This window comes from Coregonus clupeaformis, chromosome 9 (genome assembly GCF_020615455.1).
Source record: "Coregonus clupeaformis isolate EN_2021a chromosome 9, ASM2061545v1, whole genome shotgun sequence".
Taxonomy (NCBI): Eukaryota; Metazoa; Chordata; class Actinopteri; order Salmoniformes; family Salmonidae; genus Coregonus; species Coregonus clupeaformis.
The window spans coordinates 26,528,429-26,598,534 of NC_059200.1; the positions used below are offsets into that span (position 1 = coordinate 26,528,429).

Genomic DNA, 70,106 nt, shown 5'->3' on the forward strand with positions numbered 1-70,106 from the left:
AAGTCAGACTGACTGTGGCTCCCAGCAGGTGACAGAACTCCTTCCAAAAGCGGAGGAGAATTGTGGACCACGGTCAGAAACAACATCCCTTGGCAGTCCGTGGATCCGGAAGACGTGTTCCAGGACCACCTGGGCGGTCTCCTTGGCGGTTGGGAGCTTGGGGGAGGGAATGAAGTGTGCCATCTTGCTGAAACGGTCAACGATGGTGAGAATGACGGTCATGCCACTTGAAGGGGGCAGCCCCGTGACAAAGTCAAGGGCGATGTGAGACCAGGGACGTCTGGGCACAGGCAGGGGCTGCAGCAATCCGGCTGGGGGGCTGGCAGGACGACTTGTGTTGGTTGCAGATGGGGCAGGCTTGGACGAATTCCCGTACATCCTTCCTCAGAGAGGGCCACCAGAACCTCTGGGCGAGCAGGTTGTAAGTGCGGGTGGAGCCAGGGTGACAAGCTAGGCGGGAGTCATGTCCCCACTGAATGACCTGGGACCTCAGGTCTTCGGGGACAAAAGGCGGTCAGCTGGGCAAGTGCTGGGACCTGGCTGGTTACGGAGAGCCTCCAGCACCTGTTCCTCAACAGCCCAGGTCAGAGCTGCAACGATGCAGGGACTTGGCAGAATCGACACAGGGTCCTTGGAGGGGGTGTCATCCTTCTGGAATTGACGGGAGAGGGCGTCTGGCTTGGTGTTGCGTGATCCAGGCCGGTATGACAGAGTGAAATTAAACCTGGTGAAGAACAGGGCCCAGCGGGACTGCCTGGAGTTCAACCGTTTGGCCGTGCGGATGTACTCCAAGTTCTTATGATCGGTCCAAACGAGAAATGGAATGGTGGACCCCTCCAGCCAGTGACGCCACTCCTCCAAGGCAAGCTTCACAGCCAGCAGCTCACGGTTCCCTATGTCGTAATTGCACTCAGAGGGGGACAACCGACGTGAGAAAAAGGCACAGGGATGGAGCTTCCTATCCTCCGCAGCCCACTGAGAAATCACAGCACCAACTCCCACATCCGAGGCGTCCACCTCCACAATGAATTGCCGGTCCACATCAGGCATCTGGAGGATGGGAGCGGAGGTGAACCTCACCTTGAGGGTACTGAAGGCTTTGTCGGCTGCTGGGGTCCAGGTGAAGGGTTGCTTGGTGCTGGTTAGAGCAGTGAGAGGGGCAGCAACGGTACTGTAGTTCCGGATAAACTTCCTATAGAAGTTAGCAAACCCCAGAAACTGTTGCAGCTTCTTTCTGTTCTCCGGAACTGGCCATGAAGTGACTGCTGATACTTTGGCAGGATCCATTTGGATACTTCCTTCTGCCACTATGTACCCCAGGAAGGCCACTGTCTTGACGTGAAACTCACATTTCTCTGCCTTGGCGTAGAGGGAATTCTCCAGAAGACGATGAAGGACTTGCTGGACATGGCGGGTGTGTTCAGACAGGTTTCTGGAGTAAATTAAGATGTCATCCAGGTAAACGAAGACAAACTTGTTTAACATGGCCCGCAGTACATCATTCACTAGAGCCTGGAACACAGCAGGAGCATTGGTGAGGCCAAAAGGCATAACCAGATACTCGTAGTGGCCTGTTGGTGTATTGAATGCGGTTTTCCATTCATCTCCCTCCCGGATCCGCACTAGGTGGTAAGCGTTTCTGAGATCCAACTTGGTAAAAACAGTGGCTCCCTGGAGCAACTCAAAAGCAGAGGTGAGCAGAGGCAGAGGGTAACGGTTTTCACTGTGATGTCGTTGAGTCCCCTGTAGTCGATGCAGGGGCGAAGAGATCCGTCCTTCTTCCCCACAAAGAAGAAGCCAGCACCAGCAGGAGATGAAGATGAACGGATTAATCCTGCGGACAGAGAGCCATTGATGTAGTCCTCCATGGACTTTCTTTCAGGAGCAGACAACGAATAAAGACGACCCCTTGGAGGAGCTGTTCCAGGGAGGAGGTCGATGGCACAGTCGTATGCGGTCGGTGAGGGGGCAGAGATGTGGCTCTTGCTTTGTTAAACACCTCTCTGAGACCATGGTAGCATTCTGGGACATTGGAGAGGTCAGGAGCGGAGTTAGTAGGTACTGGCCGAGGGGGTAGTGCGGCAGCAAGCAGGCAGGTTCGGTGGCAGTCCTCTCCCCACTCCCTGATCACCCCGGTCACCCAGTCGAGCTGAGGGTTGTGCCGGCGGAGCCATGGGTAACCCAGGATGAGGGGTTGGCCTGGAGAAGGGAGCAGGTGAAACTGGATAGTTTCTTGATGGTTTTCCGGACAGACCCATCGAGACCGGGGCCGTGACATGAGTGACCGATCCGAGTAAGTGTCCGTCCAGTGCCCGGGCAGGAATAGGAGGTGTCAAACGGAGGTTCTCCAGTCCCAGTTGGCGTGCCAGCTTGATGTCCATTATGTTGGCTTCGGCGCCAGAATCCACCAGAGCAGCCAGGGTGTGAGTTGAGTCAGAGAGGCGGAGGTGAACTTGCAGCAGGGGTTTGCGGTCGGAGGACTGGATGGTCATTGAACTCAACCGGACTCCCCCTACGCCCGGTGAGCTTCGGCCCTTTAAAGGGCAGGTTACCACACGATGTCCATCACCTCCACAATAGAGGCAGAGGTTTGAGGTGAAGCGGCGCTGGCGCTCTGCAGGAGTGAGGGAGGCTCGCCCAATCTCCATAGGCTCAGACTGATCAAGCTGACCTGGGTGAGTGGCAGTAGATGACAGGAGCCCAGTCGGATCTCTCCGAATGCCGGTAGTAGGTGGACCTTGGCGCCCCCCTCTCACGACAGACGGGTCTGTATCCTTCTGTCGATCCTGACAGTCAGTGCGATGGCTTCATCAAGAGTGGAAGGCAGTTCATGGGAGACCAACTCGTCCTTGATATAGTCAGCCAAACTATGGAAGAACGCGTCCACCAACGATGGTGTGTTCCAAGAACTTCGTCTAGCCAGGGTTCGGAAGTCGATGGAATGGTCTGCGACTGTACGTCTGCCTTGTCGAATACTGAACAGTTCACGAGACGCCTCTGCGGTGGGTGAATCCAGGTCAAACACCTTCAGCATCTCCTCAGCAAACAGGTCGAAGGTTGCACATGCGGGGGTTTGACGTTCGAACTCTGCTGTTCCCCAGAGTCGAGCTTGGCCCGTCAGGTGAGTGATGGCATACCCAACTTTAGCCCCCTCCGTGGCGAAGGTCCTTGGCTGCAAGGAGAACTGAAGTCGGCAGCTAGTCAGGAATGGCCGGACCTGGGTTGAATCGCCGTTGAACCGCTCGGGGTTTCCAATCTTGGGTTCGGGCAGCGGCTGCAATGACCGGGGCAGGTAACTCGGGGGGCTGGGCTGGTGGGCAGACTGGCTGGGGTAAGGTTGGTGAGGAGTTGAATGATCATGGCGAGTTGTTGTTGCTGCTGCTGGAACTGCTGCTCATGCTCATCGGTTTCCATGTCGGGGAAAGTGTGCGCTGAGTCCATAATGGTCAGATCGTACTGTCACGATTCAGACAGACGACCAGAGGACCACAATTGCGTCACACCAGAAAGTTTATTAAACTTAAGGGAAAAGGGAAGTAGGGAGTGAATGAAGGCTCCAGGGGTAACAGGGATCCCGTCCAATGCGCTGGGTCTGTGCCCCCCAGTGGCAGTGATGCGTCCTATGAAGCCGGTGGTGGGTGGTCCAGAAGTCCTGGGGGAGACACAGACACAACAGGGCGGAATGAAACCAGGCAGCAGTACAGTTCAAGGGAAATCCAAAATACGTAGTAGCAAGGCAGAAGGCTGGTCAGAGTTACCGGGATTGAAGAGTAGTCAGGAGTCGTAATGCCAGAAGCAGGTCTGGATCTCCTGAGGCAGAAGAGTATCCAAAAAACAGGCAGGTCCGGGGTCACAAAACCAGGGTGAGCCAGAAGCGCGAGCAAACAGGTTCCGGGTGTGAGCTTTGCAGACGATCTGACACCGGAGAGCTGAAAGACAGGGCCTTAAATACTGGGAGAGGTTAGTGGGTAATGCAGCGCAGCTGGCAGAGTAATTAGAGCCGAGCAGAGCAGGGACAGGTGGAGCTAGTTAGGCTGAGTAGAGAGAGGGAGGTGAGCAGAGTGGAAGATAGTGGAAACAAATTAAGGTGGTAACCCGGTGGAGTGAGAGGGCTCATGACAAGATGAGAACTCTCTTGGTAGATAGTGTGGTCTACAGCTTATCATGAGGTATTCTACCTCAGGCGAACAATACCTCGAGACTTCTTTAATATTAGAGATCGCGCACCAGCAGTTATTGACAAATAGACACACACCCCCGCCCCTCGTCTTACCAGACGTAGCTGCTCTGTCCTGCCAATGCACAGAGAAGCCAGCCAGCTCTATATTATCTGTGTTGTCGTTCAGCTACGTCTCGGTGAAACATAAGATATTACAATTTTTTATGTCCCGTTGGTAGGATAGTCTTAATCGTAGATCGTCCAGTTTGTTTTCCAATGATTGCACGTTGGCCAATAATACGAAGGGTAGTGGTGGTTTAGCTACTCGTCTGCGAATTCTCCATATTTTCTTCTCGCGAATGACGGGGATTTGGGCCTCGTCTCGACAAAGCAGTATATCCGTTGCGTCGGACTCATTAAAGAAAACATCTTCTTCCAGTTCAAGGTGAGTAATCTCTGTTCTGATGTCCAGAAGCTCTTTTCAGTCATATGAGACGGTAGCAGCAACATTATGTACAAAATGAGTTACAAACAATGCGAATACTGTGGCCATTGACTGTTACTCTGTGATAAACAATAAAGCTGCACTGGTTGAGAAAAAGTTGCTCAACGACCCTAATATCCTGGAAAGCTTCCCCTTGAGAGTGGACGAGCCAGTGAGATCATATCAGAAGACAAACTCATTAAGGCAACTGTCTCTGAGCTGAAGTCTAAAACATAATATTCTGGCAACTCTCAGCCAAACTCAGAGTTTATTGGGATCCCCTATTTCCTTGAGAAATACCTTGTGAATCGGTTACCAGTCTTTGTGGAAAACTCCCTGAAAACCATCATGATGACACAACGCAGAGAGTATATGATTGTTCAGGCAATGGAAGGTGCCAGAGACAAGAATCTCTACCACACCATCATTCCAGGGGACTTTCAGGCCAGTGGAGTGTTGGAGAAGAACAAACGCTGGGGGGACGACCTGCAGCAGTTTCTGGAGATGAAACACCAGTTGGCGATCACTTCTTTGTGTCACGGTTTCGGCCGAGGCTGCCTCTCTTCCTTGCTCGGGCAGGCTTCGGCGTTCGTTGTCTCCGGAATACTAGCTGCCACCGTTGCATGTTTCTATGTTCGTTTGCTTTTGTCTAATTGTTGTCACACCTGTTTTCGTTTAGTGTATTAGTGTCCTATAAGTTCTCCTTGGGTTTGTGTTAGTGTTGTGTGTGATTGTTTTCACTGTCGTGCTTTGTTGCTGGATGTATTTACTATTTGCTCGGTAGAGCTGTCCTCCATAGTTTGGAGAGTTTTGTCGCACCTGTTTGTGCGCCCGTTTTGTTTCGCCTGCGCGCGGAGTTTCGCCTTCGGGCTATTTAGTGCTTGCACGGTTAGAGATTTCACTAAAGTCTTTGGAACTATACTTCTGCGTCCTGCGCCTGATTCCACCACCACACCCACTTACAACATCCTTGACAGAATCACACACCTTTAAATGGAATCAGCAGGAGCCGAAGCAGCGCAGGCGACGCTGGAGGACAGGGTCCGCCAGCAAGATGACCAGATCCTGCGGATGGGGTCCGCACTGCAGGAGGTGATCACCACCATCAGAGGCTGGGAGACCCGAGGGACACCTCCACTACCATCGTCCCTGCCCGCGCCATCGGCAAGTCAGCCTCTTCCCGCTCCGGAACCCAGAGGAGTTCGACTCTCGCTCCTGAGGGCCTACGATGGGACCGCTGCCGGGTGTCAGGGATTCCCTTCTCCAGGTGGAGCTTTACCTGGCCACCGTGCACCGGCGCCCTCGGGGCACGAGAGCGTGACCGCCCTGATCTCCTGCCTTTCCGGTAAAGCGTTGGAATGGGCCAACGCAGAGTGGAGGAGAATAGACGCTAACACCATCACCTACGACGAGTTCTCCCGCCGCTCAGGGCGGTGTTTGACCATCCCCGGAGGGGAAAGCGGCGGGGGAGCGTCTGTCCGGCCTCCGGCAGGGGAGGAGAAGTGCCCAGGAGTTCGCCTTAGAATTCCGCACTCTAGCGGCGGATGCAGGGTGGAATGAGCGGGCCCTCATCGATCACTATCGATGTAGTCTACGTGAGGACGTCCGTAGGAGCTGGCCTGTAGGGACACCAGTCTCTCGTTCGACCAGTTGGTCGACATGTCCATCAGGCTGGATACCCTGCTAGCTACCCGCGGGACGTCCCGAGGGGGTCCGTCCATTTCACCCTCCAGCGCTTCCGAGCCGTGCCCCATGGAGCTCGGTGGCGCTGGCGCTAGAGAGAGGAGGGGTCGGAATACGAGGGGGTCCATCTCCTGCACCAACTGTGGTCGGGGAGGACACACCGCGGCTAGGGTGCTGGGGATGGCCTCCTAGGGGGAAGACGACAGGTCCCGCACTGGGGAGTCCTTCCAGGTGAGTAGGCGCCCCACTCACCCAGAGCTCTCTGTTGCACACTTTTGTATACCTGTGCGTTTTCCACAGGTAGCACCTCATTCCCAGCATAAGGCGCTGGTAGATTCAGGCGCGGCTGGGAATTTTGTTGATAAGCAATTTTGTTTAGCCTTAGGGATTCCCCTTCTACCTGTTGACGTTCCTTTCCCCGTTCATGCCCTAGATAGCCGTCCGTTGGGTGCGGGCTTGATCAGGGAGGTTACAGCGCCACTTAGGATGTGTGCGCAGGGGGGTCATCAGGAGATGATCCAGCTATTTCTGATCGACTCGCCTGCGTATCCGGTGGTGCTGGGCATGCCCTGGTTGAGTACCCATAACCCATCTATTTCGTGGCAGGAGAGGGCTCTGATGGAGTGGTCTGCCCAGTGTGTGGGTCGATGTTTAGGCGTTTCCGTAGGGGCTACCTCGGTGGAGAGTCCAAACCAGGTGCCCGCATTGCACGTTCCCCCTGAGTATGGGGATTTGGCTATTGCGTTTAGTAAGTCGAGGGCGACGCAGTTGCCGCCCCATAGGCAGGGAGATTGTGCGATAGACCTCCAGGCAGGAGCTGCGCTCCCACGGAGCCATGTGTATCCTCTGTCTCAGGAGGAGAAGAAAGCTATGGAGACTTACATAGACGAATCTCTGAGACAAGGATACATACGGCCTTCCACTTCCCCTGCGTCCTCGAGTTTCTTTTTGTGAAGAAAAAGGATGGTGGGTTACGCCCGTGCATCGATTACCGTGGTCTCAATCAGATCACGGTGAAGTACAGTTATCCACTCCCGCTGATTGCGACCATGACTGAGTCATTGCATGGGGCGCGTTTCTTCACTAAATTAGATCTCAGGAGCGCGTACAACTTGGTGCGCATCAGGGAGGCGATGAATGGAAGACAGCCTTTAGTACCACCTCGGGCCATTACGAGTATCTTGTCATGCCATACGGGTTGATGAACGCTCCGTCAGTTTTCCAATCATTCGTGGATGAGATCTTCAGGGACATGCAGGGGCAGGGGGTGGTTGTGTACATAGATGACATTCTCGTGTACTCGCCTACCCGAGTCGAGCATGTGGCCCTGGTGCGCAGAGTGTTGCGGAGGCTGGTGGAGCACGACCTGTATGTCAAGGCAGAGAAGTGTCTGTTTTTCCAGGAGTCGGTCTCCTTTTTGGGGTATCAGTTGTCTGCGTCAGGGGTGAAGATGGAGGTAGACCGGGTGTCAGCCGTGCGTAATTGGCAAACACCAACCACTGTGAAGGAGGTGCAGCAGTTTTTGGGGTTTGCGAATTACTACCGGAGGTTTATCCGGGGTTTTGGACAGGTGGCAGCTCCCATCACGTCTCTTTTGAAGGGGGGTCCGGTGCGTCTGCAGTGGTCTGCCGAGGCGGACAGGGCATTTGGGAGGCTGAAGGACCTGTTTACCTCGGCCCCGGTGCTGGTGCATCCGGATCCCTCTTTGCCATTTCAGGTAGAGGTGGACGCGTCAGAGGCCGGTATAGGAGCCGTGCTTTCGCAACGGTCCGGCGCCCCACCTAAACTCCGCCCCTGTGCTTTTTATTCCAAGAAGCTCAGTCCGGCGGAGCAAAACTATGACGTAGGGGACAGGGAGCTGTTAGCCGTGGTACAGGCCCTAAAGGTGTGGAGGCACTGGCTTGAGGGGGCTCAACAACCTTTCCTCATTTTGACGGACCACCGTAACCTGGAGTACATCCGGGCAGCGAGGAGGCTGAACCCTCGCCAGGCGAGGTGGAATATGTTTTTGACCCGGTTCACATTCAAGATCACGTACATCCCTGGGTCACAGAATGGTAAGGCAGACGCACTGTCTCGGCGGTATGACACGGAGGAGAGGTCCGTGGAGCCCACTCCCATACTGCCGGAGTCGTGTCTGGTGGCACCGGTAGTGTGGGAGGTCGATGCTGAACTCGAGCGAGCGTTACGCACCGACCCTAGTCCACCTCAATGCCCGGAGGGTCGGGAAGTACATTCCGCTCGAGGTTCGGGATCGATTGATCTATTGGGCTCACACGTCACCCTCCTCTGGACACCCTGGTATCGGCCGGACAGTGCACTGTCTTAGTGCCAAGTACTGGTGGCCCACGTTAGCGAGGGATGTGAGGGTTTATGTTTCCTCCTGCTCGGTGTGCGCCCAGTGTAAGGCGCCTAGACATCTGCCTAGGGGTAAGTTACTACCCCTGCCCGTTCCACAACGACCATGGTCTCACCTCTCGGTGGATTTCCTAACTGACCTTCCTCCTTCACATGGGAATACCACTATACTGGTCGTTGTGGACCGGTTTTCTAAGGCCTGTCGTTTGCTCCCCATGCCGGGCCTTCCTACTGCCCTGCAAACCGCCGAAGCACTATTCACCCATGTGTTCCGGCACTACGGGGTACCCGAGGATATTGTGTCTGATCGAGGTCCCCAATTTACCTCCAGAGTCTGGAGAGCTTTTATGGAGCGATTGGGGGTCTCGGTGAGCCTCACCTCGGGTTACCACCCGGAGAGTAATGGGCAGGTGGAACGTGTGAACCAGGATGTGGGTAGGTTTCTTAGAACATACTGCCAGGACCGGCCAGAGGAGTGGGCAAGGTACGTTCCCTGGGCCGAAATGGCCCAGAATTCCCCTACGCCATTCCTCCACTAACCTAACCCCTTTCCAATGTGTGTTAGGTTACCAGCCGGTTCTGGCACCTTGGCAGCAGAGCCAGATCGAGGCTCCTGCGGTGGATGAGTGGGTGCGGCGCTCGGAGGAGACATGGAACGCTGCACACGTCCACCTGCAGCGGGCCCTCCGGCGTCATAAAGGCGCGCCGATCTCCACCGCAGTGAGGGACCGGTGTACGCACCTGGTGATCGAGTCTGGCTCTCTACCAGAAACCTGCCCCTCCGCCTGCCCTGTCGGAAACTGGGTCGGCGGTTTGTAGGGCCATTTAAAGTCCTGAGAAGGTTGAACGAGGTGTGTTACAAATTACAACTACCTGTTGAATATAAAAGTATTAACCCCTCGTTCCATGTGTCTCTTCTCAGGCCGGTGGTAGCTGACCCACTCCAAGAAAGTGAGATCAGGGAGACTCCTCCGCCCCCATTGGACATCGAGGGGGCACCGGCGTACTCCGTGCGGTCCATCTTGGATTCGAGACGTCGGATGGGGGGTCTCCAATATCTAGTGGAGTGGGAGGGGTACGGCCCGGAGGAACGGTGCTGGGTGCCAGGAGGGACATTTTGGACCCGTCTCTCCTGACGGAATTCCATCGTGGGCACCCGACGCATCCTGCTCCCGCGTCCTCCTGGTCGTCCCCGAGGCCGGAGTCGGCGCACGTCTGGAGCCGCGCGTCAAGGGGGGTACTGTCACGGTTTTGGCCGAGGCTGCCTCTCTTCCTTGCTCGGGCAGGCTTCGGCGTTCGTTGTCTCCGGAATACTAGCTGCCACCGTTGCATGTTTCTATGTTCGTTTGCTTTTGTCTAATTGTTGTCACACCTGTTTTCGTTTAGTGTATTAGTGTCCTATAAGTTCTCCTTGGGTTTGTGTTAGTGTTGTGTGTGATTGTTTTCACTGTCGTGCTTTGTTGCTGGATGTATTTACTATTTGCTCGGTAGAGCTGTCCTCCATAGTTTGGAGAGTTTTGTCGCACCCCCACGTCACATTATACACAATCCGTGAGAAACACAACATTGAGAGTACTAAATTCAGAGGAGGACAAATAATCATATCCACGAATCTAGGAGGATGTGGAACAGATATAAAGCTTGATCAGGATGTCAATCTACCTGGAGGTCTCTTTGTCCTTCTGACACATTACCCTGGATGTCGCAGGGTGGAGAAACAGATGTTTGGACAAACTGTTCGGAAGGGAAATCCGGGCATGGTCCAGATGATCCTCCGTGGGGATAACCTTGCCCCAGCATACCAGGGACAGCCTGTGGAGGTCATGAGACAACTCAGAGAGGATTACGAAGTCCAACACATCAAAGACATGGAGACAGATGAGCTTCTCGAAATCAAAAGAAAAGAGTACCTGTTTGGCACATTTTGCGAATTTCTCGACAACTTTGACAGCAACTTCACAAAACAGGAGAAACAGGACCGGTCTAGAATGGCGGCGAATGATGTCCCTCAGTGTTATAAAAATAGAGGCACCAAGTTTGATTACCAGCCTGCACTCAACGCTTTGAAAGAAACATGGGCATTGTGGCTTACCCTTCATGAGGAGCCCATCAGTCGGCACGATGATATCAGTGTTCTTAAAGCAGACCTTCTTGAGCATATGACAAATAACATGCTGTTGAATGAAAAAAGTCCCAACTTCTATAACCACATCAAGCAGGCTATCGGCAGAACTGACTTGCACTGCCGCAACAAAAGCAAATGTGATTATGGAGCAAAATCCTACTGGAAGGATGTTGAAGAGTGTGACCCTTTTTACCAAGACGTCATCACCATCAACATGGCAAAAGATGGCTACAAAACAGAAGCACGTGGCTTGCTGGAGAGGGCAAAAACAACTGTGGGTGTTTACTTGTCAGAAACAACAAACACCATGGTTTCTTTTCAGACTGGAGAGAGAGGCAACTTTGAACCACATCATGAAGAAGAACAGAACTTTCTAAAACAAATTGATTCCAGGATGAGCATTTACAAAGCTTGGATACAGAACATTTCCCTTGCAGTGAATAAACTTGAAGAGCTTGAGGGTAAAGGCACAGCCATAACAGAGGAATCCTCAGTGCACAGCCTCTGTCACACCCTGGCTCTGGGACTCATTATGTTGAGCCAGGGTGTGTTCATTTCTATGTGTGTATTTCTATGTTGGTGTTCATTCTAGTTTGTTGATTTCTATGTTTGCCTGAGTGACTCCCAATCAGAGGCAACGAGTGTCAGCTGTTGGCTGGTTGTCTCTGATTGGGAGCCATATTTAAACTGTATGTTTTCCCTTTGTGGTTGTGGGTTTTTGTTCCGTGTTCGGTCATTGATACCGTGGACGTCACGAGTCGTGTTTTGTTTTGTATTTTGACGCTTTAACTAATTAAAGTCATGTTTGTTCATCACGCTGCGCCTTGGTCTACTCCTTACCTCGACCTTGACAGAAAAACCCACCATGCAACGACCAAGCAGCGTGTCCAGGGGCAGCCCTTGGGGTGGACATGGGAGGAAGCGCCGGGAGAAGAGACGGTGGAGGCGCGCCGTAGAGAGGAGCTACGGCGTGATCAGGGTCGTCGTCGGACGGTCGTGAGGCAACCCCAGAAATTTTTTAGGGGGGGGCACACGGCATGGACGACGGGCTGACGGAGGAGAAAAGGAGGCGGATCCAGAAGGCCACCAGGCCAGGGGTACACCGCCCTGTACGTCCTGTGCGGATGCCTCACACAGAGTGTGTGAGGGTAGGCATTCAGCCAGGACGGGTGGTGGCCGCTCTTCACTCCAGGCCTCCTATCCGTCTCCACAGCCCGGTTCGGCCTGTCCCTGCTCCACGCACCAAGCCTACGGTGTGCGTCGCCAGCCCAGTCCGGCCTGTCCCTGCTCCACGCACCAAGCCTACGGTGTGCGTCGACAGCCCAGCCCGGCCTGTCCCTGCTCCACGCACCAAGCCTACGGTGTGCGTCGACAGCCCAGCCCGGCCTGTCCCTGCTCCACGCACCAAGCCTAAGGTGTGCGTCGACAGCCCAGCCCGGCCTGTCCCTGCTCCACGCACTAAACATACGATGCGCGTCGCCAGCCCGGTCCGGCCTGTTCCTGCCACCCACACCAAGTCTACGGTGCGCGTCGCCAGCCCGACCCGGCCTGTTCCTGCCACTCGCACCAAACCTACGGTGCGCGTCGCCAGCCCGACCCGGCCTGTTCCTGCCACCCGCACCAAACCTACGGTGCGCGTCGCCAGCCCGGTCCGGCCTGTTCCTGCCACCCGCACCAAGTCTACGGTGCGCGTCACCAGCCCGACCGGCCTGTTCCTGCCACCCGCACCAAGTCTACGGTGCGCGTCGCCAGCCCGACCCGGCCTGTTCCTGCCACTCGCACCAAACCTACGGTGCGCGTCGCCAGCCCGGTCCGGCCTGTTCCTGCCACCCGCACCAAGTCTACGGTGCGCGTCGCCAGCCCGACCCGGCCTGTTCCTGTCACTGCACCAAACCTACGGTGCGCGTCGCCAGCCCGGTCCGGCCTGTTCCTGCCACTCGCACTAAGCCAGGGGTGCGAGAAGTCAGCCTGGTAAGGCCCCGTCCCTCTTCCACGCACCAAGCCAGGGGTGCGAGTCGTCAGCCTGGTAAGGCCCGTTCCTCCTCCATGCACAAAGCCAGGGGTGCGCGTCGTCAGCCTGGTAATGCCCGTCCCTCCTCCACGCACCAAGCCAGGGGTGCGAGTCGTCAGCCTGGTAAGGCCCGTTCCTCCTCCACGCACCAAGCCAGGGGTGCGAGTCGACAGCCTGGTAAGGATCGCTCCTGTTAAGTCCAGTCCTGCTCCAGCCGGCGGGGCCAGACTGGACCAGGGGCACTATGGGGGGTGTATTGGAGGGTGGTGGTCAAGGCCGGAGCCAGAACCGCCGCCGAGGAGGTATGCCCGCCCAGCCCTCCCCTGGTTTGTTTAGTTGAGGCGCGGTCGCAGTCCGCGCCTTTAGGGGGGGGTACTGTCACACCCTGGCTCTGGGACTCATTATGTTGAGCCAGGGTGTGTTCATTTCTATGTGTGTATTTCTATGTTGGTGTTCATTCTAGTTTGTTGATTTCTATGTTTGCCTGAGTGACTCCCAATCAGAGGCAACGAGTGTCAGCTGTTGGCTGGTTGTCTCTGATTGGGAGCCATATTTAAACTGTATGTTTTCCCTTTGTGGTTGTGGGTTTTTGTTCCGTGTTCGGTCATTGATACCGTGGACGTCACGAGTCGTGTTTTGTTTTGTATTTTGACGCTTTAACTAATTAAAGTCATGTTTGTTCATCACGCTGCGCCTTGGTCTACTCCTTACCTCGACCTTGACAGCCTCTCAGAAGATTACATCACCGCAAATGAACTCACAGCCTTGTACGAGAATGGCCTGAGCATTGTGTTTGAGGTGAAAAATAAGCCAGAGTTCAGCTTCGATGCTCTGATCTGTTTCTTTATCGGAATGTGTCAGGTCAATTTTGGAAAAACCTTTCAAGGACTTGGTCACTTCAACAGTCAAACAGAATGCCAAACTAGGTCTTAGTCTAACTGAGTACATTGGCTCTGCAGTACCAAAATGAGCTTTGCAGAACGGCAGCAACTTTAAGATTGACTCAAAGCTTGAACAACAAATTAAAGATTTAGTTCAGGATATGACAAAATATCAAATTTCTGGCCTTGTGACTGATTCAACCACATCCCAAGTCAGTGATCTTATCGGCAGACTCTCTGAGGTGTCCAATAAAGCAACAGAGCTTGTGGCAAAAAGTGGGACACAGGAAATTGCAAAGGTAATCAAAATAAGTTTTAAAATAGCAGAACACACCACAAACTTGGTCCAATTGGTTCAGTCCATTCCTACAGAGCATGTTATCAATGACATATTTGTCCTTCAATTAATAAATGAAATTGAAGAGCAGCAACATGTTCTGGGGAAGTACGACCAAGATGGCCGACATAACTTACCAGACGTGATTCGCCTGAATGATGAGTACCTAAGCTTCATCTCGGACAGTGTCTCCCAAGCATTCATAGATGTGTGTGCTGGTCATATGTCCTTCTTTGTGAAGGGACTATTCAAGAAAAAGGTAAATGGAATCACCGGAAAAGTTGTCGGCAGTATACTTGGCAGGCACAAAACTGAGGCCTTTTTCCAGGACCGGCAGCATAAATACGATATGAAATCAGCCAGTCAGAAGACTGGGAAAGTTCTGTCAGAGAATGAAACAAAATAACTCCTGGACTATGCGGAGAAGATTAATGATGTGAATCGACCAGCCTCGGCCCTGGACATTTATATCCTCACAAACAGTGACTTGCTCCAGGGTCAAGGCATCCGGTTCATGGTTGTGGATCAACATGGGAAAACACTCTCAGAGGAGTCCTACCCAGGAATGAACAGCTCAGCTGACCAAATCACTCTACGGCTGACCAAAGAGCCTGAGAAAACAGACAGGTATGTGTCCTAAACTCTGTTTGGTAGACCTTCATCAACAGTAATGCAGTCATGCTGTCAGTAATGCTGCCCAGTCAAAACTGTTCGCTGCTCTGGCACCCCAATGGTGGAACAAGCTCCCTCACGACGCCAGGACAGCGGAGTCACTCACCACCTTCCGGAGACATTTGAAACCCCACCTCTTTAAGGAATCCACGCACCAATTTGTGAGTCGCTCTGGCTAAGAGCGTCTGCTAAATGACGTTAATGTGCCCTTGAGCAAGGCACTTAACCCTAATTGCTCCTGTAAGTCGCTCTGGATAAGAGCGTCTGCTAAATGACTAAAATGTAATGTAAATGTAATGTAAATGTAATGCCAATTTCCCAAAATTCGGATCTCTCCGATTGTGACTACATTAATGAGAACCAATGGTGTTCTTTATTTCTGCTCTTTCAGTGAGAAGGGAATCATCTCTAAAGTAAAAGACAGCATCTAAGGAGTGCAAAGTCCATACAGTGGTCATTTTGACATCATCCAAGATGGCAAAGTAATCCCTGTGCGCTCAGAGAACCAGAACTGCTTCTACACTGCTGTGGCACAGGCAACGACATCTAACAGGACAGAGGATGAGATCAAGCGTGAAGCTGTGAATCTACGAAACAATGTTAAAGACCAGGTACTAACTGTCCCTAAAATAAATAATTAAAGATGACAGATTGCACCTTTGGAGTTATTGATACCTGTTATGTCTTCCCACAGATTAAAGGGAACCTTCATGCTCATAGTGAAATGATTCAAACCCAGAGGGCCTATGATGCACTTGAGAGAAATCATGGAAAATATGCTTTAGTTGGAGGGTTCAGGCCGACAGCACAGAGGAGTGATGAGGGGGAATATGAGGATGATATCAGTCCCATGAAGAGTAATCGTTATGGTTCCTCATCCTCATGGCTAACTGAATATGACATAGCCTATACGTACCACCTTGGATTAGTTGGTCCTTACAAAAGGTAATTTTGTATAATATTCTTCGTGAAAATACAGGCATCATTCAAATTGAATTAGTCACCCTGCATTCATGGTTTTTTATACTTTCATATTTATTTATTTTACAAATATTGATACATAAAGCATTGACATACCAATGGTGTAGATGTGCTTATACTTGAATTACACTTCCATACTAAACCTTTCCTCTTCTATCCCCTCATAAGAGTAAAAAACACCAGACTGTTCTCTCATGACAACAAAGGCCTTGTGGAGGCAGACCATATCCCACCAAAGGGTTCACTGCAGCTGGTCAGAAACCATACTCAGATTAAAAATCTCCAACAGAAGAATCCAAAGCTTTATGATATGATAAACAGCATTGGATCAGACCAAAATGGAGAGAACCTGCTCACCGTGCGGGCTCTCAAGCAGCATCACAGGGCTGCACTGACCCCTGGGACCAGTAAGGAGTGAAAACTGCAGGGGAATTCTCTATTATTATAGGTGCAATCCATAGCTTCCCCTTCCCCTGTAATACACAACCGAGCTGAAATAAATACACAAAGAAACAAACCTACTTTGATTTAATTCAAGCAGGGTTCCTACCTGGACCTATTCTTCTTAGAGTTTTGACTTGTAAAGAAGACCTTTCATTTTGCTACAATATGAAAGGTTCCATTCTTGTGCTATACTAGGAATGTAATACTCTCTATGCTGCTTCCCTGCTCTGAATGTTCTCAATCTCTAACAACACTGCGCTTGCCCTTCCATCTCATAGCAAGCTGCTGGTGGATACACTTGTAAGCGGAGATGTGGAGAAATCTCTGAAGTTCCAAAATGACGCAGGTGATTGATCTGTCTGTTATGTAGAAAATACCTTTAGTGGTGTATAAAACAGGTATATATCAGTCAAAACATTTTTCAAGAATTTGTCTTTAATCATTTGAGTTTGCTTGCTTATATTATCTTAGAATGATCTTACTTTGTTTGACAGTTTTCTCATTGTCACAGAATGTTGTAATCCCTAATCTGAAGATGTACTGTATGTTCTTATTGTAGGAAAGCCCAGGGATATATTGGCATGTCTGCTGAAGGAACAGTGTCCTACTACAAAGCTGGCTTCAATCAGATGCTGAATCACCACAATGAAAAGGGGATCATCGACCAGAATCAGCTGGAGAGGCTGAAGTCCTGGGTGGTCGATGACAAGTACCTGGACCAGAATACGCCAGAGTACATCGACATCCTTACAGACATCAAATAGCAACCCATACCCTAGGTTAATGTTGAGTTTGTTAAAGGTCTAAAATCATACTTTCCTATTCTGCATTACAATCTTAATGTGATCATTTCTTGTTGAATTTTATGTGATAATAATTCAAAATGTCTATTGCTGCTGCATAATCATTTACTTTGTTAGTAGGCCGTATTTGCTTGCAATTGATTGCAATACCTTTCATATGGTAGCCTATGCCTTTTCAAAATAGATGCAGTAACTTATGTTCAAGTTGCATGAGATATAAGCTTGCAAAATAACATTTTCATTTGAGTCATTTAGCAGACGCTCTTATCCAGAGCGACTTACAGTTAGTGAGTGCATACATTATTCTATTTTATATATATATATTATTTTTTTTACTGGCCCCCCTTGGGAATTGAACCCACAACCCTGGCGTTGCAAACACCATGCTCAACCAACTGAGCTACATCCATTCCCTCCCCTATCCTGGACGACGCTGGGCCAATTGTGCGCAGCCCCATGGGTCTCCCGGTCGCGGCCGGCTACGACAGAGCCTGGATTCGAACCAGGATCTCTAGTGGCACAGCTAGCACTGCAATACAGTGCCTTAGACCACTGCACCACTCGGGAGATGTAAAGAACAGTAGGTTCTTTACTGTAGGCTGTAATTGACTTTTCATTTTGTTTACTTCAGTATTGTATAGCCTACTATAGGCTACTCGATTCAGAATTTCATTTCTCAATGTCATAATATTTACTCATGTCAAAATATTTCATGTTTTTAGTGACTTAGTATTGAATTATATAGCCTACTTTCCATTTTAGTGTAGCCTAATGATACCATGGTAACATTTTATTCTCATCAGTGGTTTCACAATCAAATCATGGTCTCATTGGCAGTGTTGATCATACTATGTTCTTGATTGCTTTAGTATTAGATTATGGATGATTTTATACTTACTAAATCCAATTGTAATACATTTTTGCATTCTCAAAAGAATTATGTATTTGAAACTATTGACAAACTGATTTAATTTGCAAGACTATTAGCAATGACTGATTACTTGGCCTGACACGTTTTGTGATGGTTGACAAAAAGGAGTCCTTTTGGAGGATAACCTAATAACAAACGTGAAGTGATGGATGAAAATGACAGGCTATTGCTGTTCGGCAGACTGAGCTTTCTAATGCTTAAAACTATTACTGTTTTGTCACTGTCTTTATATAGTTGTTTAATAAATGTGCGTTACATGCGTACAATGTACGTACCTGCAATCAGCATCTACCTCTGGTTCTTGTGCCCCATTCCAAACAACTGGGAACTCGGAACTGTAATCTCCGACTTCCCAGTTCCCAGTTGTTTTGAACGCGGCATTATTATAGCTCAATGACTGACCGCCTTCAAATAGTGAGTGGGCAAGAGATCCGTGAGAGGCTGTCGGGGGAGGAAGTGTCTGTGGGTTGTGGTTGGAAGAGTGCACATGTTTGAAATGGAAAAGCTTCTCGTAGCTACTGACAAAGAAGAACATCAAGACGAAGCAGCTGCTTTACAAGTGGGGTGCACTGTTGAGCACTACATCCTGAGGGGTTTGTGCTGATTGTACGGAGATTGTGACAGCCGGTTAAATGGCGTCCCTTGAAAGGGCAAGAACAAGATGTATGTCAGGAGAAGTGCAGTATTATCATAAGGAGACGTGTACTTGGAATACGGAGGAGGAATGGAGGGGAAAAGAGAGGCAGAGGAGGTCTAAGAGCAAGAGGAAGGAAGAGGGTGAACTTGAGTCGGTTAAAAATGGCAGAAAAAAGGGAGATGATTTGTTAAAGAAGAATGATAGAAAGTGTAAGCAGAGTGAGCTGTACACCGGATCAAAGATGAGGAGAAATGGAAGTGAATGAGAGCACAAAGTGATGTTAGGATATATAAGTTATCCCGTAAGAGCTTTTGTGCCGAATACATTACATTGTTACAGGTGTCAAGCTTATGGGCATGTGACAGCAGTGTGTAGGAGGGAGGTTCCTAGTTGTGAGAATTGTGCAGAAGGGCATGAGGCAAATGAATGTGTAGCATTGGGGAAAGTAGTGGTATGTGTTAATTGTAGGGGTGCCCATGGGGCTGGGAATCAGAATATCCTGTGTGAGAGAGGCAGGTTGAGGTTTCCAGGGTTAGAGTAGTGCAGAAGTTGTTGTATGGTGAGGCAGTGAAGAAAGTAGAGGAAGATGGGTCAAGGGTGAGGGATCCTGAGAGGAGTGGTGTGAGTAGTAGAACTGTACCAGTACAGAGGGATAGGCCAACAAGTGATATATGTTTCAGCAAGATTGGATTTTATATTTATAGCAATGGTTATCAACTGTACTGCAGGGATGGAACGTAAGTCACACAAAATGTAGGTTGTGGTGGCTGCTGCAGAGAGGTATTTGGGTGTGCGAGACTTGACGTCAGAAGAGTTACAGTGTGTGTTAAGTGGTGGTGTCCCATCCTTTCAGGCTGTTGGCCTGAGGTAGGATTAAATATATTTAAATAGTGGAGTAGGGTGGTGGGATTTTATTGAGTGTGTAGGGTTAGATTGTAGGGTATTCGTTTTTTATTTATTTTTCAAGCAAAGTATAAGGGAGTTATACTTCAGTGTAGTAGGTGGCGGTAATGCAACATTCATTGGATACCATCTGCCGTTAAACCTCATCGAAGAAGCAGAAGAAGCCTTCAAATAGTTTACGTCATCAGATTGCGACATGATGATGACAGATGACTGAAATGGTCAGAAATACGTCTAGAAAAAAAGATTTCGCATGGTTTATTCTCTGGTTTAACTGATACATGTGTTTTTAACGTGTGACTGCACTTTTGGCATCCTGCGAAGAAATAAGAAACCAACTTTCAACCTCGTAGATACTTCCATTTGCTGCCCAGTGCCCACTGCTGTCACTGACTAATCTTTGACTAAACGTCGATAATATAGCTAGCTAGCTACCGGTAGTTAGAATTCAGATGCAACAGTCCTCGAAAATGAACAAAGAAGGTAGGTAGTAGGTACGTGTATAACATACTGCTTTTGCATCTCTCATATTGAATGATTTGAACGTGTGTGTGAGAGAGAGAGAGAGCGAGAGGGGGGGATTGATCAGGCAATCAATCACATTTTATTTGTAAAATGTTTTTCATTTCTCATATTGAATGCTAAGGGGTCGATTTGAACGTGTGTGTGTGTGTGTGAGAGAGAGAGAGAGAGAGAGAGAGAGAGAGAGAGAGAGAGAGAGAGAGAGAGAGAGAGAGAGAGAGAGAGAGAGAGAGAGAGAGAGAGAGAGAGAGAGAGAGAGAGAGAGAGAGAGAGAGAGAGAGAGAGAGAGAGAGAGAGAGAGAGAGAGAGAGAGAGAGAGAGAGAGAGAGAGAGAGAGAGAGAGAGAAATATGAACCAACTGAACAGACAAACATAGCTATTGTCTTCATGAGTAGAGTACTACTGAGTTGGCTAGTCATTAGTGTGACCCAGGACTGCTCTCCCTCTCTCCTGTCAGAGTTGGTAGAGTACTTCAGGACCCAGATGAGGACAGACCCTGACATGGCTTCTGCTGTAGCAGCCATCCGCACCCTGCTGGAGTTCCTCAGACGAGACAAAGGTCTGACCACTCTCTCCTTTCTGCCTATTAGTCATACCGATGTCAAAATCATACCAAGCAAAATAGTGTATTTTTGTCATAGAAGTTTGGTATTTCATACTTTTATGACAGTTCCCTAAATTATTGAAGGGCCCATGATCTCCATAATTCGATCTCTGGATACAATCAGCCCCTCCATGTTACTCTGTTCCCTGCTCCCCCGTTCAGGTGAGACGATCCTGGGTCTGAGGGAGAGCCTGAAGTGGGCCACAGACTGTCTGACAGGTGTGGACTCCTCTGTAGCCGTGTCCTCTGGAGGGGAGCTGTTCCTTCGCTTCATCAGCCTCACATCACTGGAGCACCAGGTTAGGGCCATATACACTGATGTTCTGAAAGAACTGCAAAATATGGACCCCTACAAATCATCTGGGCTAGACATTCTGGACCCTTTCTTTCTAAAATTAGCCGCCAAAATTGTCGCAACCCCTATTACTAGCCTGTTCAACCTCTCTTTCGTAACGTCTGAGATCCCCAGAGATTGGGAAGCTGCCGCGGTCAAACAGTTCACTGACCATTTAGAATCCCAACGTACCTTCTCCGCTATGCAATCTGGTTTCCGAGCTGGTCATGGGTGCACCTCAGCCACGCTCAAGGTCCTAAACGATATTATAACCGCGATCGATAAGACAGTACTGTGCAGCAGTCTTCATCGACCTGGCCAAGGCTTTCGACTCTCAACCACCGCATTCTTATTGACAGACTAAATAGCCTTCGTTTCTCAAATGACTGCCTCGCCTGGTTCACCAACTACTTCTCAGATAGAGTTCAATGTGTCAAATCAGAGGGCCTGTTGTCTGGAGCTATGGCAGTCTCTATGGGGGTGCCACAGGGTTCAATTCTCGGGCCTACTCTTTTCTGTGTATATCAATGATGTCGCTCTTGCTGCTGGTGACTCTCAGATCCACCTCTACGCAGACGACACCATTTTGTATACATCTGGCCCTTCATTGGACACTGTGTTAACAAACCTCCAAACAAGCTTCAATGCCATACAACACTCCTTCCGTAGCCTCCAACTGCTCTTAAACACTAGTAAAACTAAATGCATGCTCTTCAATCGAACGCAGCTGGCACCCACCCACCCGACTAGAATCACTACTCTCGGCGGGTCTGACCTAGAGTATGTGGACAACTACAAATACCTAGGTGTCTGGTTAGACTGTAAACTATCCTTCCAGACTCACATTAAGCATCTCCAATCCAAAGTTAAATCTAGAATCGGCTTCCTATTTTGCAACAAAGCCTCCTTCACTCATGCTCCCAAACATGCCCTCGTAAAACTGACTATCCTACCGATCCTTGACTTCGGCGATGTCATTTACAAAATAGCCTCCAACACTCTACTCAGCAAATTGGATGTGGTCTATCACAGTGCCATCCGTTTTGTCACCAAAGCCCCATATACTACCCACCACTGTGACCTGTACGCTCTTGTTGGCTGGTCCTCACTACATATTCGTCGCCAAACCCACTGGCTCCAGGTCATCTATAAATCACTGCTAGGCAAATCCCCGCCTTATCTTAGCTCATTGGTCACCATTGCAACACCCACCTGTAGTATGCGCTCCAGGCCGCCATTCCTTCCAGTTCTCTGCTGCCAATGACTGGAACGAACTGCAAAAATCTCTGAAGCTGGAGACTCTTATCTCCCTCACTAACTTTAAGCATCAGTTGTTAGAGCACCTTACCGATCACTGCACCTGTACACAGCGCATCTGAAATTAGCCCACCCAACTACCTCATCCCCATATTATTATTTATTTTGCCCATTTGTACCCCAGTATCTCTATTTGCACATCATCTCTTGCACATCTATCATTCCAGTGTTAATACTAAATTGTAATTATTTTGCACTATGGCCTATTTATTGCCTTACCTCCATAACTTGCTACATTTGCACACACTGTATATATATTTTCTGTTGTATTTTTGACTTTGTTTTGTTTACCCCATATGTAACTCTGTTGTTTTTATTGCACTGCTTTGCTTTATCTTGGCCAGGTCGCAATTGTAAATGAGAACTTGTTCTCAACTGGCTTACCTGGTTAAATAAAGGTTAAATAAATAAATAAAAATTAACAGAAATACACACTCAGGTATTTCTGTCATGAAATAAAAACCAAGTATAAATACTTTCCATTCTATCCCCTCTAATTTTGTCATTCTATTGGAATTATACCACAAATTGAAAAAATGACTACACATGCCGCTACACACCCTCACCTCGGCAGAGGTCAGAGTTCTCTGAAGGCCTCACCCCCCCTGAAACCCTCCCTCCCCTTCATGTTGTTTGTCTCAGGACCTGGCGTGCTGTAAGAGGGTGATGGAGGAGAGAGGAGAGCTGTTCCTGGAGAAGATCTCTCTCTCCAGAACCAAGGTGGCCAAACTCTGCCACACCTTCATCAAAGACGGGGCGGTGAGTGAGTCACGGCGGCAGACATTTTCGGTCAAATTAATGAGCCATCTCCAGAGCCTAAGTTTGGCAAACTTGATTTTGATAGATACCAAAAATATACAATTCCAAGAATATTATAAGAAAGATGTATTTTTGAAGAACAAATCTCTTTCTTTCTCTCACAGAAAATCCTGACCCATTCCTCCTCCAGAGTAGTGCTGAGGGTGCTGGAGAAAGCTGCAGCCGAGAAGAAACGCTTCACCGTCTACGTCACAGAGTCCCAGCCAGACACAGCCGGGTGAGACAACACACACACACATTTCCAAAGCAAACAAGGATGGGGGAATCGAACACGTAAGATACACACACACAGTTTGTGTGACGTGTTGTTTGTCTGTGTCCTCACCAGGAAACAGATGGCTGATGCTCTGAGGAGACTCAACATTCCTGTGACCGTGGTCCTGGATGCTGCTGTGGGGTAAATACTGACTATACCAAACACTACCACTGCTTATCTGTCTTAAAAGGTTAAAGATGCATCTTCCTTTCTATATCTTTCCACCTACAGTTGTGTCCTGGAGAAGGTGGACCTGGTTATTGTAGGAGCAGAAGGAGTTGTTGAGAGTGGAGGCATCATCAACAAGGTGTGTTCTGGGAACCATAAACTCATAATAATAAAGTCAACCCTGTATTGTAGTATGTAGCAGTGTGCAAATGACAGTGTTGGTTGATCTGTCTGTACAGATTGGAACCTATCAGATGGCAGTGTGTTCCAAAGCCCACAACAAGCCCTTCTACGTGGTAGCGGAGAGCTTCAAGTTCGTCCGTCTCTACCCTCTTAACCAGCAGGATGTCCCAGACAGAGTTAAGGTGACAATTTACCATTCAGAGCCTGCAAGCAATATATACAGTGCCTTCAGAAAGTATTCACACCCCTTGACTTTTTCCACATTTTGTTGTTACAGCCTGAATTTAAATTGGGTTAATTAAATTGTTTAGTTTTTTTGTCACTGGCCTACAGACAATACTGCATAATGTCAAAATGGAATTATGTTTTTTGCATTTTTTACAAATGTATTCAAAATTAAAAGCTGGAATGTCTTGAATCAAAGAGTATTCAACCCAATTGTTATTTTACATTTTAGTCATTTAGCAGACGCTCTTATCCAGAGCGATTTACATGAGCAATTAGGGTTAAGTGCCTTGCTCAAGGGCACATCGACAAGCCTAAATAAGTTCACATAGTAAGTTGCATGGACTCACTGCAACATAAAATACATTTTGAACGACTACCTCATCTCTGTACCCCACACATACAATTATCTGTAAGGTCCCTCAGTCGAGCAGTGAATTTCAGACACAGATTCAACCACAAAGACCAGGGAGATTTTCCAATGCCTCGCAAAGAAGGGCACCTATTGGTAGATGGGTAGAAAAAAATACATTGAATGTGGAGTAAGTCAAGGGGTATGAATACATTCTGAAGGTACTCACTGTATGTTGTGCCATGGGCTGATTGGAGATATGCACATGCAATTCAAAATTATGTGCAAATCTCCCATTGACATTCGTGTGTGACTTATGATGATTGATAATGGCAATTTCTCAATTTTGGATTTGGCTCCATCTCATGGCGCTTCTATCTGAACTGTCATTCTATTTTCTCTCTGGTACTCTTCAGTACTGTCTAACCCATCTCTCTCTCCTCTCTGTGCAGTACAAAGCCGACACCCTGAGGACTGTGTCGGACCTGTCAGAGGAACACCCCATGATCGACTACACCCCTCCCTCCCTCATCACGCTCCTCTTCACAGACCTGGGGGTCCTCACCCCCTCTGCCGTCAGCGATGAACTCATCAAACTTTATTTATAACTGTGCCTTAAAACAAAACACTGCAATAAAAACACTCAAAGGGACACTGACTGGTGAATCAGTTTGTATCTTTATAGATTGTTAATTAGAAAATGATGTTGCACATAACTTTACACTGTATACATAAAACTTTCCTGAAAGGCGGTGAATCTCTCTGGTTCATAACAGAGTAATAGATGCAAAACAGTTGGCTCTATTTTAAGTGTATTCAACATTCAATGGGTGGTCCTGGCCTGCTTCTTAGTGTAACAGGCAGTGTTTCCCCTATGGTTGTTCTCTAGGCGGGGCATAAAGGCCCCCCTAAAATATAAAAAATGTTCTGTTTTTCCAGGGTCAACAGGGCTAGTTGGACAGCCTGACCTGCTGATAGAACATTGGGGAAAACACTGACCGGTGTGTTGTTTCATACGTCCTCCTCTCCCGCTGAGCTGGGTGGGTCCTCTGAGGGGCCTGTTGCTGTCTTCCTCTGGCTCTTTGGTCCTGCTGTCAACTGTTTCTCAAAGTCCTCCTCGCTGATCTGTCCCTTCTTCAATCTCTTCAGGAGACGAGTGTCTTTCAACAGCTCCTTCATGTCCTCATCGTCCATATCCGAGCCCTGAAGAGAACACGCACACACAAAGGGTTAATTAACAGTCATCTGATGTCCTACTTTCTTTCTGCATATGGGCCCTGCTCCCATGTTTAAAGATGTTCTGAAAGCATTTTAGGGCCCATTTCCTGGACTAAAAATGTATATATCAATGGGAAATCTCCATTGAAAGTGCATTTTAGTTCAGGACTAGGCTTAATCTGAGTCTGGAAAACCGTCCCTTAACGCTCTAAAAGACTAAATACCTCATCCCGGTTCCTCTTGGCAGCAGTCTTCCTCCTGCGGTCCTTCCTGTTCTTCTGTTTGGACCAGGCTTTGTTCTTATCGTTGTGTCTCTTGGGGGCAGCGGCCCTCTCCTCTCTCTTCACCTTCAACTCAATCAGCAGCTTCTGCCTCAGCTTCTCCCGCTGCTTGTCCTTGTAGCGGATGTTGTCTGTGTCTATGGTCGTTTCTATGAAGTCTGGGAAGTTCTTCCCTTTCAGCTCGGGCATCCTGGGCATGCGGAGGAGGGCGAAGCCACGGGCCAGCGCAACAAAGTCCAGATCTGACCAATGACAGGAGGAGGATGACATCATAAACATAATTCTCCTCAGACCATAGCATAAACAATCTAACAACACAATCGATCATTTTCATATTTGAGGGTCTGTACACAGGGAAGGTAAAAGGGATTTGTTCTGACCTTTGACCCTGAAGATGAGGCTGCACTCGTGTTTGGCGTAGGCCTGTACGGTGGAGACGAATGCCCTCATGCCCCTGTCGAACATGGCCCGGTCTGCCAGAGCCAGGGCCTTCACCTTGGGCAGAACATCCACCACGTCACTCACTGGGACCATCTGCTCCAGAGGACACTGTCAGGAGAAAGGGAGGGGCAGGTTGGTTTTAAATAGAGAGAGAGAGGGGCGGAGAGAGCGTGGAAGGCAAGCGAGATGGAGAGGGATGGAGAGGGAAACACAAAGGGCATACCTTCTGGTTGATGGACAGGAAGGTGACGTAAGATTCCTCCATGGGGAGCAGGAAGACCATGGCGTTGCCTTGGTTACCGATGCGTGCTGTCCGTCCACACCGGTGCACAAAGGCACTGGCACAACTAGGGGGGTCGTACTGCAATACCCAGTGGACTTCTGGGATATCAATGCCTCTGGCCATGACGTCAGTACACACCAGGATACCACTGAAACACAACGTTACGTTACAATGCAAAGGTCAAACCCATGCTCTCCTCAGCTGAGCTAACAGCAAGGGATAAAAGACTCACCCCTTTAGGCTCCTAAACTCTGAGAAGATCTTGTTGCGTTTGTGTTTCATCTTGCCGTGGATGCAGTGGATGGTGACGTTCTTAATCAGGGCCTCCAAGGCTCGGCCAAAGTACTCCACACACGCACACGTACTGAGGGAGAGAGAAAACACACAGTCTGCAGTGTTGATGAATATAGTCGGCCATTAAGTAGAATACTAGAGGTAGCTGTAGTCATGGTGAGACACTTTAACATGGAGAGCTGTGTAGGCAGGATACATACCTGAAGAACACCAGCTGTTTCTCATGTTTGTGTTGTCTAAGAAACGCTACCAGACTGTTAAACTTGTCCTCCGCTCTGCAGATCTGACAAACAAGAAATAACAGATAGAATCAGTCATGGTTAGTCTTTTTTCCTGTGTTTGTGTCTCCACTTAGACAGATGGTTTATAGACCATGAGTAATTTTATGGCACAGGCTGGGACAGAGAGCGAAACAGAGATAAGGATGCTCTCATAATGAGGCCTCTGAGAATGTGTCTCAGACTCCTTGAGAGAATGTTTCGGTCTTCCTGTTTTGTGCACAAACTGTTTATGTGGATTTTAACCTTTCTTGGAGTATGCAGCATTACTAGTTATTGTTTATGGTCCTCTCATGATAAATAATTACTTTTGGGAATTACGTAGATTACATTTTAGATTACATGTAGTTACATTTCAAAAAATAAAGTTGTGGTCTGCTTTATCCTTTGAATCCAGCATTTCCAAACTTGAACAACCTAAAATCCCCAACAGTGTATGTTACTCACTGTGTAGTAGTTGCAGAGCCTGGCTGGTGTTTTCTGGGTGCAGCTGGCGGCCACGCCCTTCTCCTTCACTGTGATGCGTACAGGGTTCCTGAGACCAGCTCTCACCAGCTTCTCCAGCTCCTGAGTCTGAGTGGCTGAAAACAGACCTGTACGACGCTGCTTAGGGAGGTACCCCAGGATAACATTCAGACTGGAGAGCGAGATAAAGGGAGGGAGAGAGTGAAGTACTTAAAGTGTACTGTGCTGTTGTACCTGACCTTAAAGCCAATGTCCAACAGCCTGGTGATTGTAATGTACTGTAGTAAATCATATTGTATTGGACATGTCCTTAATGTCCAATACTGTACTGTATTGCATAGTTGTAGTCTATTGTATTGCACTATAGTACCTGGCCTCAAAGCCCATATCCAGCAGGCGGTCAGCCTCATCCAGGACCAGGACCTCCAGAAACTTGACTGACAAGGCCAGGTCCAGACCGTCTGCCTTCCTCCTGAACATGTCCTCCAGACGGCCCGGGGTGGCGATCAATATGTTGGCCCTGGAAGAGACACCTCATTGATTTAGAATACTTAATTGTCAGTTAGGGAATCCAGTCCCACTTTAAACAAAGTACAACTTATAAAGGCTTTATATTGCATATATAAAGGACTCATAAGCACTAAATAAATGCTTCACAAATGATCTATAAGTGTGTGTCATACTCTGTAAATGGTGTATAAAGGGTGACATAACCATTCCTAATGTAGGGTGAATTGCCGCCAAATGTGACATAACGCTTCATGTTTATACATACTCTGACATACGCTTAGATTATTTGTGAAGCATTTATGTATGCTATATAAAGCCTTTATAAGTTGTACTTGATTTAACGTGGGACTGGAAATACTTTTGTATCTTTACAGGCTTGCTGTATGGCATCAGATCTGGAGATAAAAACAAGTGGCACAAAAAAGCTCCCATCTTTGTGTGAGATCAGAGGAAGAGCATATTTACCCCTGTTCCTTGAACTTCTCCACATCCTCAATGGGGTTGCTCCCTCCGATCAACAGAATCTGTCTGAAAGAGGAAGAGTTCAGGTCATAACAGGATTACAATATGAGTCTTGGAACAATTACAATTTTAGATCTGGAACAGAGCTTGCTGAACTGTATTCATGTCTCCGGTTTTATCTCTCCGCTGGCTGTCCTCCTACCTGAACTGAGGGAACTTCTGGAGGAACTGGCCCATCACCTCACTGATCTGCAGGGCCAGCTCTCTTGTTGGCGTGACAATCAGCGCACCAACCTGTGAAACATAACGTCTCACAGTTTAATACTGTATATCAAAAGTCAAAGTGACTCACAACCATACACATATACTCAAACGGTAACCATTGCAATAACAAGTCTAAGAAACGAAATAACCCAAACCTTACCTGCATTTTCTTCAGTTTGTCCTCTCGCTTTATAAGTATCTCTATGATGGGAATCACGAAGGCCAGTGTCTTTCCACTGCCAGTCACCTGCAACAGCAACGAGAAGATTTGTGTTGCTTATATCTTTCCCCCTCCAATAGTTAGCTACCTATGCAATCTGGTTCTGGAGAAATGCAGTACCAAAACATCCGAGTTACATGGTAAACAATAATGTGTGTCAAGTCATACTTACAGCCTCGGCAGCCACATCTTTATTTCGCATAAACAGTGGAATACAGGCAGACTGGAATATAAAAATATTGAAATTATTACTGTGGAGATTGAATTAGAGGAGCTAGTTAACTAGCAAGTTAGCATAGCATAGCTGGCTATGGCATGTGAGTGAAATAAACGAAAACTGTAAAGAAATGTTAATACCTGAACTGGTGTCATATGTGTAAATCCAAGCTCATCGAGCGTTTGCATAATACCGTCGTTAAGTTTAACGGGTAAACTATCCCATTTTCCTTCAGTTGTGTTTTCCATGTTGGAAATGCAGCCACAATCCACGCTGTACCGACTTCCTGTACATCGATGTTTACAGTCCGGCTGGAAATCGGAACATCTATGAATATTTGTACTGCCTGCGGCAGTTCATCATTCTGAATAATTTCAGTGATCTTTAGTCCCCAATAGTTGTAAAATATATATTTTTTTACCAATAAATAATACATGTCAAGAGATTAGACAAAAATAAAACACAAACAGCATCTTTTAAGAATATTGTATTTGTTTTATTAAACCTGGATCCACAGACAAGCATCTTTCTTTACATTTTTACAGGTACATGCTGCAGAACTTCATTGATGTACAGGAGTCACTTGACCTAATTTCTCCTCAGTAGTCACTCCAGTCTCACGTGATAGTTACATCTGAGCTTATCAGATCATGTAAAGTACAAAACTGAGGCATATTCAGTAAGACACAACATTTATGGTGTTTCAGATAGATATATAGTGTATAGATTATAGACAGGATAGGCCTACAATTAATCCTCTAGCGGAATGGAAAGCCATGTCCATTCTTATACATCAACATACCTATGTTCTGAATGTTGCACCACACTGAATATGCACCAGAAAATAAAAAATGGCTTACTGCCACATAAAGTAGAGCTCCCAACCTTCCCCACCCCAAACTACAACCAGTCCCCCAAAAAAATGTTGAAGCAACCACCTCACCTCACCTCAGCAATCATAACATAGTAGTGCGGCAGGTAGCTTAGTGGGTAAGAGCGTTGTGCCAGTAACCGAAAGGTCGCTGGTTCTAATCCCCGAGCCGACTAGGTGAAAAATCTGTCGATGTGCCCTTGAGCAAGGCACTTAACCCTAATTGCTCCTGTAAGTCGCTCTGGATAAGAGCATCTGCTAAATGACATAAAATAAAAATAGTTTCAGCCCCCTGCCCACACTCAATATAATCTATTACAGTGTTCTTCATTCCTGATTCTGGGCAACTATTGGGGTCCGGGGCTTTGTGCCATCGCAGCTCTAACACACCTGAATCAACTAATCCAGGGTTAAATTATTAATTGATTAGTTGCATCAGGTGTGTTAGTGATGAGCTAGAATAAACCCTGCACACCCAGTGGATCCCCAGGGCCAGGTTTGAGTAAACGCTGACCGACTATAACCCATCTGTGGTAAAATGGGAGTAGAAAGGTTATCCCTGCACTGCCCCTGTGTACACATTCAGAAGGATTATGTGTCATGGATCTATAACTCAAATGCAAAAAGAGCAAAAACATCTGCTTCCCAGACAATAAAACTCCTTCAGATATTCAGGGATCTTTAGCAGGATGCAACATTCAGAAAGTTGCTGATAGAAATATGATATTTGGACACAATTCTTTATTCTACATAACAGAAGCATGTCGGTTCTGCACAATACATTTCTACGTGAACGTTCTGTGATATTTCACTCTCCTGAACAAGCCCCAAGTGTCTCACCTTGAGCTGATGCATACTTTATATCAACTACTTCATCATATCAATTGCAAAGGGGTCCAAACAATGGGTCAAATAAGGGATACATTCTTGCATAAACATCAGTGTGCATCTCGCAAATGCCGGTCCTGGTTTTGTTACTTTATACAGCCCATCCACTGACTATAGACAGACAGACAACCTCCTTGGCTAGTGCATGGCTAGTAGTTGCAGTTGACCAAGCTGCGTGGAGTAATCCATAACAAATAATTTGCTCCCGCAGCGATGAGAAAATAAATCAAACTTGACATCATCAACCCTATGATCTTTGAAAGGCCTAGAGTTCAAAACACATACAACAGTAACAAGCACATGAATATGGAAATAACAAGTGGTAACAGGGTAAAACATTTTTAAAAAAACAAAGGGATCCAATTTGTACTCAGACTTTTACTGAAATCTGCCAAGAGTCTTATTTCCAAGGTGTGACTGTTTTGCTGTCTCTGTGCTGAGATAACAGTGCAACAGGAAGTCACAGTGGGAAGGTTGGAGGTGTTACACAACTCGGCGCACTTCGAAGAACCTCTTCAGGTAGTAGATCTGTCCCAGAGTCATGGCCACCAGGACCAGGGCTTCGAAGAACGACCAGAGAACCACCCTGCTGTTTGTGTTGTCATTGACTGGATGGAAAGAAAACAGAAAACAATGACTAATAAGTTCAAGACCAACTGTCAGCACTAAACACTGCAGCACACGCAACATAACAATGAAGTTCTTAACTAGTCTACTCTGACACTTATTTCACGTGCAGTGTAACTCACTGGCTCTGTGTATCCTTTCCCGGACCTCCATGTACTCCTGCTCATGCTTGACAGCCGTCATGGCAACCGCCAGCTCGTTGATCATCTCCTCCAGCTTGTTCTGGTGGGCTGGAACAGAACACACAACCAACCAATTAGGATCATCGTAGAATCCACAACATTCTACTGAAAATTACATGCATATTAGAGTAAACAATGAAGACACACAACTTCCAAACAAAGTTGTGTTTTGTCAATTAAAACACTCTGCAAAACAACATTACTAGTCTCTGTCTTGGATGTCTCAAATCATGCACACAACATATTCCTGCATCTATAAATTGTGAGGGGTTATTTCAGACACGTTTTCCTCACATCATTCCCAGGCAACATGTACTAATGTAACTAAGTGGTGATTCGTGAACATTAGATTGCACTGGAAAACTCATTCAACTCAGATTAGAGGAAACCGAATGCATTTGGGCAAACATAGTTCCAGGCGAGGCGTGAATCCTACCATCCCAACTCTCTCCACCTGGGTGAAGCGAAAGACAGTCAAACCCAGTCAAAAGGATGAAGAGAAAGAGAACAATAGAACCATAAAGAAAAGAGGAATAGTATGTGAAAACAGAAATGTGATCATCCGTTATAGCAATTGACAAATATGAAGAATAGAGCTTAAAAGTAGACTCAGCGATATGATGTAGATGCAGAAAGTAAACAGCATAGTAGGTCAATTTCCGCAAAAACTAAAAGTATTGAAACGCGAGGCTCAACTTCTCTGCTGTTTTGGTGCCCTGGCTACCACGCTGTCATCAGCAGGAAGCGAACCCGTGCACATGCGCAGATACTGTGTGTGACTGTGTGAGAGCAAAGTCATACATCTCGCTCATCTCAATATCTGCGGTGCTGCACACAGCAGTGTCATTTCGCTGATTCTACCTTTAATTCACACACACACACAACTAAAGCTTACCTTCAGTCTCCATGTCCTGTCCCTTGGGTGCCTCTCCAATGTCAATAGTGAACATGACGATCTTGGGTGTCATGGTGGACATCTTGTTGCTGAAGCAGAACTTGTAGGTCCCATCCATGTGAGCTGCCACGGAGTACTTTCCACTGGACTCTCGGTCTCCTTTGTAGATCTGCTTGCCATCAGGTCCTGTTATCTACATATTAGACAATATCATACAAATATTAGACACCTCATGTTGCAACATAGTTGTGGTGTGCTAGCGCTCTAATCAAGATTTTAAAAATTGTCTGGACCGTTTTTGCAAAATATTTCATTCAGTGGTTGGGGAATTGGGGCGGTCTGCACCACATGGTAGCAAACATCTTACCTACTTGTGAAATCCCTTAAAAATATGGATCTAATTTGTATGACTACAATTCTCAACTATCTGCTGGTGAATGCATAATGTGGTGGAGCAGTACCTATAGTCGGCTGTCAAAGAAATGTGGATGACCTGTTTCAAGTTATGTGACACTGACAGCTGTTAGGAATGGCAGCGAGTAGCTAGCTAACTAACAATTATTCCTGTATAACGTTAGCTAGCGACATTAGCCATCTCGCTGGCCACTCCCCACCATCTTTGCGCAAGTGAACCCAAATCAATCACAAAAGCACAAATTCCATCTCACCTCAACGTCAATGTCCAAAAAGCCCCCCTCAGCAACTTCAAACATCAGGCCCATCTTGGTTCCCGAGTTAACCCGCTCATGGAAGCACTCATCTGCATGAGCGTCTATGCTAACGAAGTAGCCGGACGCTGTTGCGGACATGAACCCAAGAAGAACAACGATCTCTGAAGCCGTGAACATGCTTAGATTTTAGCTAGCGTTACGTGACAATTGTAGATTCTCTGTGTACCAGCGATTTCAAATATCCCCTAAAATTGCACATGTATCGCAGCAGGAGCCTCAGAACAAGCTATAGAGGATATTTTGTAAACTTCCTAGCTAGCTTCGGTGAGACTGCCACGTAAGGATTTAAACGGGATAAAGCGAGGGTCAAATTTAGTCAGCGCTATGCGATTGAATTTTTTTTTGTGTGTCGCATGTCTGGTGACGTTTCAACAATCGACTCGCTCTCAGAAGTCTCCGGGCTGAGGCCTATGGACTTTTTGTTGCTGTTAAAATTTCCAATCGATGTCAATGTTTTTGTGCCCGTTTTGAGCGGAGTCTGGACCTTACGAGGCATTTTCGCTGGGAGTAGACTGCGGAAGAAACGCACAATAGTTGGAAAAGCCAGCTAGTTGTAGGAACTAACGCAAGCGCGAGGAAACAAGGCTTGAAAAAATATGACATCTCGGAGGTAAGGACTGATCATGGAAACCAATCTGATGGAAACTAGGTAGACAACTAACTAGCCTGTCGGCTAACATTAGCCTAGAACTGTTTACATTTTCGAGATAATCCCAATGATGATGATAATGATGATGATGATGAATACATTCATGTGATCGTCAGTTAACGACCTAAAACAAATCGTATTTGACAAGGATGTGCATTGTCCGTGTTTTCGAGTCAGCAACATTAGGTTAACTAGTAACTAACGTTAGTATGTAGTAGCTAGCAAGCTAGGTTCTTTATTGGGCAATGGGCATCCGTGAAATTGAAGCCCACAATGCAGTTACCTTTGAATGCTGTGTGTGAGCTATTCACAAGCTATCTGCCCATAACATGCGCCGTTCACGATTTTTGGAGACGTGTTTAGTTATCAATTATAAATATGAATGCTTAGCTAACAATTGCTAACAAGACAATCTAGCTAGCTAACTAGCTACCATTGGGGGAAGGGACCTAGCTGTCAGTTCCAGCTGAGAAGCCTAGGGGGTTCAATGCATCTGGTTCAGTTTGGGCGACAGGCTTGTATACTATTTAGAAAGAAACCAACCTCAACATACTCAGTAAATGGATACTGACTTCAATTGTTCAGTGTCTCTCACTGTACACGTGATTTTTCCTGATTAATGAGGATTTCCTGATAATTCTCACATCATCCTTTAGTCGTACATCACTGACTTTGACCCTCCCCCAAATCAATATCTTCTTTCTTCTGATTTGCATTGTTGTGCCCATGACATCTCTGAGTACAAGTTCTACAGCTGTACCATTGAAAGCATCTTGACTGGCTGCATCACTGCTTGGAGGGTGGTGCTGACGGGCTGAGCTCCCTGCCATCCAGGACCTCTATATCAGGCGGTGTGAAAGGAAGGCTGGAAAATTGTTAGACTCCGACAACCCAAGCCATAGACTGTTCTCTCTGCTTCTGCACGCCAAGCAGTACCGGGTGCATCGAGTCTGACACCAACAGGCTCCTGAACAGCTTCTATCCCCAAGCCATAATACTGCTAAATAGCTTACAAAATGGCTACATGGACTATCTGAGTTGACCTTTTTATTTGTATTCTTTTATTTTTATTTTTTTGCATTGTCTCTATGCACATCCACAGGGCCCTACACACTCACAGGGCCCTACACACACCGATACTCCAACACACACATAAACACTCACTCCATCATTTGCTCACACACACATCATATGCACATACATTTATACTGGCTCTACACACACCCACTCACATATAATCATCATATACACTGCTGCTACTCTGTTTATCATATATCCTGATGCCTAGTCACCATACCCTCATACATATCTACCTCTATCGATCCAGTATCCCTGCACATTGTAAATATGGTACTGGAACTGACCCTGTATATACTATGCTTGCTTACTTGTTCGTGTTCTTATTTTTATATCTCATGTGTTTTTGTTTTACCTTGTTATTTTTAGTGTTAAGTTGTTATTGATTACTGCATTGTTGGGATTGGAGCTTACAAGAAAGGAATGTCACTGTACTTGTGCTTGTGACATTAAAACTTGAAACTACACACCATTATATTCAGGCCACATATGTTCTCTAGGCTGCCAGTGATCCCTGTGATTTATGACTGCTTGTTATCTCCCCAAGGGTAAGTCGAGGGCCCTGAACGCAGCTGGGAAGATGACTCACTGGCATTTACAATAGAGTTATGATGAAATCCAAATGAAACTATAGACAGGACAAGGACAGCTACCTTGTTGTGAAAGCTGGTCATGGCTGTGGTGTGTTCCATGAGTCTGTTGTGGCTGGAAATATTTATTTGTATTTAAGCTGTGTAGCCTATTACTCCAAATGCAGTTAGCTAAGCTAGTTGACCTGTGATGTTGCTGGTGATGATGATGTTGTTGTGGTGTTTAGGTGGTTCCACCCCAACATCACAGGGGTGGAGGCTGAGAACCTGCTGTTAACCCGGGGGGTGGACGGGAGCTTCCTAGCCCGACCCAGCAAGAGCAACCCTGGAGACTTCACCCTCTCTGTCAGGTGAGTTATTGTAGCACCAGATCACCAGACAATGGAGCTACCGTAGGCTGGGTTCACACTGATATTTTAGAAAGAAATAGCTATGGGGCCTATTTAGTTTAGTTAGGCCTACAGCATACAAGTAAACAAGAAAACACTTTCCCAATTTATACTCTATCCTTTCCCTTTATTATAAAGGATTAGGCCAACTGAAGATTATAGTTCACCACCGACTGGTTACCAGACTGTTTCAGTTTTAGATGGGGGGTGTGTTTTTTAATATTTCATTTTTCTCTCAATCCTGTGTTCCACTGGGCAGGCGTAACGGCGCGGTCACCCACATTAAGATCCAGAACACGGGGGACTACTATGACTTGTACGGGGGGGAGAAGTTCGCCACCCTGGCTGAGCTGGTTCAGTACTACATGGAGCACCACGGCCAACTCAAGGAGAAGAACGGCGACGTCATCGAGCTCAAATACCCCCTCAACTGTGCTGACCCCACCTCTGAGAGGTGAGCCCTAACACTGACACAACACGGGTGTTTGTCTGTACCTCTCTAGCCTGAGTGTCAGTCCGTCTCTGCTTTAGCCACCAATCCAGTGGATTTGATGGCTATGTCAGTAGAGTTCTATAAACCGTGTGTGTGTCTCCCCCAGGTGGTTCCATGGGCACCTGTCAGGCCGGGAGGCTGAGAAGCTGCTGACGGAGAAGGGAAAGAACGGTAGTTTCCTGGTCAGAGAGAGCCAGAGCCACCCCGGAGACTTCGTTCTGTCCGTCCGCACCGGCGACGACAAGACGGACAGCAGTGACAACAAGCCCAAGGTCACACACGTCATGATCCGCTGCCAGGTAATTAATTCACTTTTTTTGTCATTTTTTTCTAAAGATGTGACTTAAGACCACGGATACACTACATGATGTTTAAAATAGTCAAAGAGCCTCTCGCATATCTCTGTGGGTGAAACGACGGTCCACATAGTGTGATCAAGGTTGTGTTGTTGTGTGTGTTTCTCAGCATGACCTGAAGTATGACGTGGGTGGAGGAGAGAAGTTTGACTCTCTGACAGACCTGGTGGAGCACTATAAGAAGAACCCCATGGTGGAGACACTGGGCACAGTGCTGCAACTCAAACAGGTAGCTCTTCAGCCTGCTGTCTCTCTGTTGTCAGAAAGCTAGATATCATTACCCTGATCTTGATCATTTAGGCCCTTTAAGTCTTTCCGAAACTTTAATAATCCATAGATTTATTGTGTTTCTAAACTTGTATATGTCTCTCCCCAGCCCCTGAACACCACGCGTATCAACGCAGCAGAGATCGAGAGCAGAGTGAGAGAGCTCAGTAAACTGGCCGAGGCCACGGACAAGGTCAAACAGGGCTTCTGGGAAGAGTTTGAGGTAAGACACGCGCCATTGCGTTGAATTTATTTTATTTAATGTAGTGTTGTTCTTATGTCAGGAAAAGTTTTTATACTGTTGTACATCTTCAAGCTACATTCTCACATGTCATCTGTCTTTCTCCCGATAACCTAGCCACGCTACACATCTGAATAAATCAAATCGATTAAAACAAAACGTTGGATACATTTTAAAGGGATACTTCAGGATGTTTGCAATGAAGCCCTTTATCTACTTCCCCAGAGTCAGATGAACCCGTGGATACAATTTGTATGTCTCTGCGTGCAGTTTGAAGGAAGTTGCTAACTAACGCTAGTGCAATTGCTAAATAACATTAGCGAAATGACTGGAGGTCTATGGGTATCTGCTAGCAGATACCCATAGACAGCAGATACCCATAGACTTTTAACAAGTAACCCGTTTCCTCTGTCCTGCCCAGACTTTGCAGCAGCAGGAGTGTAAGCTGCTCTACAGCCGTAAGGAGGGGCAGAGAGCTGAAAACAAGAACAAGAACCGATACAAGAACATCCTGCCCTGTGAGAACACACACACATCCTGCCCTATCAAATATCACAACTGACTGACCACCCTGTTGTGTAAGTATGCAGAGCCTGGATATTAGTCTGATTTTAATCCTGACTCTCTCTCTCTCTCTCTCTCTCTCTCTCTCTCTCTCTCTCTCTCTCTCTCTCTCTCTCTCTCTCTCTCTCTCTCTCTCCTCTCTCCTCTCTCCTCTCTCCTCTCTCCTCTCTCCTCTCTCTCCTCTCTCTCCTCTCTCTCTCTCTCTAGTTGATCACACTCGTGTGGTGCTGAATGATGGGGATGGATCTGAGGCTGGCTCGGACTATATTAACGCCAATCTCATCATGGTAGTAAATGACATCATGGTAAACTCACTTCATCCTCAGGACACACACACCTGTCAGACACACATTATGGGAGCAAAATGACATCATGGTAAACTCCATACACTTACATTCAGCTCTATTTCAAACATAGTCTGCAATTTCCTGTATGTGACAGCTCTACAAGATGCAAATTATTATGCAAGCTTACTGTTACAGTTTGTGCCGTGTCTTGTTTTTTTATTTTCATTCATTGAGTGTGTGACGTGAACTGCTAAGACAACCGCTGTCTGTTACTCATCTTGCAATGTACTTACATCTGCTTTCCTCTACACACTACTACATCCAGCGCCTGTCTCTGTGGAACTCCGTGTTCTTTCTCTCTCTAGCCAGAGTTGGAGTTGAAGTGTAACAGCACCAAGCTGAAGAAGTCGTACATCGCCACACAGGGCTGTCTACAGTACACCATCAGTGACTTCTGGAGGATGGTCTTCCAGGAGAACTCCCGGGTCATCGTCATGACTACCAAGGAGGTAGAGCGGGGAAAGGTAACTGGCTGACTGCTGTTGTGGTTCTCCATTTCAAGCATCTCTGAAAACCAGGAGAGCTGCTTCATAGGTTTCAGTGAACTGCTGCTGTATTTGTATTTATTATGGATCCCCATTCGCTGCTTTGGAGCAGAAGTATGCACGTCAATTGAGATGCTTTGTCTCCCCACAGAGTAAGTGTGTGAAGTACTGGCCAGACATGTCGGCTCTGAAGGAGTATGGAATCATGCGTGTCCGCAACGTCAAAGAGACGTCTGCTCACGACTACATCCTGCGAGAACTCAAACTGTCCATGGTCGGACAGGTAAGAGGAGGGACTGTTTTTTGTTGTTGTTGTTTTTTTAAGTGTGTCCTTATCAGTGTGTGTGTGTGTGTTTCAGGGTAACACAGAGCGGACAGTGTGGCAGTACCATTTCAGAGCGTGGCCGGACCATGGTGTCCCTACAGACCCCGGCGGTGTTCTGGACTTCCTAGAGGAGGTCAACCTCAAACAGGAGAGCATTCTAGAGGCTGGGCCCATAGTGGTGCACTGCAGGTACACACACACACACACACACACACACACACACACACACACACACACACACACAGAGATACAGTTGTGTGTACTGTTGCCCTCTAATTCACTCCCTCTCTCTCTCCAGTGCTGGTATCGGGCGAACAGGAACGTTCATAGTGATTGACATCCTCATTGATGTCATCAGGGAAAAAGGTGAGTGCAAATACTTAATCTATTTGTGCTACATGAGATCGTCTCCATAAAGAAAGCTTCTGCTTTGTTCAGACCCCAAGGGTATCTGTGTCTACAGTCTAACCTCTTCTGTCTCTGTAGGAGTGGACTGTGACATAGACGTTCCTAGTCTAACCTCTTCTGTCTCTGTAGGAGTGGACTGTGACATAGACGTTCCTAGTCTAACCTCTTCTGTCTCTGTAGGAGTGGACTGTGACATAGACGTTCCTAGTCTAACCTCTTCTGTCTCTGTAGGAGTGGACTGTGACATAGACGTTCCTAGTCTAACCTCTTCTGTCTCTGTAGGAGTGGACTGTGACATAGACGTTCCTAGTCTAACCTCTTCTGTCTCTGTAGGAGTGGACTGTGACATAGACGTTCCTAGTCTAACCTCTTCTGTCTCTGTAGGAGTGGACTGTGACATAGACGTTCCTAGTCTAACCTCTTCTGTCTCTGTAGGAGTGGACTGTGACATAGACGTTCCTAGTCTAACCTCTTCTGTCTCTGTAGGAGTGGACTGTGACATAGACGTTCCTAGTCTAACCTCTTCTGTCTCTGTAGGAGTGGACTGTGACATAGACGTTCCTAGTCTAACCTCTTCTGTCTCTGTAGGAGTGGACTGTGACATAGACGTTCCTAGTCTAACCTCTTCTGTCTCTGTAGGAGTGGACTGTGACATAGACGTTCCTAGTCTAACCTCTTCTGTCTCTGTAGGAGTGGACTGTGACATAGACGTTCCTAAGAGCATCCAGATGGTTCGTTCCCAGCGGTCTGGGATGGTTCAGACTGAGGCCCAGTACAGGTTCATCTACATGGCAGTCCAGCACTACATAGAGACACTACAGAGACGCATAGAGGAGGAACAGGTCTGTCTGTCTGTGTCTGTCTGTGTCTCTCTCTGTGTCCGTGTTTGTCTGTGTGTGTCCGTGTGTGTGTGTCCCTGGGTGTATGTGTCCGTGTGTGTAAATAAGAGTGGTTGTGAAAGTCTGTTTCTAACATCCATCCTTCCTTCCTCCTCTCTTTAACAGAAGAGTAAGATAAAGGGGAGGGAGTACACCAACATTAAGTATTCTCTGTCTGACCTGACTGGTGGAGACCAGCTGCAGAGCCCTCTGCCTCCCTGCACCCCCACCCCCACCTGTGCAGAGTGAGTACCTACCAACTAGCAGCTACTACACGGAGTATACACCAAAACAAGAACACCTGCTCTTTCCATGACATAGACTGACCAGGTGAATCCAGGTGACAGCTATGATCCCTTATTGATGTCACTTCAATCAGTGTAGATGAAGGGGAGGAGACAGGTTAAAGAAGGATGTTTAAGCCTTGAGACAATTGAGACTTGGATTGTGTATGTGTGCTATTCAGAAGTCAAAAGGGGGGTGCAACTCAATATTAGGAAGGTGTTCCTAATCTTTGGTATACTCAGTGTATAATTAAACTAGCGCTCAGCTAGTCAGTTTCAGTTGAGAAATACCTTGGCTGATGTGTTTCCCTCTGTGTGTGTGTATAGAATGAGGGAGGACTGCTCCAGAGTGTATGAGAACGTTGGTCTGATGCAGCAGCAGAAGAGCTACAGATGAGATTGAATTTATGACCCCAACGATGTCCCAGTCCCAGGTAACTACAGGAACTATGTCTTGAGTTCATGTTGTGGTTGGACCTTTTGGGACTGTTTATTTTTTGTAAACGACCTGACATCTCCTTCCCTTTGCCTCTCCCAGGAATGTACGTTTTTTTGCCGCACCTGAACGTCTGAGACGTGATCACAATTACTACAATGAAAAGAAGAAAATGTAAAATTACGAAAAACAAAAATCTGAGAGAGGTCTACGAGAGAACCGAGATTAACGGAGGGGTTTTTGTTCCCTCTCTCCTCCTCTTCCTCATCCCCCTCTCTCTCCAGGAACAGTTGCCGTCTAGTCCCCTCATAAACCACTGTGATTATCTGGAGAGCCCTAACGAGCTTAATAACCTAATTTAATAACAAGCCTAAATCCCTAAACTAAAGCTCAGCCTGAGTTTAGACCTGTCTCAGACCAGACCCAGGCTGAGACTAGCAGCACGCTGCTCACCAGAGGGAGAACAACCTAGCTAACCTGTTGTGTTTGTCTTTGTTCCACTCTCTCTCCCTTTTTTGCCATTCATTATTTGTGTATTTTTTTCTTATTAACCAAAAGAAAGAAACACATAGCTACTTTGTCTATTGTGAGCTAGTGAGATGAGTGAGCCCTTCTCAGAGTTGGGGAAAAAAGGCCTGTGCCAAAAACCAAAATGGTTTCATCGAACGTCTCAGTGGTATCAGTGGTCTCCCTCTGCCCGGTTAAACCATTTTCTGAGAAAAAAGGGATATTTCCAGTGGTAATATAGAGTGTTGTGTTTTCTGTTACTGAAGGAAGAATTCTGGGTATTGTAGTCTCTAACTTCCCAGTGGATTACTATTCAGTATGTTGGAGAGGATATTGGTTTAGCCTTTTTAAAGACATTTTATACTTTTTAAATGTTTTTTTTATTTCATGTTTTTGTTGACATGTTTTTTGTTGTTGCCACAGTATGTGGTACTCAGTCTCCCTTAGTTACCATTCCTCACACCGATGTCCTTAACGCAGCATTCCCATAGCAAAGTAACGGCTACAGCCCAAGCCTTGTACCCTGGGGGGAGATGTTGGCTAGAACTCCGTTTCCCAGGGTGCCTTGTGGTCCCACTAAGCACTAATGTGGGGTCTGAGGGTAGTTGGTAGTTTCTGGAGGTGAGGTGGGGTAGCCTCGCCCCATACTGTATGTAAGTCCTGTTATGACAACAAATGTTAGAAGAGTTGTCTACAGCACAGACAGTAGGGGATGAGGCTAGAGGTTGGGTGCTTCCTCCCAGGCTCTTCTGTGTCAAAGTTATTATGGAAACTGTTTCTGAGTTTCTGGGGTAACTTGTTGTTTATTCCAGTCCAACAGGCTGCCCCAAAAAAGTTGTTCATATTTTTTTATTTTCTAAACAAACATCATAATGATACTATTACATTTTGTGCTTCTTCTGTTCTTTTTAAAGATGAATGCCTGCTGTGTACTTTTTGAAGCACCACATGAACTTAATTTTCTCTGTTTCGAGAAGCTACCGCACATTTTGTTATCTCTGGCAATTTTAGTATTAATTGTTGTGGTTGTCATGGAAACTACAGGCCCACTGTTGGTTGGCTGCATTTGGTCAAGGACACACAGTTGGAGTCCGTTGCAAATTCCTTTGTTCTACATTGGTGTTTCACGGTTGAATGTGCAGTTTTCAGTCTCTGTTTATTATTTTGCTAGGTGCATCACACTAAACCACATTACTTTCTTGGTCTGTTGTCCATATGGAAATAAGTGCTTATCATCTACTACAGTATTCTGGAAAGGGTTGTTTCCAGGTTAATGATGATGATACAGTAATTGAATATATAATGTGTTTTGTATGTACTTTATCATGGTAATAATCTATCTACCCACTTAATCTCATATCTAACATAACGTTAGCTTTTTCGCCAACACAACCCTTCCATTCTACACATGATTACTGCTTAAAGCGCTTTGTCTTTGTTTGGCATTGCACCTTATTCCCAATGTAGTGCTATGCACACTTTTTGTCCAGAGCCTTATGAGGACAGAAGTATTTATATATATATATATATATATATATATTAGGGAATAGGGTGCCATTTCAGATCAGCCCTTTGTGTAACGCAGGTAGGGTTGAGGAGGAAGTTGTCCTGGTCTTTATGTCCAGGGTTACGTTCTCATTTTCCCAACTTTTTCTCCGAAGTGTGCACTTGTTCACTCCCCCTCGTGATTGAAAAACTATTGGATTGGTCGATGTAAGTTTGCCATCCTTAGCAACGAGGGAGGACTAGAACATTCCTTTTCTCAGCCTCTCTGGGGCTCCAGGTTACCCGTAACTACTGATCTAGGATCAGCTGTGCTGGGAAACACTTTAGATCGGTGTCTTCATCCTTTTCTGGGGTATCAGAGCAGTTGTTGTTTTTCTGAATGGTTTGTTTGTTTCTCTGCTGGGTGGAGACCCTCCATTGACTGAGTAAGGGGATCCTTAGTACCACTGTATGTAGTGTGCCCTTTCATTGTCTGTGTGTGTTTGTTTGTCGAACACTAGTCTGTGGCATGCTTCTGGTGTTTTATGTATCGTGGTGTGTTAGGATTCGTATGCGTGTGTGTGTGTGTGTGTGTGTGTGTGAGAGAAAAAGAGGGTGTGAGTGTGTCCAGAGAATACTGCTGTTTCAGCTGCCTGCTCCTCAATGCCTGGTCTTCTCTTCTGAATTCTGTTGTTGTTTTCCTCTGATCATGAAGAAACTGATTCTTCTCTTGTTTCCTGTCTGTTTCTGTCACATAAAGCATTTACATGCATAGATGTGCCTCCCTATGCATATGTATTATACAGTATGTTTTGGTTATACTCTGTTTGACAAACCTGTGCTCTTCAGTCTCGCCTCCATACTTAAATACCTAACGACCTGAAAACACTTTGTCAACCGGACAGCATAAAAAACTTTTTTTTTTTTTTATCAATGCAAACAAACAAGACAAATTATATTTTTTAACTTGTATATTGTACAAGGAGAATGTACTTGCTAAACATATCTAATTGCCAATAAGATATACTGTCTGTGTAATAATCCAGTAGCTCTCTACCCCGTGTCATGGAGTTGGAGCTTTCTCACAAAGGTTTAGAGGTTTATCGTATTGTATTTCAATGCAGGTAACCATGGTAACTTCTTGATAACAATAATAAACGGCAAGCTCATGCCTCAAACAGTCACCCTCCTGTTGTTATTGGCAGGTCACTCCAATGAATAGAATGTCACCTGATAGTTACACACTGCATTGTCAGTCAGTTACACACTGATCAAAGAGTTAAAGCCCTCAAGCTTCAGGATGTCGTTCTAGGTTGGACTCATTTCTACAGGACCATGCAGCCATGTTGATGAAGCCCCCTGCTGAGTGGCAGCGTAGTGCTTTAATTAAAGAAATAGCACCTTGATGCTAAAGCATGTTGGCTTTTAATAAAAATAAAAAATAATAAAAACCTGCCAGCACTGTTGAGCAATCATTGAACTTGAGGCGTGCCCAGAACCAGGACTGTGTGTGTTTGGTTTTACTATCCTTGTGGGGACCAGAAGTCTTAACAAGGAAAATGTCAGCACATTTCACCAGTCCCTACAAGGAAAATGGCTATTTTAGGCTTAGGGGTTAGGGTTACAGTTAGGGTTAGGGAAAGTCAACCTGGTCTCCTAGACTAGTCGTAACATAGTAAACATAAATCTGGGACACTCAAATTAGTATGATATATTACGTTGATGACCAATCCATCTTTCCTCTCTTCCAGTCTGAGGGCAGTAGTGTGTTGTACCCTCAGTAACAATAGTAATAAAAGTAATACAAATATAAATGCAACAATTTCAATGATTTTACTGAGTTACAGGTCATATAAGGAAATCAATCAATTGAAATAAATCTATTAGGCCCTAATCTATGGATTTCAAATGACTGGGCAGGGATGTAGCCATGGGTGGACCTGGGAGGGAATAGGCCCACCCACTGGGGAGCCAGGCCCAGCCAATCAGAATGAGTGTTTCCCCACGAAAGGGCTTTATTACAGACAGAATATGTTCCCCCCACCCCCCACAGGTGAAGAAGCTGGATGTGGAGGTCCTGGGCAGGCGTGGTTACACGTTGTCTGCGGTTGTGAAGCTGGTTGGGTGTACTGCCAAATTCTCTAAAACAACGTTGGAGGCAGCTTATGGTAGAGAAATTAACATGCAATTCTCTGGCAACAGTTTTGGTGGACATTCCTGCAGTCAGCATACCAATTGCACACTCCCTCAAAACTTGAGACATCTGTGGCATTGTGTTGTGTGACAAAACTGCACATTTTTTAATTGTCTTGTATTGTCCCCAGCACAAGGTGCACCTGTGTAATGATCATGCTGCTTAGTCTGCTTCTTGATATGCCACACCTGTCAGGTGGATGGATTATCTTGGCAAAGGAGAAATGCTCACCAACATTGATATAAACAAATTTGTGCACCAAATTTGAGAGAAATAAGCTTTTTGTGCGTATGGAACATTTCTGGGATACTTTACATGTTGCGTTTATATTTTTGTTCAGTGTAAAATGATGGGAACTTACGTTGTTCTCTGTGTCGGATCCTGTCCCTCCTGCTCCTGGTTCTGCTGAAGCCTCGGAGGCCCAGGAACCTCCCACTAGTACCGCCGCCTGTTCCCATATTTGGGAACGTTCTGCAGCTGAGAGCTGGATAAGGTAAGAAAAAAGGGATGCGCACTCACTTTAAAAATATATATATTGTGGATGTTCATAGTCATTTAGCAGATGCTCTTATCCAGAGCGACTTACATTAGTGACCGCAAAACTTTTCATACCGGTCCCCCATGGGAATCGAACCCACAGCCCTGGCATTGCAAGCGCCATGCTCTATCAACTGTGCCACACGGGACTTAGGACTTCAGGTTATAACTCAGTGAGCTAACACAGTCTCTACTGTATAGTTTTTTTTTGCTTTTGGGAGTGTATGGTGTACGTCTGTACCTGGGCTGGAGGCCTGCCGTGGTGTGCCATGGTCTACAGGTGGTACGATACAGGAGCCCCTGGTGACTAAAGCTGTAGACTTCGCTGGACGCAACATTTCTCAGATTCAACGTTTTCAATGTTTTCTTCTGAAGTGGATATTTGGTGAATTATATTATCCATGTATCTCTATGAACACTTACGTAGTGTAGTCTTATTTAGTCATTCATTAGGCCTTTTATGTATCAATCTCTGTGTAGGTCTATGACACCTTCCCACTGCTGCGGTGGCTGCCCCTTCACTTCCAGAAAGTGCTTGACAACTACAGAGCTCTGAAGAAACACACCATGGAAATAGTGGAACAGCACAACCACACACACACCCGGAGAGGCGTGAGACGTCACAGACACGCACGCACAAATTCATTGACCTTTAGCGTTCAACATGTATGGTCATGAATTTGCCATTAATCCTTCAGCTGTTATTAACCCTCTGACTCTCTTCCTCCCTCCATCTCTCCCCCTCTCTTTTAGTTTTTCTCTCTTTTGCTCCCTGCCCTCCTCTGTCTCCTACTCCCTCTCTTTCTGCCTGTCTCCCCCTTATCATTCACTTTCTCTTCATCCCTCTGTCCTCCTTCACTCTCCTCTCTCTCTCTCTCTCTCTCTCTCTCTCTCTCTCTCTCTCTCTCTCTCTCTCTCTCTCTCTCTCTTTCTCTCCATCCCTCTGTCCTCCTTCTCGCTCTCCCTCTCCTCTCTCTTTCTATCCATCCCACTGTCCTCCACTCTCCTCTCTCACTCTCTCTCTCTCTCTGGCTAAGGGGACTCTGGTTATCACCAACCTCACCTCTATGCTCTTCGAGAGCAGACAATGGGAGTGTCCCAATAACCTTAACCCTGCCCACTTCCTGAACGATGACGGGCAGTTTGTGAAACCAGACATCTTCCTAGCATTCTCCGCAGGCACGACTAAAAATAAATAGCTTCTGACACCAGTTCTATCAATCACACCCGTGTAGTTGAATGAGAGGAGACAAGGGGAGACTATTGAGATACAGCCTAAGGTTTGGTGTGCAACCTAATTAAGCCTAGTGGGGCTCTGGCCATGTTACAATGCAAGTCAGGAATACTGTCATCTTTATTTCTAAAGAGAAGCTGAGCTGCTCTGTGGGTCTACAGGTGTCTGAGGTTTGCTATGTAAATCTTTTATGTCACTGGCATTTAGTTATGACTTTATATAACTGCTGTTAGGAATGTAAATGTGACAAGTCAGGCGTCAGCCACCGCTGGGCAAGTAGCTCGTTTTAATAAGCAAACAGTGAGAGACAAAGAGAACAGTAACAGTGAAATATGATGCAACTAGGCCAGTGAGGTTTCGTACTCTACTGTCCACTGTATCCAGTGACCAAAATGTTACTCATAATCTGGTGTGTGTGTGTGTGTCAGGTCCTCATGTGTGTACCGGGGAGCTTCTGGCACGTATGGATCTCTTCCTCATCCTGGACACTCTGCGATTCCACTTCCTGTGGCCAGAGGATGCTTGGAAGCCAGACCGCCCAAACCCTACAGGGTATTAGTCAGACTTAGAGGAAACCAGGGAGCCTGATGGAGCCAGTGTTACTCTAAAATATGTCCCCACATGATAATGGAGTAAATCATTGTGAGTTTTTGATTTATTTGACAGCTATTCCGTAATGAGAGAAAAGAGAAACCCGTACACTGCTCTTGCTAGTATCACTGTTCTTTATTAAGCTTTACGTATCAGCCTCAAGGCCTTCCATCATAAAATCTGTTTGGTTTATGTGTAAATCATGTTTTTTCAAACAAATTGCATGTGATCCACCGCCATATATCATGTATCCTTATGTAAAGCTGCGTTCTTTCTCTGGTCTGCCCTGTTGTCCATTTCCATGTTGTCACATCTGTGGTTGTGTGTGTGTGCGTGTGTGTGTGCGCGCACATGTGTGTGTGTGTTAGCAGGAATGCGTGCACCTTTTGATATAGGCTTTTCAAGGGGGCACTGTAATTCACTTGCATTTAATTCCCATAGCAGCAAAATGCCCAGTCATTCAGGCAGCCAATGTACCTATAGAGATGCTGTAGCACTGCAGGGACTAGTGTGGTGTTGGAACTACTCTGTCATGGCCAACAACAACCACAAGAGGGCCACACACACACACACACACACACCAGTGGAGGCTGGTGGAAGGAGCTATAGGAGGACGAGCTCATTGTAATGGCTGGAATGGAATAAAAGAAACGGAGTCAAACGTGTGGTTTCCATATGTTTGATATTGTTCCATTAATTCCATTCCAACCATTACATTGAGCCCGTCCTCCTATAGCTCCTCCCACCAGCCTCCACTGACACACACACACACACACACACACACACACAAATCCTGTAGCAAGGACATTCTTTGTTAAGATAGAATCAGTGAATGAGCAGCCTCAGCAGTGGGTCAAGAGGGTCAGTTGGAATAATTAAATAGAACATTCCAGAACAAGAATAGAGCTGTGCATTTGACTTGTGGATCATTGTATTCAAATTGTATGGAGCAGAGTTATGCTTGCAGCTGCATTGCACAGAGGGAAATAGAGAATAGCACTATAAATAGAAGGCTGGTAAATAGAAAGGAGGGGTCCCATATGGTATGATGGATAAAACCCCTGGGCACACACAGTTAGATACACATGGATAAAACCCCTGGGCACACACAGTTAGATACACATGGATAAAACCCCTGGGCACACACAGTTAGATACACATGGATAAAACCCCTGGGCACACACAGTTAGATACACATGGATAAAACCCCTGGGCACACACAGTTAGATACACATGATGACCATGTGTCAAGGGATTATCATTAGGTTATAGCAATGATGAGGATGATGAGCACCATCTTCACCACCATCATCCCCATCCTCCTCCTCATCATCTGTTAATTGTATTAGAACAATAAATAGCACAATTTTAAGCAACATCAAAATAAAAAATAACAACAAATCTAAGGGTAGGCTATAAATTCACAAGTGAGACACTACAGTGCATCTTCACCATTATCCCCACTGTCATAGGGATCACCTCCACTCCTCATAGAAGAACCCTTCATCCCCTGTGTGGGAGGGGTTTCCCTTCAGTGGGTAGCCCGCCTGTGTAGTGTGGACTTGCCTCTGTCTCCATTATTTTCCATTCCCAAGTAGCGCATCTCTCTGTCTATCTCTCACTCTCTCCCTCTCTCCCGTTCAGCGCGCGACTGAGCATGCGGGGGCAGAGTGCAGGGCTCGCAGCTTTAAATGAGTAGGTTGTGTGCGATTGAAGAGTGTGTGTGTGTGGATCAGAGTGGAAGGAGTGCTTCTGTAGAAGATGTGACAGTTGCACATAGCCAATAGGACGCTTTATATATATATATATATATATATATATATATATATATATATATATATATACAGTGGGGATAACAAGTATTTGATACACTGCCGATTTTGCAGGTTTTCCTACTTACAAAGCATGTAGAGGTCTGTCATTTTTATCATAGGTACACTTCAACTGTGAGAGACGGAATCTAAAACAAAAATCCAGAAAATCACATTGTATGATTTTTAAGTAATTAATTTGCATTTTATTGCATGACATAAGTATTTGATCACCTACCAACCAGTAAGAATTCCGGCTCTCACAGACCTGTTAGTTTTTCTTTAAGAAGCACTCCTGTTCTCCACTCATCACCTGTATTAACTGCACCTGTTTGAACTCATTACATGTATAAATGACACCTGTCCACACACTCAATCAAACAGACTCCAACCTCTCCACAATGGCCAAGACCAGAGAGCTGTGTAAGGACATCAGGGATAAAATTGTAGACCTGCACAAGGCTGGGATGGGCTACAGGACAATAGGCAAGCAGCTTGGTGAGAAGGCAACAACTGTTGGCGCAATTATTAGAAAATGGAAGAAGTTCAAGATGACGGTCAATCACCCTCGGTCTGGGGCTCCATGCAAGATCTCACCTCGTGGGGCATCAATGATCATGAGGAAGGTGAGGGATCAGCCCAGAACTACACGGCAGGACCTGGTCAATGACCTGAAGAGAGCTGGGACCACAGTCTCAAAGAAAACCATTAGTAACACACTCCGCCGTCATGGATTAAAATCCTGCAGCGCACGCAAGGTCCCCCTGCTCAAGCCAGCGCATGTCCAGGCCCGTCTGAAGTTTGCCAATGACCATCTGGATGATCCAGAGGAGGAATGGGAGAAGGTCATGTGGTCTGATGAGACAAAAATAGAGCTTTTTGGTCTAAACACTCGTCGTGTTTGGAGGAAGAAGAAGGATGAGTACAACCCCAAGAACACCATCCCAACCGTGAAGCATGGAGGTGGAAACATCATTCTTTGGGGATGCTTTTCTGCAAAGGGGACAGGACGACTGCACCGTATTGAGGGGAGGATGGATGGGGCCATGTATCGCGAGATCTTGACCAAGAACCTCCTTCCCTCAGTAAGAGCATTGAAGATGGGTCGTGGCTGGGTCTTCCAGCATGACAACGACCCGAAACACACAGCCAGGGCAACTAAGGAGTGACTCCGTAAGAAGCATCTCCAGGTCCTGGAGTGGCCTAGCCAGTCTCCAGACCTGAACCCAATAGAAAATCTTTGGAGGGAGCTGAAAGTCCGTATTGCCCAGCGACAGCCCCGAAACCTGAAGGATCTGGAGAAGGTCTGTATGGAGGAGTGGGCCAAAATCCCTGCTGCAGTGTGTGCAAACCTGGTCATGACCTACAGGAAACATATGGTCTCTGTAATTGCAAACAAAGGTGTCTGTACCAAATATTAAGTTCTGCTTTTCTGATGTATCAAATACTTATGTCATGCAATAAAATGCAAATTAATTACTTAAAAATCATACAATGTGATTTTCTGGATTTTTGTTTTAGATTCCGTCTCTCACAGTTGAAGTGTACCTATGATAAAAATTACAGACCTCTACATGCTTTGTAAGTAGGAAAACCTGCAAAATCGGCAGTGTATCAAATACTTGTTCCCCCCACTGTATATATATATATACAGTGGGGGAAAAAAGTATTTAGTCAGCCACCAATTGTGCAAGTTCTCCCACTTAAAAAGATGAGAGAGGCCTGCAATTTTTATTTGCATTTGCGACGTGTCAAGCTGCAAGTGCAGTGATAGAAAAGGCAAGTCGATGACAAGTCAGCTACAGCAGAAACAGACTGGGAGTCAGGACGGACAGTGTGGAGTCTCTCCCCATCACACACACACACACACACACTAGCCAGTCTGTAAATGGGGTGAGGGAGCCTTCAGTTGCTAACTATAACACATAGTGGCAGCAGAGAAAGTTCCAGATACAGAACAGTGTGAGAGAGAGGAGAGAATAAAAAAATGTCATGCTACAAGGTGTGTGAGTGCACGTACGTGCGTGTGTATGTGTGTGTGTGTGCATGCATGCCTGTGTCTGTGTGTGTGTGTGTGTATGTGTGTAGAGGTCAGTGGTAAGGTTATGATTCCCTACACAACATAGCTGCAGTATATTGATCAGCTCTTATTTTCCCATACTCTACAATCCCCTGTGATATGTATTATTGATCACCTGATCAGCCTCATTGACCAGGGCTCTGTGTGTGTGTGTGTGTGTGTGTGTGTGTGTCTGTGTGCGTGTGTGTGTGTGAGATGGGGAGGTAGGCGCTGGCTTAGTTGTTGAGACTGACTGCTTCAATCACTCACTCCACACCCACGCTGCTGAGCAAAGAGCTGGTCTGGGCAGATGTGTGTAATCTCAGGTTGAGATACGCTACCAGCACTATGAAGATCTCAACTAGACATACAACAAATACACAGTATTTTGTACCCTGGGGTAATCTACTAGAACATCAAGTTCCAGGGCAACAGAATGTCATTAATACATTATATTGTCAGAAATTCTCCAATCTTTCACCTTTGTATTGGTATTCCTGGCTGCTATATAGCGCTCCTGTAACATTGTGTTCCTGTATTGGAACTGCTGCAGCCTGCAATATAGCGCTCATGGAGAAGCAGTAAATGTTGTCCATTACTCTGCAGTAGACCAACCAAGAGAGGGTTTGAAATAGTTTCATAACAGGAAAATAAGACAGTGCTGCTTGACTTAATTACAATCTGCTGTGGACATTTATCACCCTAGAAAGTAATTAGGATGGTGAGATGTAGAAGTGGGTGGCTGCTGTTATTGTGAATGAGAGCATGATGTCTGTCAAAGTCTGGTTTGGTTCTGTCTGTATACTCTCCATCTGTAGATGATGTTGAGCTGTGAAGGATGGAGCACTCAGGCATGTTGTCATGCCAAACATGCTATCAGTCGTTACTCCATTACTACTGCAGTGCAGTAGTAGATTACTACTACTACTACTACTACTACTAATACTACTACTACAGGAGGTTGCTGACGCCTTCATTGGGGAGGATGGGCTCGTGGTAATGGCTGGAGCGGAATTAGTGGAATGGTATCAAATACATCAAACTCATGGTTTCCATGTTTGATGCCATTCCATTGACTGAGTTCCATCCATTATTGTGAGCCAGCAGCCTCCTGTGACTACTACTACTACTACTACTACTACTAATACTACTACTACTAATACATTTACATTTTACATGTTAGTCATTAAGCAGACACTCTTATCCAGAGTGACTTTCAGTTAGTGCATTCATCTTAAAATAAATAGGTGAGACAACCACATAAAGTCATATAAGTACATTCTTCCTAAATAAAGTAGTTATCAGCAAAGTCGGTGCTAGTAGGACTTTTTTTACTACTACTACTAATTATTCTACCACTACTGCTAATTCTGCTACTACTACTACTACTACTACTAGTAGTTATACTACTACTACTACTAATACTAGTTATACTACTACTACTACTACTATTACTACTACTACTAATCAAATAAAATGGTATTCTTCACATGCTTCGTAAAAAACAGGTATAGACTAACAGTGAAATGCCCACCCCGCAAAAAAGGTGAAACGCTTACTTAAGGGCCCTTCCCGACAATGCAGAGAGAAAGAAACTAGAGAAATAATAGAAAAGTAATAATAAATACACAGTGAGTAACGATAAATCAGTTATATACACGGGGTACCAGTACCGAGTCGATGTGCAGGGGTGTGACGTAATTGAGGTACATACTGTATGTACATATACAGTAACTAAGGATAAAGTGACTAGGCAAAAAGATAGATAATAAACAGTGATGAGTCAAAAAAAGTTGGTGCAAAAAGAGTCAATGCAGATAGTCCTGGTAGCTATTGGTTAACTATTTAACTAACTATTTAGCAGTCTTATGGCTTGGGGGTAGAAGCTATTCAGTGTCCTGTTGGTTCCAGACTTGGTGCATCGGTACCGCTTGCCATGCGGTAGCAGAGAGAATAGTCTATGACTTGGGTGGCTGGAGTCTTTGATCATTTTTAGGGCCTTCCTCTGACACCACCTGGTATAGAGGTCCTGGATGGCAGGGAGCTTGGTCCCAGTGATGTACTCGGTCATACGCACTACCCTCTGTAGCGCATTGCGGTTGGATGCCAAGCATTCTCACATAGGTGTTCCTCTCGTCCAGGTGGGAGAGAGCAGTGTGGAGTGCAATAGAGATTGTGTCATCTGTGGATCTGTTGGGGCGGTATATGAATTGGAGTGCAGGGTGTCTGATGTCATGGCTGCAGATGTGAGTGCTACGGGGCGATAGTCATTTAGACAGGTTACCTTGGCATTCTTGGGCACAGGGAATTTGGTGGTCTGTTTGAAACATGTAGATATTACAGACTGGGGTCAGGGAGAGGTTGGAAATGTCAGTGAAGATACTTGCCAGCTGGTCAACATTCTCTGAGTACAAGTCTTGGTAATCCATCTGGCCCTGCGGCCTTGTGAATGTTAACCTGTGTAAAGGTCTTACTCACATTGGCTATGGAGAGCGTGATCACACAGTTGTCCAGAACAGCTGGTGTGCTCATGCATGGTTCAGTGTTGCTTGCCTCGAAGCGAGCACAGAAGGCATTTAGCTCGTCTGGTAGGCTCGCATCACTGGGCAGCTCGCAGCTGGATTTCCCTTTGTAATCCTTGACAGTTTGCAAGCCCTGCTACATCTGACGAGCGTCAGAGCCGGCGTAATAGGATTCAATCTTAGTCCTGTTTTGGTGCTTTTCCTGTTTGATGGCTCGTCGGAGGTCACAGTGAGATTTCTTATAAGCGTCTGGATTAGTGTCCTGCTCCTTGAAAGCTGCAGCCCTAGCCTTTAGCTCAGTGCGGATGTTGCCTGTAATCCATGGCTTCTGGTTGGAATATGTACATACAGTCACTGTGAGGACGACATCGTCGATGCACTTATTAATGAAGCCGTTGACTGATGCGGAACATATTCCAGTCTGTGCTAGCGAAACAGTCCTGTAGCTTAGCATTCACTTCATCGGACCACTTCCGTATTGGGCGCTTCACTGGCACTTTCTGTTTGAGTTTTTGCCTGTAAACAGGAAGGACAGAGTTATGGTCAGATTAAAGGTGATCTAGAGTTTTTTCGCTTCTAGTTGCACAGGTGACATGCTGGTAAAAATGAGGTAAAATGTAATTCAGTCACCAGCCACTATACTACTGCTACTGCTACTGCTACTGCTACTACTACTAATACTGCTACTACTAATACTGCTACTAGTACTACTGCTATTACTATCACTACTGTAGACTTACTACCATTATAACTACTCGTACTTCTGTATTCTCATACCTCCTTATAGGCTGCAGCAGCTTTGCCCCCTTATCTTCTCCATCTCAGCAGAATACAGTTGAGTATGAAAGCTTTATGATGTAGGTTATAACTACACACACACAAGCACACATACAGTGAGGGAAAAAAGTATTTGATCCCCTGCTGATTTTGTATGTTTGCCCACTGACAAAGACATGATCAGTCTATAATTTTAATGGTAGGTTTATTTGAACAGTGAGAGACAGAATAACAACAAAAAAATCCAGAAAAACGCATGTCAGAAATGTTATGAATTGATTTTCATTTTAATGAGGGAAATAAGTATTTGACCCCTCTGCAAAACATTACTTAGTACTTGGTGGCAAAACCCTTGTTGGCAATCACAGAGGTCAGACGTTTCTTGTAGTTTGCCACCAGGTTTGTACACATCTCAGGAGGGATTTTGTAACACTCCTCTTTGCAGATCTTCTCCAAGTCATTAAGGTTTCGAGGCTGACGTTTGGCCATGGAGCCCCAGGCCGAGGGAGATTGACAGTTATTTTGTGTTTCTTCCATTTGCGAATAATCGCACCAACTGTTGTCACCTTCTCACCAAGCTGCTTGGCGATGGTCGTGTAGCCCATTCCAGCCTTGTGTAGGTCTACAATCTTGTCCCTGACATCCGTGGAGAGCTCTTTGGTCTTGGCCATGGTGGAGAGTTTGGAATCTGATTGATTGATTGCTTCTGTGGACAGGTGTCTTTTATACAGGTAACAAGCTGAGATTAGGAGCACTAATCTCAGCTCATTATCTGTATAAAAGACACCTGGGAGCCAGAAATCTTTCTGATTGAGAGGGGGTCAAATACTTATTTCCCTCATTAAAATGCAAATCAATTTATACATTTTTTTACATGCGTTTTTCTGGATTCTTTTGTTGTTATTCTGTCTCTCACTGTTCAAATAAACCTACCATTAAAATTTTAGACTGATAATTTCTTTGTCAGTGGGCAAACGTACAAAATCAACAGGGGATCAAATACTTTTTTCCCTCACTGTACCTATGTAGAAGAGGATGGGAAAGGATGGTCTGCTGCCATTGCTCATTCATTTCATACATAACAGACAAAAATGGTCTCCATGATGATAAATGGAGGTCAAGGTTGGTGTCAATTCAATTCCAACCTAATCCATTTAACTAATCATCTCAACTTTCATGATTTGGACAGTTTCTCATTGCATTCAATTAGGATTTTCCACCTCAGTTCATCCAGGAGATTTGAATGCCTTTTCCTCAATGTGTATAGCAGTGAAGGGTGGTTGTGTGTGTGTGCGTGCGTGCGCATGCATGCATGCATTTGTGTGTGTGTGTGTGTGTTAGTGGTAGCAGATGGTATAGTTTGTGTTTGACGCTGAATCAGGTGGTTTCATATCCCTAGTGAATACTAAAGCATGTCCATTCCCTCTGAGTTACTGTTAATATGTTTTATGTCAGTCGTCCCCTGGCTGGGAAAATGAATGTGTTTATAAGAGAACCATAACTATAGATCCATTCTGAACCTAAGACCTGAGCTGAATCTTTTTTAACATTTTTTATTATTTTTTATTATTACTTTCCAACCCCACCATCCCCTCCCTAATTGGAGTAAACTAGTGAACAACAATGCTTAGGCCTCTACTTCATGCTTATACATACTATATAAATTTTATGGACACAGTCAATAATTATATTTTGTTTGTTTTTACTCCTGAACTTCCTCCGATCATTTTCATGATGTCCATCTGGTATGCTTCTATATGCCATATCTTTCTAACTGTGCTCTTTCACAAAGGCTCACAATAATTATTATGGACACAGCATGTCTTACACTAGTTATCTTGTTGTTATTCGTTGTTGTTATTAGTCCCATCCTTCAGCTCCATTCAACACCTCCCATCTATCTCTTAACACCATATTGGATTTCTATTTGCCATATATTTTCAACTGCACTGTGATGTTTTACAAAAGTTCTGAACCTTTCTATTCTCATTGTTTCTACAGTTTGTGAATTGAAAATAAACATATTTTATATTATTGATCGATTGACTATGACTTTTCAGATCACCCAGTAGTGCTATCTGCAGGGTCAGCTCCATGCAAATATTGCAATCCTTCAGCCATTCCTGGACCTGTGTCCAGAAACAAGTGTAGTGTATTAGGATTATGGAATGTTGTTTATCTTAGTTCAAATGTAGCAGTTGTAGGGTGACGCCCCAGGGGGGATAGGTGATTGGACGAAAAAGGGAGCAACCCATTTATTGCCATTGTTTATAAGTATGAGCTAGACAAAGAGCGGGCAGAAGCATTCAGATTAATTTGGGACGGTGCTTCTCCAGACACCGCGGGTCTGTAACTTATGCTGTAAACTTGTGATATTAATAAAAGCTTCTAATCAAAGTGCAGCCTAAGCGGACTCTTTGTTTGACAGCAATAGCCACCAACATCCGACGGGACAAGACAGAATGGGGGCTCGTCCGGGATACTGATTGCATCGTTCTTGGTTCCCTTCCTGAGTCGCGAGTTGACTACTGCTCAAGCCGGCTTTAAAGGTGAGATTACTCACAAAATTTGGGCATTAGTTATTCCGCTGATTCATGAGAGGGCATTGAAGGTGTACAGTGAAAATTAGTTGGGATTGTGCGGATGTGGTGTTATTGCGGTCGACTAGGAGTCTGTAATAATTATTCTAAAATGTGGTTGCATTGGTAAACGGTAAATAATTGGAATTTTAGAGCAATCGATGGTAGGAATTAAGGCAGATATGCGCATACATTAGAGCACTGTACCGCTTAAGACCCGGGGCCATTTAGAATGGGCCGACAAATCCGTTGCTGCGTTAGAATGTGCAGTCGGTGGGTTTTAAAGAAAACTCGGGTTGATGGAATCTATCTGATTTGTGATTATTGCTCGACTTTCGTCCGACGGGGGGTCCGCTTGGGCGTAATTTCTCGGTGAATTGTCATTAAATCCACGGTAGCACAAAACGGTAGGATAATAAGTCAAAAGAAAATGGCAGTGCAGGATGCTTATTGTGTGGGGTAGGCCACAGTTAGCTAAAGGCTAATGCTAATGCTAATGCTAAATGCTGGTTCAGGCCACATTGTACATAAAGGCTAATGCTAAATGCTAAGGCTAAATGCTAATTGTGTTGCATGCTACATGCTAACGGGTGTCCTTAGAGGTCCCATTGCGATAGGATAACCCTCTTAAATGTGTTTGTGTGTGTGTGAGCTCTGTTAAGTGTTATTGTCTGACTATAAGTGTAAAATAGAGAACTGAGGTAGAACGCTGGCGTTCTATTGTTTGGCCATCGTATTGTTAAAGGGATTTGCGCATGCGCTTGATTTTACGGCGCTAAAACTACAACACGAGGGGATTGGCTAAAACTACAACACGGGATTGTGGGTAAAGTGTCATATTTCTGTGGGGTTGCGTGCTGCAGGGGGAGACAGAGAAATAGCCACAGACAAGAGAGATTTGGACACGAATCTTCTAATCGTTAAAGTGACTGTTGTTCGAAAATGAAACTATTTGTTGAGATGTAGTGAATTTATAAATTAGATATATGTTGACGGATTATAATAAATTAAATTAAAAGACGATTAAAATAAATAAAAATTAAATAAAAATGTTATTGAGCTATTTAGTCCTGAATTAAGTCTTATAGCAAATATGAGTGGGGGAATATTGAATGTGGATAACTTAGTTAAGTGTATAAACTTTAAATGCTTGTCTGTCCCGTTTTGTTCCCTTGTCATATGAGAGGCGATAGGACGAGAGCAGAGGAGAGAGAGAGGAGGGGCTGACGTGCGTCACGTGACAAGGTGTGACGTAGGCAGAGGATCAGTCAAAATCAGGCCAGTGCTTTTTTGTTTACAAATCTTCCCCTACAGGATGTTTGATGTTATGACAATTTCTCTAGGGCGGCAGGTAGCTTAGTGGTTAAGAGCGTTGTGCCAGTAACCGAAAGGTCGCTGGTTCTAATCCCCGAGCCGACTAGGTGAAAAATCTGTCGATGTGCCCTTGAGCAAAGCACTTAACCCTAATTGCTCTGGATAAGAGCGTCTGCTAAATGACTAAAATGTAAATGTAAAATGTTCTCAGACGCTTGGCAACAGACTGATCATTTGAATAAAATTTTGCATTTTGGAGTCTCTGTACATTACTTGGCTTGATTAGGGGTTCGGTTGGAAAGCAGGTACTGACATTATTCTGTGAAATTAAGATACTTGGGTGCATATTAAACAATGGAATTTATGAGTGTGGTAGGGTTGTAGATTGGAAGTCGTTGGTTTTTGGGATTGCTGTGAAGTTGACTACTTGTATTCACTTTCCGGAGGGGTTATGGTAAGTGGGCTACTAATTGATAAATTGGTAAGATAGGATATAGAAATTGGTTTTAATTATTCATAATTTTTAATTAATTTTTAATTGATTTTTGAATTGATTTTTTATTTTAATTAGAAATATTTTTTGAATAAATTTTTTAATTGAATTTTTTAATATTCATATTTTTATTGATTATTTAAATAAATAAATAAATAAAAAAATTCAAAAATTGGGGGGTTGTTTAGGTTATATTAATAATTAAAGGGGGGAAGCCATAGGCTATATAGGCTAAAATAAAAATTTTCACAATAAAGGAATATAAAAGAGTAGTTACAATGGGGAGAAAGGACAGCAAGGCTATGAAAGTCATTACACCGGTGGATATAGTTGAACATAGTAATCTTTTAGTTAAGGGTATTGCGAGGTTATCCGGCAAATGGAACAAACGTTGGCCTGACATTGAACAACCATGGCCAGTGGAAGGGACTCTTAACCCTGACGTCATCAACATCATGAAAGTGCTTCTGTCAATTTACAAGGCAGATCAGAAGAAGGGAAACCAAAAGGAACGACGTAAAGAAAAGAGACAAAGGGAGCTGGGTGTTCTTAAGCTGTTTGAAGATGAAGGACAAAAACTGATGAAAGATACCAACGATAAGAGAGGCAAAGGTATGGAGAAAAGGCTAAAGGAAGAGAAGTCGACAGAGAAACTAAGGGTAGAAGTCAGTATACCTTTCTCACATACGGATTCAGCGAAAAGACCCCCACCTTATGAGAAGGAAGTAGAGCTTAGGGATGCTTATCCTCAGCTTCCAGTGATCCTCCAGCAGGGTGATTATTGCATCAGAGATGAAGATGAACGAATAATAGAGAGAGGACAAGCAGAAACGACCATAAAAATGCATCCAAGCTCCAAAAGTAAAAAGAAAACGAGAAGTCTGGAAACTAAGGGTGGAATGAGGTTAAGTAGGATGAAACTGGATGAGGACGATGATGATCAGAGTGATTTAGAGGGGATCATGGGTGGATATGATCCTGTGATCAAACGGAGGTTGGCCAGAACGGAGAGAAGGGGTGAGGAAGGTTGGAAGAAGAAGGATACAAGATATTCCAGGGCTGAGGAAGGTTTGAAGAAGAAGGATACAATATATTACAGTGCTGAGGAAGGTTTGAAGAAGAAGGATACAATATATTCGAGTTCTGATGAAAGCAAAGATGAAGAAAGCGATAAAGAGGAGACTAAAGGTGCTGTGTATTCGAAAGGAGTTTATCCTGCAAAGACTGGCACAGAAGAAATAGAAGGAGATATAGACCGATGCTTATCAGAACTGGAGAACGCGAGGACTTTAGGAGAGGTAAGAGAGCTAGAGGAAGAACTCCAGACGCTGAGGATACAGAAGGAGAAACAGCTGAAAAAAGAATCCAAAAAAGGGGAGACAAAATATGCATTAAGGCCAAGGAAAGAGACCACGAGTAAAATGATACCAATTATCATTCGAGGTCAAAACTTTGAATATAAGCCGTTGCAAAATACCGATATGTCAAATATACTTGAGAAGCTGCCTATTCTTCAAAATGGGGCCTATCCTTGGATTTCGAAATTGGAAGAAATTACGGTGGGAACACAGTCAGCCATAGGAGATGTTAAGAGACTGTTGGCTAATCTCATTGGGATTCCAGATATGGAAGAAGTCTTTCAGAGAGCTGGACTCATTAGATATGTAGGGACTGCAGTGAACGATCCTGAATTGTTGGCTGCAAGTAGGAATCGTCTGTGGAGAGCATTGAAAGATACATTTCCAACAAATGTGCATCCTGATAATATTCTGATAGACCCACTAGGACAACAAGAAAATCCGAGAGCCTATGTGTCAAGAGTTCATCAAGTGTGGAGAAATATTACTGGAAATGATCCAGATGTGAGTCAAATTGAGCAGTCAATTTTGAGAGCTAAACTGCAAATGGGACTGCCCTCACCAGTAAGAAGCAAACTGGCAGAAGTGGTTGGACTTGGAAGCATGACAAAAGGCGTCTATACCGATCATATAGCCCATCAAGTGGATCTGTACAGGAAAAAGGAACACAATCAGAAAGAACAGGACGAAGAAACTCTCAGAAAACTCAATCAAATACAACTGGGGGAGAATAAAAAGGATAAGAAACAAGCTTTGGTTATGCAGAATCAGTGTGCACCAAATCAACAATCACTGTTACAGCTTCAACTGAACAATATCAAATGCAATTGTACCAGCCAAGGGGGGTACCAGGTGTTTCATACCCACAGACAGTTTCTGGACAGACACAGAATTGGAGAGGAAGAGGACGAGAAGGCTTAGAAGGAGGAGGAAGATTTCAGCTACACTTCCAGCAACTTTCAGAAGAATGTTATAATGGTGGACAGATTGGTCACTTTACCTGTGAGTGCAATAAGTCAGGAGGAAACATCAGAGGGAATTTCAGAGGAAGATAAAGGAGCAAGTGAAGATCACCTCTTCTCCAGGTGAACCCCTACAGGGGTCCGGAGCAAGGATTCTAGAGTCTAGAAGATACGAAGGGGGGTGTCAGCTGATAGCACCAATTAGGAAGAAAATATCTAACAATGGAAGGAAAAACAGAGGACTATGAGAAATAATGGTGAATAGTGGAAAAACGTATCTGTGTTCAGCCTAAAGAGGTTAAACATCTCACTATGTAAAATGAACTAATTAGGATAGGGATTTGAGGTAGTAAAACAGTTAATTACTCTTAAGGAACCATTTGAGCTCTGCTATAGAACTCAAAGAGAAATTAAAATAGACATACTAATATTAGAACATATACCTATTGCATTGTTGGGAAGAGATGCATTGTTTAAATTGAATTGTACAATAAGATGTACACTAAACGGCTGTCTGGTAGAAGATTTTAAAAAGTAGGGTTTTTGGGAATCATATTTGCTTAAAAAGATAATATCATAGGAAGGATGATAATCTATTAGACTGCCTATTAGACAATCTGTCTGAAAAATAAAGTTAAAAGGGGTGACTGTTATTCTGGGTTACATTCTTACACCAAGGGATTTCAGGCTAGGCTAAAAGGTGTTTAGTCGTTTGCCAAGTCTGTGTGTAAAGAAGTCAGAAGCATGTGGGGACTTCCCAATCACATATCCTAAAAATTTGGTGGTAAAGGGATTTTGTGAATAAATCAGTGGAAAAGGTTTTTAAGGGTTAGGAGAAAAGATTAGATTAAAATAAGTTAGGAGAACTAGGTTGAAGGAACTCTAAGACAGTAAGCTAAGTTTCAAAGTTAGTAGTAAGAGAGAGAACAGTGGTGAAGGACATTTTAGAGTTTAGTGGGAAGATATGGTAGGAGTTTAGATCTGTTAGGAGCAGATGCGTTGCTGAATGATAAGAGAAGATTGAGGGTGATTGAGTATCTATATTTACAATTCCCAGCAGGAAGATCAAGGTAATTGTAGGTGTATTTTTTATAATCAAAAGTTTGAAAGTTAGGGTTTAGAGTAGGAAGAGAGAGTGAATGTAAGTTACATTTACGTCAGTTGACACTAGTGGTGATAGATGGAAGTACAAGCAAAGAGTTCAAAGCTTTGGGGAAAATGGATGAAGTAACAACAATGACATCAACACTTCAGTCTATTATAATAACAGTGAGAAGCAATTTAACTCTTTCAACATTGATAGTTATTAAATCCATAAATATATCGCATTTGATTATAAGGGAACCAATAGCTCCAGCACCAATTTTAGAGGAAAAGACTGTTATTAGGGTTAGGATGGGGACGTTCCTCCCACATGGAGAGAGAATTAGGGAGAAGAAGTATTGTTATCAGGACCAGAAGTAGAAGCTGTTGCACCTAGTCAAAGGAGGTATAGTTTGTACAACGATATGAAGTGGAAGAGGGTTATGAGTGATTGTTCATTTATTTTGCGTAATGTTACAGAGAAAGATCAGGGAGAATATATGTGTACTTATCTAGTGCAAGCATTACAATTTGTTCCGGTTAAGAATTATTGGTTAAAAGGCTATGTAATTCGTAAAGTAACGCTTATAATGGAAGATGTGAAATCTGTTGAAGCTTCCACAGTCACCGAAGGAGTTCAGGAGGAGTAGATTACAGTAGTCACTCCAACAGTAGATAATACACGAGGATATCGGTAACTTCCCACTAGAAGTAGTTAAGAGTGTTAATACATCAACTAAATCAACTACTTTAATGGTAACTTTGGAAGGGATTAATGATACGATGGCAATAGCAAATGTAGGAAGTATGACACCGACACCGACAACAACTTTTCTGAAATTAAAGGAGGTAGCAAGAGAGACTCAGGGGTTTATGATACGGATAGAGAGTCAATATAGATTCATCTGAAATAGTGAAGGATACTATCATGGAGGTACAGGATGAGGTCTTTGATTTTAATGACAGACAAGGAGAGGTATCTGATCAGTACCCCTCGTTAGGGAAGAGAGAAACTATATGCATGTGGTTTGATTCTTCTGTTGTGAAAATTAGAGATAGATGGGCAGGTAGGAATCTTTGGTTCCAGCAGCTCATTCTGTAAGATCAGTGAGGAATCTTGAGGGTCCATGTCTGTTGAGAATTCCAGCCAAACATTTTAGAGACGGTCGCTCGACCTCTATCAAGTATGTGTCAATCTTATGCTTTGTCATGACTGTTGTATCAGCAACAACAATCAGTAACAGATAAAATAATGTCGTTGTCAAAACATTTGTTTAAGCCTAGGTTTAAGTGTTCTTGGGTTAAATGATTTACCCTATGGGCATTTGTTAGATGGGAAGAAAAATCAGGTAACAGCGAACCCTGAAGCATTGGAGGTGAAACCATTGAGGGCTAAAAGTTGTTTTGTTCTAATAAAACATATGATGTAAGGGGTATGTTTATGGGAATATCAGATTGTGATGATTATATGAGGACTTTGGGTAAGCATGACCTTAAGGGTAGTAAGGAGAAATATGTTACTTTTTATGTTCCAGTTAGTAAGAAGAGCAGGACTTTGATGGTTAAAAGATTAGCTTTTGCCTGACAATGTGACTATGGGAAATTTTAGAGATATTTTGAGGGTTTGTGGTGATAAAGTATATAGATTCTTACCCTATGGATGGATAGGATGTTGTTACATGTCAACGTTGAAGCTTCCATATGAGGTTTCTACCATTAAAAGAGGGGTAGCACCGGACACAGATAAATCTGAAGCTAGGTTTGAAAATAGGGTGAAAAGAGACATGGATGAGTCCAAGAGAGAAGGGGGGACTTTTTCCATGGTATGGTGTAACATTTGGGAAGATCATATTGATAATATTAGTTATACTTTGAGTCCAGATAGTTCAGATATTATCACTAGGGTTATATATGCATTGAAGAATATAAGGGATGCATTTGGTAGATCTGAAGGAGCTGGATGGTCAGCGAAGACTTGGTTGCAAGATCAGGTAGGCCAGTAGGAGCAGTGATGGATTACATTTTAATAGCAGTTTTGATAGCACTGTGTGTGATGTTTGTAATTTGTTACTGACCTTTGAGAAAGCTATGATATTGAGATAGGTTGGAGAGTGATGCCTGGAGACAACACTCAGATGCCGTTGTTGACTGTTCCTGATCTGGATGAAGATGGACAAGTGGGACTGGATGATAAATATCCTTTTTGATTATTTGATAATTTTTCAAAAATTTTTTTTCAATATTAGTGTGATTTTTAGTATGATTTTATGAATCAAAGGGGGGAATATGATAATGTGATTCATACATCATTTATATATCATTTTTATATTCTTAGTTGATATTGATGTTTAATTTGAAAGTGTTGTTTTGCAAAAGATACTGTTTGGTCTTTTCTTTTCTTCCAGAAGCATTTGGGGGAATATGTGGAGATTGAAATACTCAAACAAGGACAATATGAAAGGACAATGACTGGAGGAGATGAAACAAGGAGGGTGTGGAAAGGTTCCCATTCCATCATCAACAATCCATTGGAAGTCGAGACTACGGGGAGATGAAGTGTAGTGGACTACATTCCAGTGTCTGCAATGAAATATAGACATATTTGCATGTGTAATACATAATTTGTGTCATATTCTTAGGTATTAATTTTTGTAGAAGGATATTTGATGTTATTGAATGCATGTGAGGATCTTAGATGTTTTTGTTTATTTCGTTGATGCTTAGGGACAGGGAGTCTAGGCAGGGAGAGGTCCACTGTAGGGTCCAATGGGTTGACCAGCCTTAGAGTGGACATCTTTTGGATAGTATTTTGTTTGCAGGGGCTTACATGTGTATTTAATTGCATCATAGTTTCAAATGCATTTACATGGTTTATGAGTTTATCTGGAGTATCTAGGTGGTTGCCTGGGACAGAGGAACCGTGAGAGAATTTTACTGTCTTGATTGATGGATGGATATCTGGAAAGATGGCTGCCGGACAGGTTTTTCGCTCTCACACTCCATAAAGATTTGTTCATATTTCATAGTAATGTATTCACACTTCATAAACAGTTATTCATATTTCATAGAAAGGTATTTACACTCTAGAGGAGAATGTTTTTGGTTTAATGTTAAAGATACTCAATAAAATAAATTGTTACTGGTCATAATCCTATTCTGTTTGTTTTCGAGACTTTTAGTTAGTCTCGAAGGGGGGAAATGTAGTGTATTAGGATTATGGAATGTTGTTTATCTTAGTTCAAATGTAGCAGTTGTAGGGTGACGCCCCAGGGGGGATAGGTTATTGGACGAAAAAGGGAGCAACCCATTTATTGCCATTGTTTATAAGTATGAGCTAGACAAAGAGCGGGCAGAAGCATTCAGATTAATTTGGGACGGTGCTTCTCCAGACACCGCGGGTCTGTAACTTATGCTGTAAACTTGTGATATTAATAAAAGCTTCTAATCAAGGTGCAGCCTAAGCGGACTCTTTGTTTGACAGCAATAGCCACCAACATCCGACGGGACACGACACAAGCTACAAATGGACAGTACCAAAACAAATGATCTAATGATTCTGTCTCTTCACAGCCAGATCTGCAGAGCTGGGAAGATTGTATCCCCCATACAAATAACATTCTATTGGTAGCAAGAATTTTATATAATAATTTAAATTGAAAAATGCTAAGTTTTGAATCCGGCGTCGTTTTGCGTATCAGTTCATAAACACTATGCCATGGAATCGGTACGTCAAAAATCTCTTCCCAACTATTTTGACCAGGCACCGGTGAAACGGGCACGGGCCGGACCGGGCTGACGACGCGCACCATAGACTTGGTGCGGGGAGCAGGAACGGGCCGGACCGGGCTGGCGACGCGCACCACAGGCTTGGTGCGGGGAGCAGGAACAGGCCGGACCGGACTGACGACGCGCACCATTGGCTTGGTGCGGGGAGCAGGAATGGGCCGGACCGGGCTGACGAAGCGCACCACTGGCTTGGTGCGGGGAGCAGGAACAGGCCGAGCCGGGCTGGCGACGCGCACCATAGGCTTGGTGCGAGGGGCAGGAACAGGCCGGGCCGGGCTGGCGACGCGCACCATTGGCCATCCCAGCTGCAAGATTTGTGACCTGTTGCCACAAGAAAAGGGAGTTTTCCCATTTGTACTTTAACTATTTGCATATTGTTACAACACTGTATATATGTAAATAATATGAGATTTGAAATGTCTTTATTCTTTTGGAACTTCTGAGTGTAATGTTTACTGCTAATATGTATTGTTTATTTCACTTTTGTATACTATCTACTTCACTTGCTTTGGCAATTTTTACATACGTTTCCCATGTCGAGAGAGAGAGAGAGAGAGAGAGAGAGAGAGAGAGAGAGAGAGAGAGAGAGAGAGAGAGAGAGAGAGAGAGAGGCAGGCAGGCTTAAGGCCGATGTTGTTGTGTACTAACTGCGGCCCCTGGTGTTTCACACACAATCTCACTCTCTCAGCATATGAGTACTGTAGCCTTCCCTCTGCTAATAACGATGGCCACCCCCATACCCCGCACACACTCACACACACAGAAGTTCAGACAGGCACGAGCTCAGGGAGAGGGGGAGAGAGAAAGACTCACATGTACAAAGTATGTGTTCTCTCCCTCCCCCATGTACAACCCTCTGATTTCAATGCGTAGTACCAGGATCTAAAAGCCGTTTAGTCTTTCCCTATAAACATGTTTGTTAGCTGTCTTCTCCTTTAGTGCACTGAAGTAGATGTGTGTGTGTGTGCCATCACCTCCTCCTGTCACCAACTGAGTAAGCTGTTTCTCGACAGCACTGCCACATCAGAGCTTTTACCCTGTTTGTGTGTGTATGTGTGTGCTTGTGCTTTCTGTAGACTTACTATTTAGCGTTTATCTGTGTTTGCGTCATAAGACACGCGTGCATGTGTGTGTGTGTGAGCTTTAGAGAGTGGAGAGGAGATGAGGAAAGGATAGAGGTTGGAGATAGAAGGATGGAGAGGAATGGAATCCTGAGGGAATGGAATACTCTAGAATGTTCTGTGTTCCAGAAATTACTCCTACTAGACCAGGATATAATACCACAAGCAGAGAATCCAAGTTGAGTAGCAAATAAGGTTCCCAAGGGGGCAAAAGTCTAAAAAATAGCATATGAAAATATTTTTGGAACATGGAATACCTTCAGAATATACTGTATATATACACTCAGTGGCCATGTTGTTAGGTATACCCATCTAATACCGGGTCAGACCCTCCTTTGCCTTCAGAACAGCCTAAATTCTTCAGGGCATGGAAACGTTGCTCAATTGGTATCAAGGGACCTAACGTGTGCCAAGAAAACATTCCCCACACAATTACACCACCACCACCAGCCTGTACCGTCGACACCAGGCAGGATGGGGCCATGGACTCATGCTGCTTACGCCAAATCCTGACTCTGCCATCAGAATGACGCATCAGCAACCAGGATTCATCGGACCAGGCAATGTTTTTCCGCTCCTCAATTGTCCAGTGTTGGTGATCGCATGCCCAGTGGAGCCACTTCTTCTTGTTTTTAGCTGATAGGAGTGGAACCCAGTGTGGTCGTCTACTACAATAGCCCATCCGTGACAAGGATCGATGAGTTGTGCGTTCCGAGATGCCATTCTGCACATCACTGTTGTACTGCGCCGTTATTTGCCTGTTTGTGGCCCACCTGTTAGCTTGCACGATTCTTGCCATTCTCCTTCGACCTCTCATCAACAAGCTGTTTTCACCCACAGGACTGCCGCTGACTGGATGTTTTTTGTTTGTCACACCATTCTCGGTAAACCCTAGACACTGTCGTGGGTGAAAATCCCAGGAGGCCGGACGTTTCTGAGATACTGGAACCGGTGCGCCTGGCACCGACGATCATACTGGCGTGACGTGACTTTAACATTAATCTGAATATTAACTAACTATGTTTAATTGTTACCCGGTTTTAAATTAATAATGTAACAATGAACTAATTAGGATTTGGGGCAACACGAGAGCAGTTCTTTAAAAAGTTACCATCTCCCGAATTAAACTCTAAAAGGTCTTTACCGATCACATCTATAAACAGTCAACTTATTAATCATAACCTCGTATCATATCATCATTCTGAACGTTGTAACCTCCTTGCATATGCAAAAACCCGAGCCTTACTGTCACGGTTTACTAAGCCAGAACCCAGAAGCAGACCAGGACAAGGTAAGTGGTGTCAAAAGGTGAGTGTTTATTTACTGAACCAAGGGTGAAGGGAAATAATCCAGGGAACAGAGCGGCGGCGTGGAGGAGTTGTAGAGGGTCCAGTGGTTGATCCGATGATGGCTCGGCAGCCGCCGACCATCAGGCAGAGGTTGGGTAGAGGTTCCGGACGAGTGACTGTGGGGAGAACAAAAACGGAGGTAAGTACCAGGCAGGTCAACAGGGTGCAACAAAACAACAAAAACTAACTCTAGTACTGAGGCTGATACGCCGGCAAAACATACTGTTCATGGCTAACGATCCGGCAGGAACTGGATGTTGGGCCAGACCCTAAGAAGGGTGATGATTAGGCCCAGGTGTGCCGATTGCTGATGGGAAGCAGGTGCGGAACAAGCGCGCTCCCCGGAGCGTTCCCGAACCCTCGGGAAACAGGAGCTACGACCAGAAACACTCGTCACCAGACAGGACCCGACTCAGACCGCCGGGATCGTTACAGTACCCCCCCTCCGACGAACGCCACCGGGCGGACTCCCCGGAGCGCCAGGATGGAGGCGGTAGAAGTCCCTGATGAGATCCGGATCTAGGACCTGTCGCCGCGGAATCCAACTTCTCTCCTCAGGACCATACCCCTCCCAGTCCACGAGATACTGGAAACCCCGGCCCCGCCGTCGGGAATCCATGATGCGCCGCACCGTGTAGGCAGGACCACCTCCGATCATCCGAGGAGGAGGAGGAGGAGGCGGAGGAGGCAACAGAGGACTGAGGAGGACAGGCTTGAGGCAGGAGACATGAAAGGTGGGATGGACTCTGAGCGTCCTCGGTAGTTTGAGTCGAACTGCCACTGGATTGATCACCTTCTCCACCACAAACGGACCAATGAACTTCGGTAACAACTTCCTAGACTCAGTCCGTAACGGAAGATCCCGTGTGGCCAACCAAACCCTATCTCCGATGGTATAGGTGGGAGGCGGGGATCCGGCGACGTTCGCCTGGAGCTGATACCGGTCCGAACCTCTAAGGAGTGCCTTTCTGGCCCGATGCCAGGTCCGGTGGCAACGACGAATGTGGGCCTGAACAGAAGGCACTGAGAGCTCCTTCTCCTGAGAAGGGAACAGGGGAGGTTGGTAGCCATACAGGCACTGGAAGGGAGACATCCCAGTGGCAGATGTAGGGAGAGTATTGTGGGCATACTCAACCCAAGGCAACTGAGAGGCCCAGGAGGTGGGGTTGGAAGAGACCAGACAGCGTAGCGTGGATTCCATCTTCTGGTTGGCTCTCTCCGCCTGACCATTGGATTGGG

At 45.4% G+C, this 70,106-nt stretch overlaps 4 protein-coding genes across 8 annotated transcripts; 2 read left to right on the top strand and 2 right to left on the bottom strand.

Moving 5' to 3' along the window:
- Positions 1-19,599: 19,599 nt before the first annotated feature.
- Positions 19,600-24,841, top strand: LOC121573869 (translation initiation factor eIF-2B subunit alpha). 4 transcript variants are annotated; one of them, XM_041886231.1, is made up of 9 exons: positions 19,600-19,903; positions 20,389-20,490; positions 20,698-20,834; positions 22,829-22,945; positions 23,110-23,222; positions 23,334-23,402; positions 23,493-23,568; positions 23,669-23,794; positions 24,642-24,841. In XM_041886231.1, the coding sequence occupies exons 2-9, from the start codon at positions 20,415-20,417 to the stop codon at positions 24,795-24,797; spliced, it is 870 nt and encodes a 289-aa protein (XP_041742165.1). In that variant the 5' UTR covers positions 19,600-19,903; positions 20,389-20,414; the 3' UTR covers positions 24,798-24,841. The 4 variants fall into 4 exon arrangements, with proteins under 4 accessions (XP_041742165.1, XP_041742163.1, XP_041742164.1 ...); XM_041886229.1 differs by having other exon boundaries at positions 19,600-19,892; XM_041886230.1 differs by having other exon boundaries at positions 19,600-19,892; positions 23,669-23,788.
- A 7-nt stretch (positions 24,842-24,848) lies between these two features.
- On the bottom strand, positions 24,849-29,415 carry ddx55 (DEAD (Asp-Glu-Ala-Asp) box polypeptide 55). Its single transcript, XM_041886227.1, has 13 exons — positions 29,263-29,415; positions 29,078-29,128; positions 28,846-28,932; positions 28,624-28,715; positions 28,425-28,487; positions 27,820-27,969; positions 27,432-27,621; positions 26,907-26,989; positions 26,645-26,776; positions 26,353-26,560; positions 26,069-26,237; positions 25,632-25,930; positions 24,849-25,392 (listed from the first exon to the last, which is right to left on the bottom strand). Exons 1-13 carry the CDS (start codon positions 29,368-29,370, stop codon positions 25,201-25,203), a joined length of 1,824 nt encoding a protein of 607 aa, XP_041742161.1. The 5' UTR covers positions 29,371-29,415; the 3' UTR covers positions 24,849-25,200.
- A 1,299-nt stretch (positions 29,416-30,714) lies between these two features.
- On the bottom strand, positions 30,715-33,601 carry LOC121573870 (transmembrane emp24 domain-containing protein 2). 2 transcript variants are annotated; one of them, XM_041886234.2, is made up of 5 exons: positions 33,254-33,601; positions 32,586-32,778; positions 32,127-32,144; positions 31,631-31,738; positions 30,715-31,489 (listed from the first exon to the last, which is right to left on the bottom strand). In XM_041886234.2, exons 1-5 carry the CDS (start codon positions 33,431-33,433, stop codon positions 31,365-31,367), a joined length of 624 nt encoding a protein of 207 aa, XP_041742168.1. In that variant the 5' UTR covers positions 33,434-33,601; the 3' UTR covers positions 30,715-31,364. The 2 variants fall into 2 exon arrangements, with proteins under 2 accessions (XP_041742168.1, XP_041742169.1); XM_041886235.2 differs by lacking the exon at positions 32,127-32,144 and having other exon boundaries at positions 33,254-33,599.
- A 104-nt stretch (positions 33,602-33,705) lies between these two features.
- On the top strand, positions 33,706-44,281 carry LOC121573868 (tyrosine-protein phosphatase non-receptor type 11-like). Its single transcript, XM_041886228.2, has 16 exons — positions 33,706-33,926; positions 35,860-35,982; positions 36,281-36,475; positions 36,621-36,813; positions 36,980-37,099; positions 37,247-37,360; positions 37,800-37,896; positions 38,150-38,247; positions 38,595-38,753; positions 38,926-39,057; positions 39,134-39,288; positions 39,398-39,465; positions 40,198-40,349; positions 40,512-40,630; positions 40,997-41,103; positions 41,208-44,281. The coding sequence occupies exons 1-15, from the start codon at positions 33,913-33,915 to the stop codon at positions 41,064-41,066; spliced, it is 1,809 nt and encodes a 602-aa protein (XP_041742162.2). The 5' UTR covers positions 33,706-33,912; the 3' UTR covers positions 41,067-41,103; positions 41,208-44,281.
- Positions 44,282-70,106: the final 25,825 nt, after the last annotated feature.

What these genes read in the sequence shown, in the direction of transcription:
- LOC121573868 (XM_041886228.2), top strand. An exon ending in GACTTCACCCTCTCTGTCAG is followed by an intron (nt 35,983 to 36,280) that starts GTGAGTTATTGT and finishes TCCACTGGGCAG; the next exon opens with GCGTAACGGCGCGGTCACCC. An exon ending in GCTTCTGGGAAGAGTTTGAG is followed by an intron (nt 37,361 to 37,799) that starts GTAAGACACGCG and finishes TGTCCTGCCCAG; the next exon opens with ACTTTGCAGCAGCAGGAGTG.
- LOC121573869 (XM_041886229.1), top strand. Translation starts at nt 19,862, where the DNA reads ATGCAACAGTCCTCGAAAATGAACAAAGAAG. An exon ending in CCTTCATCAAAGACGGGGCG is followed by an intron (nt 22,946 to 23,109) that starts GTGAGTGAGTCA and finishes TTTCTCTCACAG; the next exon opens with AAAATCCTGACCCATTCCTC. An exon ending in GTGGAGGCATCATCAACAAG is followed by an intron (nt 23,569 to 23,668) that starts GTGTGTTCTGGG and finishes CTGTCTGTACAG; the next exon opens with ATTGGAACCTATCAGATGGC.
- LOC121573870 (XM_041886234.2), bottom strand. Translation starts at nt 33,433, where the DNA reads ATGTTCACGGCTTCAGAGATCGTTGTTCTTCTTGGGTTCATGTCCGCA. An exon ending in TTTTGGACATTGACGTTGAG is followed by an intron (nt 32,779 to 33,253) that starts GTGAGATGGAAT and finishes TCTAATATGTAG; the next exon opens with ATAACAGGACCTGATGGCAA. An exon ending in GGAAAGGATACACAGAGCCA is followed by an intron (nt 31,490 to 31,630) that starts GTGAGTTACACT and finishes CTTTCCATCCAG; the next exon opens with TCAATGACAACACAAACAGC.
- ddx55 (XM_041886227.1), bottom strand. Translation starts at nt 29,370, where the DNA reads ATGGAAAACACAACTGAAGGAAAATGGGATAGTTTACCCGTTAAACTT. An exon ending in AAACAGCTGGTGTTCTTCAG is followed by an intron (nt 26,777 to 26,906) that starts GTATGTATCCTG and finishes TCTCTCCCTCAG; the next exon opens with TACGTGTGCGTGTGTGGAGT. An exon ending in GAGTTTAGGAGCCTAAAGGG is followed by an intron (nt 26,561 to 26,644) that starts GTGAGTCTTTTA and finishes GTTGTGTTTCAG; the next exon opens with TGGTATCCTGGTGTGTACTG.